Genomic DNA, 72,089 nt, shown 5'->3' with positions numbered 1-72,089 from the left:
TGGTCAATTTTGGTCTTAGAAGGTTGGTTAAACTACCAAAATTCATTAAAAAATTAGAAAAAAAATAATTAGTGAGGAAAATAAGTGGTTACGATTTGAGATAAAAAAAAGTAGTACTGCGCATGCGTAAAAATTCAAAGGTCATAAAAAATGTTTATTTTTATGTTATAACAACCTACTAAAAAACAGAATTCAAATTGCAGGTCTTTACACAAAAATATTGCGTATTCTCAATTAGCCTTTATACACTGAATATATATATATATATATATACATACAATATACAATTCTACCGATTTCTATTATAATTCTTAGTTATTTTAATTTGGGAAGTACACAATATCTCCATGTCTTAATAAAAATCTGTATTAATTTATTTATAATATTTTATGCCTTTTACTTATGAAAGCTTATGTACTGTTTAATTTTGTACACTGTATGTATAATATTAATTACGTTTTCGCATACTTACAATTGATATGATTAGCTAGTTTACAAATTAAAAGTAGACTATGGAAATATTTGAAGTATTAGTGAATTAGTGAATACGATACTAATCAATTATTAATTCATTACATTTTTAAATTAACTGAAATAATATGATTGATTTTGACATTTCTATAGTTCTATTGAAAAAGGTTAACTAATACAACTGATTCTCAAATAATTTTTAATTTATTATAATTTATTAAATAGTGTTCAATAAATATGCCTGAATTTCAAAATGATTAAATACGCATTTTAGTTGTGTTTTTTTACACAATTCGAATACTATTTTCTATATAATATAGTTAGTAGTAACTTTATTCATTTAATTTAAGTTCCGTTCGTCTTACAATTTTCGCATTCTAAAACAATGTGCTCAGATATTTATCCACAAATGTTTCGTATTATTTTTCATCTTTATGATTTTGTTAAAAAATTGAACGACAGCTCCCATACATACAGAAAAAGAAAAATGTATATTATGTTTTTAATGAATTCGTCGCGTAAAATGTTTGACCTGTACATCCCAATCTCGCATGATCTTTATCGTAGGCTTCATGTAAACTTAACTTACCCTTTTCTATAAATTGTTTTCAAATCTGAAATATTATTTCATTCATTGGATCACACTTCTATGCCATGTTCTTAAATATTTTCTTCGGTTGATATTGTGTTTTCCCGAGATATTCTTGTGTATGTCAAAAAAATTATTACAATCATATACATTCGCCATTCACTGCTACATTTAAAACAGAATTTAATTTTAATTTTCTATAAAACAAATAAACAATTTTACCGTCGTCATTCGCCGAATTCATAAATGATGGCATTTTATATTATATAAAGAGGTAATTTAACATTTGCCCTTATTGTATGCATAATACAAATGACCTTTTATACGTGTGTTAAGTGCTCCTACAATGTGTTAAGTCATAATCGTATACAAGTACTTCGAATATTATTACGGACTATTTTCATAAAAATATATTTGGAATATCTTAAAAGTTCATAGACTGTTAGCAAATTATGCATGCTCAACTATAGGTCATTGGTTGTCGTATGCATCACTCAAGAAAGATTCTAAGTCGAGATAAATATTTAATCCGTAATAGTTAAGTTTATAAAAAATTGTGTAATATGTTATACTTAATGTAAATATGTTTTATTTTTCTCGAAGACTTATTTACAATTGTAAATGTGGAATTCTGCAAGTCAACAGCCTCGAAATTATAAACAAATTATTTAAATTTCATATCTATTCGGTTTATAATATACGTATTGCAGGGCTTCATGAAATATTAAAAATTATGTTCAATTTCTAAACGATGGATGTATTATAGCGTACCTAACGTTAATCGATTTTACATAAATATTTATTCACGGAGAATTATACCGGGATATTGGTATATAGTACAACCGGGATAAACCAGATGTGCGTGCTCACTGCAATATACTTTTACAGCAGGGCAAGTTTTTACCCTTCTGTTTTTGTGGACGCCACAGTCCTACAACGCTTACGGTTATTTTTAATGATATGGAAGGTTTCCATGAACTTTTTTCCTCCAACCTGTAATTAGCCGTTAAGTATTAAATAATTTTTAGTAAATAAACTCGTAAGTCCTTAGGTTAAGCAGGATGTTGTCAGGGTGAAAAAAACAACGTTGAAACGCTATATTCTATAAACTATCTAAAATTTAGTTAATTAACAATTTAATCGACTCCCTAACCACTTGTTCTATTTTACAATATATATATGTGTGTGTGTGTGTGTGTGTGTGTGTGTGTGTGTGTGTGTGTGTGTATTTGTGTGTATACATTAAGAATTTATTTTAATAATTTATTACGTTAATAATTACGTTAATAATTTATTATGTATTTACATTTTTTATAATTACATTTTTATTTTGTGTTTCTAGGCCAAAATGTTTGAAAGTTCTCAAGCCTGGCTTGCCTCCACGTCCTCGCCAATGACTTGTAAGTTTAATACTATCATATTATATTCATATATCTATTTTTTTTCTGTTATTATAATATTTTTGGCTCAAAGAAAATATTGTCATTTTTTACGGATCTTTTTAATTTGATGGAAACATCTATATATATTCTACACGTAGATTCGTGTGCATCAATATCAACTGTTTTATTTATAGTATATATTTTTATTTTAAATAGTATGCTATTCGCGATTTTTAAATTTATCTACTTTTAATATTTAATATACATATATTATACCATAAATTGAGACAATCAGGTATATTATGAATAATATTCAGTATCAGTATCAATTTAACTCGACATGAGTGATTACAAATAGTAGTTATAAATTTAAATCTAGTAGTTTACTCCTCTCCACTTGTTTATGTCTGCAAAAATTGTTTTTCAAATTAAAACTATACATTTTGTGTAGTTGATTTAAAATATTTGTTACGTTTAACATTTTTTTTTTTTTTTTTTACAGAATTTAAAAATTGTTTGTAATATTATCATATTTAAAAATTATTCATATATTTTACTAAAACAGTTTTTACCATTAAATCACTCGAATATTGGATTAACTTTTATATTTTGCATAAAATAACAATTATAAAAACAATTAAATTTTTTAAGGTTATATCTGCGCCTACGACTAATTAAAATATTACATTTTACATTTTATCCAACCGATTTCAATAGTTTCATGTAATGTACTAGTTAAAGTTGATTTATTTATTACTGAATCGCTAAACTGTTAGGTTATTTTTATATGATTTCGTCATCTTTATTGCTCCGATATACTACGAGTACAATTTTAAAGCGTGTCATCGACGGTAATTTTTATTGTGGAATAATATAAATTTATATATTGATGGAAATCTGAAAACGTTCTACAATTTTATTTGGCTGGAATATTTTATATACATTACAGAAAACAATAGATTCAGTTGAACTTTTTTTTCGCAGTAAAGGGTAGGACACTGACCTCTCACATATATAGTGAAGGTCAAGAAATGAATACACTCTATTGTGTAAACTTTCTTCGTTTCGTTTTCATCCATTTAAGTATCGAAAGAAAGAAAAAAATAGTCTTGAAACCCTATTTTAAGTTTTAAATTTTCACAGTTACATTTATAATTTAGAAATATTTCGTTGAAATATTCGATTTTGTTATGAATTAAAAATCTTATGACTTTCCAGTAACCTTTTTTTTGTTGATTACAAAAAAAAAATTTGCAAAGAATCTTGAATTCAATTTCCCAGCTTTAAGTTTTATACATTTCTTTCTCCAAAAATTGCATAGATTTTCGTGATTTTGATCGAATTGAATTAACATATAACAATAAAATGCTGGTAATAAATATTGTATTTAAGGATTTTAAATATTTTTTAGATGAATCTGTGAACTTACGAAGGTTTTGTGTTATATTTTCAAGCTTCGAATAAAAATTAAAACGTTACAGAATTAAATACTAAAATACTATACGTTAAAACTTGTCTGCAAATGACGCGGATCGTAGTAAAAAAATGTCGAAAATTATTCCATCTCTAGATGATATAAGCCGTTCGGTTAACGTCAAGAGTCTCTATGAATTTCGTTTTCCTCCTAATTATTGCGAGAGAGAAAAATCAAGTTTATCTATTTTTCTCGATTACTTTGAAAGCTGTAAAAAAATTACCTCCCGAACGCAACGACTTGACAAAATTCGCCATCAGGGAAGCATAAAAGACAATCGACAATCGGTCCAAACCTTTCGTTCAAAACATTCTATCGGCGGACGCGAAGGATTAGAAAAAAATTAAAAAAAAAAACACACATCATACAAATGATCGATGGTTTCGCTTTAGATTCCTGACGAGCAATTAAAAATAAATTTACCGGAGTCGCACAGGGGACGACGGAATCAGTAAGAATCGAGTAAAAAACGGAACCCGTTTAAACGGGAAACATTCGGGTACAATATCTCTGGTCGTGCGTGTGTCGGCGGGCGGACACGTGTCAGCGGCGTCCGTACGTGCGCCGACACGTGGAGAACAACGATGATAATTGATTGTTCGCGATACGAAAAGTGCATTGGACGCGCGACCGTGCGCACCGGTGACGTTAGCGGTGGCGGTGGCGGCGGCGGCGGCGGCGGCGGTGGCTGCGGTGGTGTCTGCGCTGCGGCGAAAAGACTGTATATCGCGTTCGTGGGCTCGCCGCCGCCGCCGTTGGCATAGACCACCGAACACGAATGCAACAACAACAACCGTTTGCCATCGCCACCGCCGCTGCCGCCTCCGCCGTTTTTACAGTTGCCGCCGCCGCCGCCGGTGGCAACGTTCACCACGTGCAGACGGCGCTGTCGGTCAACGTAGTAATGCGCGGGTACGAGTGGTGCCGTCTGTAAACAACCGGAAAAGTGCCCACGTGGACGTGTCGCGGGCACCCGCCGTCGCCGGTAGTTCGCTCGAACACGTCGTCGTCGGAAATGCGTTCCACGCGGGCGTGACCCGTGGGATAAAGCGCACTGCGGACCCGCGCGGCCATGTTGTCGCCGGTGCCGCTTCTCCTCGTCCCCGGGTCACGACGGGAAATCATCCTGCCCCCGGGGACGTGTCCTAGGGATGAAAAACGTATCCGTAGTCGCTGTGATGGCGGTGGGGGGGAGGTACAACGGAAATTCTCGACGGCTTAAACGGTTCCATGTTTTTCGTACAATATTTTTCTTCGCGCCGTACGCGTTCAATGTAATTATGCTGCAAAAAAAAAAAAAAAAAAAAATGAAGTAGAAGTTCATATTTGATACCAACGTTAGATTGTTATCGTGACCACGGATAAATAAAACTTACCGCGTGAAAAGAAAATTATTTAAAAACCAAAAACGTTAAATCAAAAACGTATTCGCGAAGGATTTTGGTGCGGAAGGAGAATAAATATATTTCGGGGGAGACTTACTTCCTTAGTTTTAATGTCAATTATTGTTTTCAAATTCACGCATTTTTTCATTTCCTCGTAATGTTTTGTTGTTTTTTCACGAAAACTTATATCTATATGGATTGTTTTCATTTTATTAATTACGCATACATATACATTGCGTAAAGGTGAGATGGATTTTGCCTTGCAATCATGAAGTTACTGCTTATTATAATTACATTTAGTTACTTGAAACTGCCATCTTAGGTAGTAATTGTTTTAGTGTTTTATAAGTGTTTTTGAATAATATTGTTAGAATAATACTATTAATATAGGAACAAGGAGAAGTTCTCTTGTTTTGATACAGGTACCCTTTAAGTTTGTAATTGAAAATAATTAATTCTACATCCCAGAGACTTCGTTCGATCAATAACATCATTATTATATCACACTATCACCTAAACATGCGTTTATTTTAAACATATATGTGCTCATAAATTATACACTTATTATTTATATATATATTGTTTGTGTATATTAAGTAATTAATCTTAATAAAAAATACACTTAGATAGTTGATGTATGTACAATCTAGATGCCATTATAATACATTTATAAAAGTGATAAGTTCTCGTATACATACAATATATAGTCCGTAATGACTAATAATGTGTAACATTAATCCTAAATATTTCTATCGTAATTTGATCTTTTGTACTTTTTTATTGTCACGTACTTTTCAAATGTTTTATAATATTTATCAATTTTATTTGTATAATATAATTAGACTATTTTTTTAAGATCGTTTTCTCATGCCTTTTAAAAAAAAATACGTGCTGTATCAATTTTTTTTTTTATTTTTCATTTTGACTTAGTTTATTTAATTTACAAATATTATATCTACAAAATATAATTAATATATTGATTGTTTGTAGCTAATCATATTAATTGTTGAGTGATGTTCACTTGCTGCTGTTGCCAGTGCTTCTCACCACCCACTATTTTCTTATATTACGGATTTCGAAACATCTTAACAGATCGCTGCGGTTTAGTTCAAAGCAAACGCCAGTGCATGTATTATGGTGTTTTTTAATATTTGAGGTTTTATTGTATTAAATATGTTATTACGCGTCTTGCGCAGGGCAGATATTCATTTTTTTTTTTTTTTAATCGACGTATCTAAAACTATTTAATATATTTGCGCGAAACTTATCTTTCGAACAATGCCATGCACACAGATATAAAATATGTATGTAATTTATACAAATATATCAGATGGTAATTAATAATTTATTCGTTGCGTTCGAACGACGACAACGGTGTATTGTACGCGTTTATATCATCGGTGACGACGACGATGTGTTTGCACAACGATTGGGTATCGAATTGGACGTATTTACGTTGTCATGTGTGTGCGCGCGCGTGTGTGTGTGTGTGTGTGTGTGTGTGTACTACGAGCGCGGCATACGCGTAACATTGACGTCGACAGTTATTATAATAATGTAAATTATAATAATTCGATCGTGACCAATACGGGAGTTGTGAACATTTTGACATTTTGCGATACGACGCACAGGTGTCGCTGACCGGTCGAGGAAGGTGTCGTCGCAGGTTATCGGAAAAAAATTATAATAATAAATTAATCTAATAATTTTACGAAAACACCACGGTGTAAAACTGTATGGGCATACGCTATTGAAATTCCGTCCGCAGTCGTCCGCGGTATGTTTTCACTGGGATAAATGATGCGAAGTCCGTCCCGTCGTGCTCGTTGCACACCTGTATTCGAAGTTTGGGGGCTGTATTTGTGCTGTGCGCACGTTCATCCGGGGAGCGGGGGGCACAATAAAAACACTGATTTTTTTTTTCGTTTTTTTTTCCGTCTTCAACAATCGTTTCGTATAACGTATGGAAAGAAACGCAGTGTAATAATGTATTACTATGTAATACATCTACCACCAGATAATGCGAATAAATTGTAATTCCGTAACAGAAACTTATTAAAAATTGAACTAGTCCAGCGGTCAAACTCGTAATGTAGTGGTGCTACTATTGTGCATTATTCACCACCCAGGGGATATAACAAACCGACGTAGTCCTATCCAGTTAAACTCCCCACCATTTTTCTCTCCTATTTTTTTCTCGTCCGTTTGCCCATTATCATTGCGCAACAAGGTTGAAGGGTTAATGAGTTTAGTAGTAGTATAATAATGCGTTTACCTATATATATGTATTAATGTAATGATAGGTATAGGAAACCGAATATTATTATAATTGTGTGTGTACGCTTGCGCGTGTGTGTGTGTATGTGTGTGTCAGGGGACAATATTATTATTTACCTTACCGGTGGTATATGTATAGACAGGAAGGTGAAGTAGTAAATAGACGGTAGAAATCGTATGTACATCCAATAAATAGAAGGTATACAATATGTTTGTTCGCATAGAGTATAGACCAATCGTGTATACGTATACATATATTACACACACACACATATATATGTATATATAAATTATAATAGTGAACGTTATATTATAATATAGTGCGGCGACTTGTGATGAATTTACATAAAACAATTTACATAGTACATAATTTTACTGTACAATAGTTAAATGCCCTGTTTTATTATACAAAATGCTAATGAACGGACACAGCCATTACAACATAAATATACACACACACACATACATACACATACCGGTAACATTTTACTGCTTATATTAATATTTAGGTTTTGTTTTAATACATTAAAATATATTTGTTCGACGAAACCGTGGTTGTTGTTAAACATTCCAGAACGTCGAATTTCAAAGAAAAATATTTTATGTATTACCTATGCATAATCGTTCGCCGGTACGTAAATAGACGATCAACGTTCAGTATTCCATGCCTACATATGCCTCTGCACAGTACATGTGATATGAACTCGATCGATTTATTTACGAATTACACATAAAATATACGTATTACGTACGAGCATACGCCATTTTCATATATATATAATGTACGCGTTATATCCGCAAAACGAGTTTATTGAGGCGAAGATGATCGTCTTTCGATTATATTTTCCGAATTTTCGTCGATTTTCTAATTTATTGTTATTCGTCATAACTCATTTTTACCGATTCAAATTGTTTTCGACCGTTTGAACTTTCCAATAAATGCCGTTCAAACTCCTAGACATTTTTCATCCCATAGTGTTTACAGCGTTCGCTTGTTATAGGCAATAAAAAAATAAATATTGATTTATACGTTTCATTCGGTCACATCGTTTTCCTCTTTCCTACAGCTCTGGTCTTTATTTCTATTAAAATTTTATAAAATTCACCCCTTTTTATTTTCCCGCAGTGTCAATAAACTACGGCATGGTATGGATTGACACAAAATTTCTAATAAGATATTTATTACCAATTATTTTTTAATACTGTCGTCCTGACCTTTTTTCCCTTCGTGCAATAAATAATATTGGTTAAATAAAAATAAAAAAAATTGTGTGCTTATTGTAGCTTATATACGCTTCCCGTATAATGTATACTAATAATTTACAATAAATTTATATTATGTATATTTTTCGATTTCAGTCGCGTAATTTATATTTTTATTTTTTTTCTATAATGACAAAACATTTTTTCGACGAACGTCCTAACAGCGAGTGCGCAGTGTGTCGTGTGGAGAGTGTACATGTAAAACATATACAGTGTATTTACATATACGTCTACATTGAGCTGTACGCGTCTGTCGCATATTATATAATAGTATATAATAGTATTATGTACAGTATTAGCTAGACGCTTTTAAATTATTATAATACATATTATATTATGCACAAAAGCGCAGTATCGGGTTTTGTGATAGCACTGCACACACTGCACACGCACACGCACTCACCAGTATTGACAATATTATGTGTACCGATTCGACTCATCCTGCTGGTTCCTCGTCCTGCGCCACCTTCTCCCGTTCAGTTCGTAGGTGATACATAATCGCGTATATATCAACGTATGTATTAAATACCAAACGAATAATTTGCATTAATAAAATTAACGCGACACTGTAGAAATGTTTAGGTGTTTATTATTTGTTCTATTCCGTGTGTTCATTTATGTTGATACATACAACGTTTTAAATTTGGACGGCAACATTTATTTCTCTCTCTCTCTCTATCTTTCTCTCATTAAAAGCCCGTAAAAGCGCACGTGCAAAACACCATCGCATCGCACGCGCGTGTTTCTATTCGTCCGACGAAAAAAATAGTTCAAGTCTCCGTACTCGTATTGTGTATTAAATTATGTAATGTAGTTGTATATTTTATTCTCTAGCAAATATTGCACGGGTCGCCGTACTCGGGTTCCAACTCGCGTATAAATCAAATGTATCTGTAAATGTATGAGTACGTGCGCAGGAATTTGGTATGGAGGGCGATGTCGTAAATATAAATGTATTATTTTCAATCTTTATTCTTTATTATTATACAAAAAAAAAAAAAAAAATGCAATCAAGGCGAAAATTCATCCTTCTGGCTTTTACACTATAAGTTCATCAATTATTTGTTCTGTAGATAATGGAATGTCTCGATGTATGTTCATTAACGCCAATCAATTTAACCACGACTGTCCCGTTGTATTTTTTAAATACGTTTTTAAACGTTTAAGACCAAAAAAAAAAAAAAAAAAGCCCACGGGGGGGATATATCGCCTTATCATCACTTTCTGCGCACGCCACTGCGTGTGGGTTCGAGCGCATACTGGATCTATCGAAAATCGTACAGCTAATCGTTTCCCTCGTACGCAAAACGTTTAATTGATTCGCAATCGATTTTTATCGACGCTCTGCGGGTGACTGTTCGTTGGTCAGATTTTCCACGCGGACAATTCGACGTTGTTATTTCGTACGTACGTCCCTTTCGGTGTGCTGCCGACACGCGCGTTCAGCTTTTTCGTTGACCATCGCCGCGCGATTCGATTGTTATCACGTTGTCTGCGGTATGACGAAAAATAATAAAATAGAAATATGAAACGTATTTTGTTCGTACGGCATATCACCTAACCCACGTGTACACGGTGCGCCGTATTACGTTAAATGTATAATTTAATTGTACATCATATATATATATTTATATCATTAACCGTGCATTACGACGAAACAGCAAATTAACGGCGTGCGCTCTTGTTTTGACAGCCGACAGTTACCAGTACCAGTTGCAGTCCATGTGGCAGAAGTGCTGGAACACCAACCAGAGCCTGGTGCACAACCTGCGGTTCAGGGAACGCGGCCCGCTCAAGTCGTGGAGACCCGAGACCATGGCCGAGGCCATACTGTCCGTGCTCAAGGAGGGCCTGTCGCTGTCCCAAGCCGCCCGCAAGTACGACATACCGTACCCGACGTTCGTGCTGTACGCCAACCGAGTGCACAACCTACTCGGGCCTTCCGCGGACGGCGGCGCAGGTAAATAAACACGTAACAGCGTTAGGCCGGATCGTTCTATTTCGTTTCTTTCCATTCGTCCCGACAACAATAATATTAATGATTATAACAATAATTACAATATTAATAACAATAATGATAACCATAATAATATTATGATGCGCCCCGTTGTTTCGTTCGTTCCCACGTGTGACAATTACACGATTCACGACCGCGGTACAGGTAAACGTAAACCTGTTCGCCGATAATTCTCATCGGACCCATTTTATACGATTCGTATTTCATAAAACACACTATAATGTGCCTACTATCTACGCACGTGATACGAATTATACGTGTACGCTGTGCAATTAAACGTTTTCAGATCGAATTGCACAATCGTTTAATTTGTTGTATTATATGTCACGATTACACGTAATAATATTATAATAACATACGTCGTGCGTGCGTGTATAAATGAAACGCTGAACTCTCTTAATATATCGATTCGTTTAACGTATTTATTATTTGTATGACGAAATTGCTTATCGCGTCTCTCCGACTAAATTTTTCTTATTATTATTATTGAAACTAATACTAATAATAATAATAATTTATTATTATTATTATTGTATTTAAAAAAAAAAAAAAAATTAAAATTCCGAGAATATCCGAATAAGATTTACTATAAATAATTTATGTTGTACGCGCTACGTTTACGTAACACTAACGTTGTAGTGAAGCTGACGGTTATTAAAATTTATACATTTTACGTAAATATCAACGTTTTCTTGTTATTAAAATAATAACATAATAGGTTAGTTGTATACATTTTTCTCGTTGATTAAAACTTACAAAGACACTACTTGTATAGGTACCCTTTTTTCTGAGGTTTTTTCCAATGTTTTCCCCTTTAAATCGGTTGTGACCAGCATTTAAATCGTTACGAATACAATAGTAAAAACGAATTTCGTTTGCGAATACATACATGTGACTTCATAGAGAGAAATATTTCTGCAACACTTATTTCAAATATTGTAAATAATCTTCAAATCAATAATAATTACGTACAAGAGAAGTTATTCCGCATTGAAAATACTTATGATATTTAGTAGTTGCTTTGTGGTAAAATGTTTGAGAGGAGTATTTAATGCTATGCAATACATTTTACTTTATACACCACCTACAATCACGGATATTACAGTATTTGTATAATATTCGAGTTGTTGTCAATTATTTTGTTTTTTGTTATTATATTATTTTGTTTTGTATTTTATAATAAATTTCAAAATGTATATATTCATAGTATGATTTCTTCCTCTTCGTTCGACTTATTTTATTCCATATAATTTCGTGTACAGAGTATACATAAAGCGGTGTAATGTGTAAAGATACTACCGAACAATGTTTTTTCCTTCAAAATTTCCTCAAAAAACACTTAAAGGTTATTTTTACTATTGAATATGATACATAATAAACGTAATTGTACTAACTTTGCTTACTTCCGTGACTTGTATATTATTTCAAATTAAATACCACTATTTTCAAACTGCAACGACCAAATTTATATTTATATTGTTCTGTACTATGGTTGTGTAAAAATGTAATAAATGTATCTTCCGACCGATTTATACAGTTTTTCATTTGTATTTTTAGTGCTATGCTACAATAATGTATTATTCATTTTTATCCGTTAGATGTTAAAATATTAGCTTCGTCGTCGTAACCATTATACTTAATTCGTTTCGACTTCTCGGGAGATCCTTGGTCATAATAATAATGTCCAGTTTTTTCAGATCGTTAACTCATCTTTTATTATTATTAAGAACTTATATCGCTGTGTGTGTGGATATATATATATATATATATATATATATATTAGTTTCATGGTTTTATTGCGAGTAAATCTCTCTCGAACACCCTAGTATTTCTACTGTATATGTGTGTTCGTGTGTGTATGTGTTTATGTATGTGTGTATGTGATAGCGAGAAGGGAGTCAGTACGTCAGTCTTATTAAGAATCGGACTACTTCCTATATTTATATATATTTAAACACATGTATAGCTATAACAATTTTCGGTAATGTAATAATAAATACCTACCCTGCAGACAGCTTATCGAATTTTTTATCTCCAAAACCCTTCGATTCCACAATAATAATAAGAACGTATAGGTAATAGCCTATACCCTCTACTGAATTTTCAGACTTTTCCCCGATTGCCGTTGCTCCATGTAAACCGAAATCCCCAGAGTGTACATCAATGTATATATATTTATAAATAAAATAATATGTATTGGTATATATATATTTAAGTTATGGCGGGTGCATCGTACTATATATCCTTGTACTCACACATACACACATACGTATATATATATTATGTGAGAAAGGTATAGAATATTATATATATATATATATTTATACTATTTTTGGATCATCATCTTCATTGGTCTCTTCATAATACGAACACGTGTAATGAGTAGAATGTAAAATTCAACCCTCCACTACCCAAATAATGTGTGTCGTGATACATACGGTACTATATATTTATAGGTACATTTTTTAATTACGTTAACTTTAACTTCGTGGTTTCGCCGTCGCTTCCGCTACACCGACAACCATGTCCGTCACCGATCGAGTGTTTTTTTGGCTCGTGTATCGTATATTTTATAATATTATAAACTTTGTTTTTCGGTCCCTCTACTCGTTTCCCCGCAACTGAATGGTCCCGGTGCTGTACAGCTAATTCTGCCGTATATTATATGATATTATGTATCGATGCAAAATAAATTAATACATTTATTACCTAATACGTTAGACATTTTTTCATGTTTATAGTAGCATTTTATAACATTTTTTTATTGTTACTTTCATGAATTGAACCTTTTAGTGATTTTTTACACACAAGAACGTTCTTTGTTAGCCAGCACACCACTTATGTTTCGAAACGAGGGAAAAAAATTCAAAATATAATCTCCTCCAGACGATCGCCCAAAGCCTTGTTTTCTGGATTGTTGACACAAAATAAACCCCAAATATTTTCACACTTCACCGCCGTCTTCATTTTTTTTCTTTATTTTTAACATTTTAAGATATATTTATTTTTTACCGACTGTGTTCGCAAAGAAAATTAAAAACACATAATGTTCTAATTAAAAGTTTTCCGAACGAATAGTGTTTTTCTTAGCTGTTCGGTTTCCCCAGAAATTCATAAAATTTTGATAAGCCGCTGAATCTGTGTTGGTATGACAAATAAAACTTTAATAATTTATTAATAGCTATTTTAAATAAATAATTAGATGTAAAGAAAAAATGTACGCTCAAATGCTGAGTAGTAATTGATTATTATTTTTTTTTTTTTTTTTTTTTTTTTTTTAATACAATTTTACTTGTTTACATAAATCGAAAAAATTAAATGTCATTATCAATCTATTTTAATTTTTTATGACGGAACAAGTACCAATTAACTTTTTGCATTATTGTGCTATTTTAAATGTTAATTTTTGTATCAAAACTAATTAATATAGTTTTCTAAGAAAATTAAAAATTAAATATATTCTTAGAATCTGACTAAAAATCAAAAACAAAACATACAATTTTTAAATCAATTTTTTGTTTACCATAAGTCAACACTTTAATATATTATAAAGATACCTACTCTATGTTTATGAATGCTTGATAAATATCCTGAATGTGTTATATGATACTTTTTTTTATAAAATAAAAATATCAATTTAATATTATTTAATGTTAAATATCAGTTTAAGAAATGATGTAGCTACTAGAATATCTAATTTGTATTAAGTATAATTATTATACTCTTCTTCGACGCTATCAAATATAAGCCTATTTTAAGAATAAATTAAATTAATGAATTTGTAATTATTTTTCCTGGGGATTTTATAAGTACTAATAATATCAATATATTTTTTCCTATTTTTAAATTTTTGGAATACATTTTCTCGATATTTTTTATAAATAATAATTATATAACTTATAATTTAATTATAAGATAGGAAAATTTAATATCTAGCGGGTATTATGTAAATTATTTTATTATTAATTTATTTAGTTGGCGTGTCATTCCTGATAAATAAATTAATTAGGTTACCTAGTATATTTCAATAATGATATATATTTTCTAACATAATAAAAAACTTAGACAATTACTGTAAACAATTCTTTTGTTGTTTTAACATTATGTATTTTTAGAACACATTAATAATTCTTATGTATTATTGTTTTGTTCATAGACTTGAGGCCTAAAGGCAGGGGACGTCCTCAACGGATATTATTAGGATTCTGGCCAGAAGATCACATTCAGAACGTTATCAGAACTGTCGTATTCAGAGACGCGCAAAATATCAAAGAAGAAGCATTACACCTATACCCAAGAATACCGGTAAGAACAAACTAAAATAAATGTTATATTTTACCAGTTTTTAAATTTAATAACTATATATTATATGAACACATATGTGTGTGTTTGTACTTTGTACCTACATTAATAACTATAAACAAAAGTAATTAATAATAAAATAAGTCATATATTTTTTGGATTTAAAACAAAATAATAGCTCTTTAATTTAAATGTTTTTTTTTTTTTAGAAAATATCTATTTATTTTTATATATTTTTTCTTTGTTCAGTTGGCTCATATTCTTTAATTTAATAAATATTGACAAATTACCATTATTAAATTTTAATCAAGGACGTTTCACGAAGCTTATAATTTATGATTCAACGATAATGGTATATAATAAATGTACTGCACAATACATCACACAAAAAAAAAAAACATTGAAAAACATAATTGTTATATTACTTATTTATTTTGCCATTATTTGTAATCAAAAATAAATTTCATCAGTTGCGTGTTTGAAATTGCATTTCCATTGACTCGTTTGTATTTTTATATTTATGTCCTTTATTTTACTTCATACAATATGGTATAATACTATACATGGTCTAAAGCTCAATTTAAATATAATTAAAAATACGTAGTATTAAATAAAATATAAATAGTTACATAATATGCATAAATTTGTTTTTTCAAACAAATAACATTTTTCAACGCCATATAATGCAATACATACTAAAATTATAAACAAAAAGTTATTCAACAAATGCACTGAGAAAATAAAGCGAACTAAAAAGATTATTTAAAAAAATCCGATATAAATGACAACAAAAACCTATTATTTAAGTTTTAACATAAATATGTGTAATTTTATTTATATTATCCTAATTATCTCAAATAATGTTGTTCGTTGTCCTTTTTTTCCACTAAATTCTACTTCAAGAAATGTATTATATTATTATTCTGTTTCAACATTAAAAAATGTCATTATTAAATGATTTTATAATTTTATAATATCTCCCTCTATATTTTCCATGAAAACATAATTCAAACATGCATTTCAAATAAAACTTTTTTTAAAACCCATTGTCGTTACTTTTTAAAATATTATCCAACATAATGGCTACTTCTACTTTTTCGTTTCGTGTCATGTTTTATTCGTTGATAATTTATTTAGTTTGGTGACAATACATTTATATTTACATATTATATGTTTTATACTGAATGCCGGCTGTAAATTTATAGAAAAAAAAATTTAAAAAAATCATACATCTATTCTGGGTTCAATTTTTTTTTATTCTAGTTCACTGTCTATGAGTTATTGATTATTAATGTCCAAAAGTAAAATAAATTGGGATTTAATTTTTTTTTTTTTTAGGATGACGAAATTGATGCATTAAATAGCAACTGTATACTTTGTCATTATTATTACTATTAATGTACACTATCCTATATTGCGTGCGTCGTAAAGCATTTAATAACTATGTTTAAACAAAATTTGAACGTAAAACATTTTTTGATCGTGAATTTTCGAAAATAAATTTAGTTCTTGTATGTGGGAAGTGTATTATTTTATCGACGAGATTAAGATATTTAATTAGTATTATATACACTCGGTGTTCGTTGAAGTAATGTTTTCGCGAGGCCAATAACAATTTATTATACAATCCAATTAGTCTTTAAAAGTATATCGCCGGAGTAAATTAATTTAAATTTATGCAAATTTAAAAAAAAAAAAAGAATCCATTAAGGTTTTTAATTTAAAATAATATTTTATAAAAGATTTTTTTATTTTAATTTTTATTCTTCTCGTTTTATAATTATTTTCTCGTGAAACTTATTAATACAACAGTACCGATATTTTACGTTTAGTGTTTGTCCGACTCCATGTCCGGCGGTCACTATGGAAACAATGCGGTTCAGTCGGTGGAAGGCCCCGTGTCACCAAACTCGGCCGCCGCAGCCGTGGCCGCCGTCGCGCAGGGTATACGGCAGCAAATGATGGCCGCTGCCGGACATAACATCTCTCCTTCGTCGGGCGTCGACGCGTTCGCGCTGCTCGCCTCTTCTCACCTACCCAGTCCGGCCGACATGTCGCCGAATTCGTCGCCACCAGATTCGCCGCTAGTGTCCAACAACAATGTTGAGGTGAGAACGCACGCAGAATTGTGACCAGTGACGTAGTTACCCGTGGGGGGGAGGTGTAAGGGATTTCCATTCCCTTCCCAGATTTTTTTTTTTTTAATGATATTTAATTATTATTTATTAATAATTAATTTATTAAATAATAAATAATTTACATATTATGTGGTAAATGATACTTTCATTTTACTATGATTAGGAGTATATTAAAAATTGAGTAACGAAATAATTTCCATTAAATACGAGACATAATAATAATACTATTTTAAATGTAATATTATTATATAGGACCTCGTATTAAGATATATACTAAGAATATTATGAATTGATACTTAAACAGCCCCCACCCCCAGAAAAAAATTGTATCTACGCCACTGATTGTGACGGTACCATCACCGTTGTGCACAGATGCTCGAAAACCTACACTTAAACTCGAAGAACAATTTATCGTGTTCCCCGACGGTACACTAGTTTTACTAGGTTTATTAGTGCTTAAAAGTGAATCGAATGGTACACGGCTCGAATTTTTTTTCTCATCCACCCGGTAGAAACGTATGACTGACCGGTTATACTACGACGTTTCCCTAGCATAAACTTTCCCATAAGTAAATCTACACAAAAAAAATCCTCTCGTGCGATTAAATTTACACATGTATCATATAAAACCGTGCAAATATTATACGTATTCAAACGAATTGTTTCTGTTTCGGCTCGATATTAATTTTGTTTGTTTTACAAATCAACAGGTCAGCCTGAGTGGTTACAAAAGATCTATCGATCACTCCAACCAAGATAACGTGTTCGTCGAAGACATCGATGAGCTGGTGAAAAACAGCCATTGTACCGGAGGCTCGTCAATGGGCAACACCATCGATCAGCAGCCGTTGCCGTTAGTCATTGAGCAACGGACCGAATGAACATCTACACACAGACTGAGATAAACTAGCGAACAAATCCCATAATACCCACTACTGTATTTAAAAGACTTTGCAATCGTATGTGCAAGTCGGTTGGTGATTAAATAAAACAACAACAACAACAAACTATATATTGTAAACATAAAGCATAGACTTATACTATATTTGATGCAGTCCTAGTATTTATTTTTAATAGTAATGTGTATATATTATTGCACTGTGTAATCGTTAAAATACTCACTATTACGTCATTTTTATTTCTCATAAGTAAAAATATATGTTTACTGTACATATATATTTTGAAATATTGATGGTTTTAAAACAAAATTTACAGTTAATAAGATAATATTAATATGTAATATACATTTTTCTAAATAATATTTAAAACACAGATAATTTACCAAGTCGAAATAATTTCGATTCTACAAATGACATTACGCGTATCACGTGAATCAACAAGTAGTTTTTTTTATTACATATTTGTATATTATACGTACATTGATGATTATGTATATACATATATATGAATAAATGTTAGACACCTGGAATTTATATATATATATATATATATATATTTATATAATGTAAGTGTGAATATATTGTTTGATATGTGTCAATACTATGTCTGATGGACAATAAAATGTGTTATTATTTAACAGTAGGTTGTAAAAAAAAAAAAAAAATTAAAAAAAAATACATACATACTTATAAATAGTAATGCTTGTAAAATATGACATGCGGTTGCCATGATAATTATTTATATATAAGAGTAGTTTTTTGAGTATTGAAAAAAAAAATTTAATACATATACTTTAAGGCAATATTGTATTGGTTACCTGTTCCTAGCACGTAAATATCTATTGTAAATCATTTATTGAAAAAACAAACATTCTCAACGGACTAGGCCAGTAAAATGTATTTTCATGTTTCTTTTTTCTTTATTATAATTTTTTTTTTTTTTTTAGTTTTAGATTAATTTATTTTACACACACTTTTGTTATCATAAGCTTGTTGTATGCATAACTCTCATTTAAATTTGATTCATTAAATTATATTGTTTATTATTATATTCATTAAAATATTATTAAATTATGGACTTAAATAAAAAATTGTACTTGTTTTAGATTACACGAATAAATAAGTTAATATTATTGTAATACTCCGATGTGAATATTATTAATAGAGAAAAGGTAATACTTTTTCTTTTGTTGTATATTTAAAAAAAAAAAAAAAAATATGAACCTTGCTACATTACATACTCAATGTGTTTTTCTCATTATTTATTTATAGAAACGATTTTATTTCTGATGTTTTGGCATCCACCGGAAAAAATGAAGTACTCTGAATTATAATTCGAATGATATACATATATAATATTATATATTTGTAATGTACAGTGTTCGTATTACTTGAAAAACAAAACAAATAAAAGACTTTAATTTATCATCGTATGTTTTTTATAATAGCTATTAAAATATGTTTAGTCGTATTTTTTATTACCATGGGATCATATATATATACGTATATAAAGGAACATCGTGGTTTTAGATGGGCTTGCTTAAGAATTATTCATAGTGGGGGACGATATTTTATTTAATAATAAAAACGAAGATGTACACTGGAATTTCCTGCCGATATACCATCATTATTATAAAACATTGCGACTACTTTTACAAGCTGATGTTCCGACGATAACTGTATATAATACGGGATAAATTCGATGTTCATACAACACTGCCCGAGTAGAGGAGCAAAAAACACGTTGTTGTTGATATTTTTATTCAGATTTATGAGATTGATATCGAAATATTAACATTACTAATACATAAAATGAATTTTACAACTATTGTTTTTTAACAAATTTATAATAATATGTTCAATAAAACGGTTTGACACGAAAAACGATAACTCGTAGTTTAATCGTTCATGTTAATGTACCATGTATGCTACCATGTGTGTTCAACACATTTCGGTCATTTGTATCGGAGTGGCATCAATTTCTGTGTTCGTCCCAAAGACAGAATCAGCTGTAAACGTTCTCGTCTTAATATCATACGTAAAACGTTAATTTCCCGCGGCAGAAGACTGCACGGAGAAGGATGGTAGTAGCGTTTAATATTCATCCCGTATGGTGTATTTTATAAATTAAGTAATACAAACGTATTTTTATATTTACCCATTACCGGCGTTTTACCGATCAGGCAATGATTTTTCTCCCGTCTACATTTTAAAAGCAGCTTGACGGACTTGCCATTACAGTGAGATGGACCTTTGTGCTGTATCTTTTTTAAAGGTTCTCATTAAAGTTCTCACGCTTCACAAACAATTTTAAATAACGTCACTGTAATCGGCTGAAGTAGAAATCAACTTCTTTTTCTTGTTAAGAAGCGCAGAAACAAAAATAAAAAATGCACTTTCATTTTACCTATAAATCTGAATATTTTATCATTCAATTACCGAAGATTACCAGAATCGGTTGGTATAGTTAAAAAGGCTTTAATTAAAATGATTACTCGGGATTTGGAAATATTAAAAACGTATTAGAATACAACTCGTGGAAGTGTTTTTAATACAATAAATGCCTACAACCAGCCTCTGTGAATGGTTTTACTCGGGATTAGGGTAATGCGGTTGGTAAAATAAATACTAGCCGATGTCATCATTACAAATCATGTTACGCATGTTTCAAGAAATACAACGCTATGATGTCCGTTTATTTAATAAACATTGTCGTGTACATGCGAAAATAAAAATATTACCGAATTAATAAAAAAAAAATATTTCCGACAATCCAACCACCGACGAGTTCACCGAATGGTATACAAATTAATTATTATTACCGATTTAAACACGTTTTTATTAATACTAATTTGTACGGCGTTATCTTTTAAATATTTTACGAGTTGAAACACATAACACTAATCTTCGAAACACATGTTGAGTAGAGGTATATATTTATTGTGCAAAGATAAAAAATATTATTGTTTAATCTAAGTGCTGCTCTTAATCCCGGACTTGTTTGAACAAAAACGTTTAGTGTACGTTGAAATTCATTATAAATAAAACGTTATGAATACACTAAATATATGTTATTATGAAATTGTCAATGCGACCTCTAAAATAAATAGCCTAACGACATAACGTAAAATTCCGCGCGTCAGTAAACGTAGTGCACACATGTGATGTGTACAATGCGTTTATGGGGATTAATCGATTCACTGTTTAAGTTTTAATATAATATCGTATCTTATTATGATCGTTGTCTCTCAAGGACTAATAAATTGTAATGACAATTTCGTCCGTGATTTCAATATTCGATAATAAGAATGAAATTTGTCCTCATCGAGACTAATTAGTGACGACGGTTGCGAGTCACTGAAACGTGTTTACATCGTAATGTATTATGATATTCGTAGTGTGTACTACTAAATTATGAATGTGTACCTACGACAAATTGTACACGAATTTTAATAATATAGGTGTAATATATATTTATAATCCATTTCGTACATTAGAACGTGGTATAATAGAATATATTTATTTCTTCAAAGTCAAAGTTGTGCCGTACTGTACCTACGCAATTTGAAAAAAAAAGCTGTAAATAATATTTCACCGAACGCGATCGTGGAACACAAATATTTACTCAATCGTGTAGTGAAGTGTAGTGTACGGTTATCGCAATCTCCACAATATAACATATCATTATGGTAGGTATTATAGTATTGGCGCGACTCGTTAATAAAGGGCCTATGTGAACATTTCCAGAATAGGGCCCTTGTTTATTGTTCGTATTATTATTATTATTATTATTATATTAAAACAAATAGTATGCTATGTGTATAATACAGATTATAGTAGGGATATCGTAAGGGATAAAAGAAGTATCGGAAGAGATCTCGGGACCTCCTGTGAATTGCATACCCAACACTCCGGATAATAGCGCCACTGATAGGTAGACAACTAGTTGAAAACCTACTTACAACCATTATTATTTATTATTACTCGGTATACGCAACAAACCTGCACATAATATAATGTATTATAATCAACCGTAGTATTAATTATGTGCATACGATCGTGAAGATTAACCGATGGACTGGATTCCAGGTGCACATTCGTTCACTGACCGCGAAATATCGCCGATAGGTAACCCTGGTGCACAAAACATTTACCTATACGTAGTATATCGTGGTTAGGTGTAGTATAAAAAAAAATAGAAAAATTGTAAATTTGGCGTGCCATTGCCCGGCGACGGAAAAACTCTACACTAGAACGGAGGCGATCGTTGCTCGCGAATAACCGTATACCACCTGCAAGGTTCCTCGTGGTCCGTACCAGCTACTATACGAACAGAGGATACTTGCAATTAACCTACGCAAGCCGAAATCACAAAACATATATCATACGCGTACAATATATTGTGCAGGTGCTCCGTACTACAAAATAATATGCAGATACTATTCGTAAACAGGTTTTATACTCATAAGAGGCCATATATGAAAATTCATTCTACGATTATTATATTCAATTTATATATAATAATTATTCCATTCAAAACTAATAATAATAATAATAACTCGTTAATATATATACCTTTATGTTATATAGTCGAAAATTAAATTCTCATCGTATAAAAATGTACAAAACTTATAATGACTAATGCGATGTGTGTACGTATAATGGCGTACGGTTGATTTTTATTTTAAATACTGTGTTCTCTACATGTATACACATACAGCGCGCACTGTACTAACTATACAACTATACAATTTTTTAACTTAAATATTAAAATCATGAACCATAATTCTATTCCAACCTTGGAAATAATAATATATTATAAAACACGCAGTTAACAACGTTGTGTTTTATATATGTACGAGTACATGCCCCGAAACCCCTTGAAAATACAATTGAAAGTTATAACTAAAAAATGTAAAAATAAAGAAAAAAAAATCAACGTGAATTATACAAAAGTACATATTATAATATAATATAATTTCTAAATTATACACAACCGCCGAGTTATAACATTATGTAATGTACAAATGATAATATACAATACCTACGTGTACGTACTACATACAGGCGCGTACAGTCGACTTTTATTGAAAATTATTATATTTAAAACGTTACTTATCTACCTACATTATTAGCTATTTATTACATGTATTTCTTTGTTATTTTATTAATAATATATAAGTATAAAAATCATAAAAACAGGAAATTAATACAAATAAATAGGTAGGTACACAGAATGACTACACCACGGCGGCGCATTTCAATATTAAATACAAATTTTTCATGTCCTAATTTTTTTAAATTTTTTTTTTAACAAATATGCCATAGTTAAAGTACATTAGGTATTTAAATATTACGCATAATGTTAATATTATTTAAGAAATTAACGAGTGAAATATTCTTAGTGTACTGTAAAAATATAATTAAATTTATCACGATTATAATATTTGATTTTTGTGTAAAACGTGTTTACGTCATCGTACATTATAAAATTAAAATGTACATGAGAAATTACTTTGTACCTATGTGTAATATGTACTATAAAATATTTATACAATTTACCTATCCATAGCAAAGGTCAAAATAATCAGAAACATGTAAAATTATTAGAATAAAATACTTCATACAAGAAATATATTAATAAAAATAATCAATGAAATATTAATAATAGGCACTTAATCAAATTAATAGACCATTGTAAAATAAAAAATAAAATAAGACCATATTGAAAAATAATTATTCTTTATAATTTAGTTATTTATTAAAATATATGAAATATTACAACTTAACATTTAAATTTAAAAGATAGACTTATCTTTTTATTGATTTTAAATTTTTCTTATACTCTAACACTTCTTTAGTTTCAATTTATAAAAATTAAATACTTTTTATACCTACCTAATTATTTATTATATTCTAATGAATATACCTCTGTAAATAAATTGTATCAGCTGATTACATTGACTTAAACAGTGGCGTCATTTGGAGGGAGGGGCTATTCCTTGAGGCATTTGCCTCAGTCTAGAGTTAAGCTATTCCAAAGTCGACACAACACCAAATTATAAATACGTCATATAAATAAAGCCATTGACATGTTGTAAATTAGAAAAATAAGACGTGTACATATGCGGCTATTTATGAACAAAGAACAGATCGTAATATATTTGGACCAGTATGATATCCATTTCCCCCCAAGTAAACCAGCACTTTGGTAAAATAATCCGCCAATTTAATAAGTGTATGCCAACTTTTCTTCTCTAAAAAAAAAACTGAAATGCTGACACTGGACTTCAATTAACTTAATTAGCTGTGAACCAACTACCTACCATTTCAATCATTTCTTAGTAAAAAAAAAATTCAATATTTTAAACAACTCAGCTCAAATATTTTTTATTTGACAAGTATAATTTAAATCAAACTGACAAATACAAAGTCATTAGTTCATTAAAATGTACAGGTAAAAAATTGTCGATGAATATAAATCCATTCCGGCAAAATACGAATTACCACCCATCTAAAACATCTGACTAATCTATATTTACTGAAGGAATAGAAGTACCTATGTTTAGAAAATGTATTCAATCCACGTAAAAATCATGGACATTTCATCAGTAATAATACAAATCCTAAACAGGTTTCAAATCATTTTAAAATAACTTTAGGCGCACACGTGGTGTCTGCTGAACAGAGTGGGTTTAACATAGGTGCAAAAGGAGTTCTTGCTCAGAGGCAGTAAAGTTATTGGGGCGGCAATGATGACATAAAAGTTGGGATATTAAAAATATTTGTAAATTATTTTTCTTAGTATCAAATTTTTATTCTTTGGAACAAATAAATACATAATCAGAACTAATTATATGATTTTATATTATATTATATTATTTTAATAAATTATAACAAAACAAAATATAATAATAGAAATATTATTGAATCTGCTACGAATAATTTGCCGCAGTAATTATAGTAGTATTAATCACAGTTTACATAGAATTTTGTGAAATAGTGCGATAAATAAACGATTTTTATGGTTTTGTCTAATCGATGTCCAATCTGGCAGCCTGATAAATTATTAAAGATTAGATATTATACTTTGTTCGCCGAAAGAATTGTACTGCTTAGGGACGTGAAAATCGACTGAAAGTACGATATTTAGAATATAGATATAAAACCCCATTATCATAGAACTCAATAAATATTGTATTTTAGTATAGATAATAATTGATATTAGTTCATATACTGATACAAAAAACCCAAAACCACTTGGCTGTATATGGCGGCTTGAAAACGACATTAATTTGTTATATTTATTTTATTTATATATTTATATGAATACAATCCAGTATCCACAAAACGCAAACGACACACGCAAAACGCAACAAGGACCGGATTATGGTCGTAATATACGGGGGGGATATAATATAAGCGTGTCCAGACCTTTTCAACAAGCCGTCCACAAAACAATTATACAAATGCGATAGGTACTGACATTGAATACTAGTATTTATAATCAATGGTACTGAATTATCAAAAAGGAAAGAAAATAAGATCTTTAACATACACGAATATAATTATAAATATTCCTAATTCCTACTATAAAACGTTGTATTATTGGAATCATAACTTTAAATTATCATTAGGTATTCGAAAATGCAATTAAAATCGTATTTTCCAGGTCGTACCTGTTCATGAGACCCACGACTCGTACGACACGATTTTGAAGGGAGGCTTTTTTACTCTAAACAATTTTGTTTTTTTATTTAGATTTAGTAATTTTTAACAAGTATTAAAATAAGTTTAGTATATTTGTATATTGTAATATATTCACAATAAATTGATAAAATAGTACTTTATATTCGTCAGCTAATGATTATAAAACACATGGTGGTTCCTTTCAACTTGCGGCTCGGGGCTAAGAATATGGAAAAATTTTATCTCATAGTACATGTGTTCGAAAATAATTTTTATGAACTACTAGAAATACAGAGATTAGGTTAGTTTGCTCCAGGGCAGCTCTGATCCTTAATCCTACTCTGCTGCTGAGTCCTAAGTAACTACCTACCTGATATAATACAGTTGACTTCATTTCGGAAAATTATAGATTATACTTTTTTATCCTAGTATAGCATGTACACTTAAATTAATAAGATACTTATAATTTATAAAATAAACTATGGATAGAAGCACAAATTACAAAATATAATTACATTTAAATAACTAAACAAGAAAGATTTATTACTTGAAACTGATAAACAATAATTAAAATAGATCTACCTATTAAAAAAATAGAAAGATTGACCATAATATATTTATTGAGACCATACAGTTCTGCTTATAAGAACGCGACTTTTAATCCATTTATGTAATGGGAGCAATTTAATTTGCTCATTGTAGTATGTTACTAGAGATTTTTTTTAAGGTAGGAACCAAAAATTGCTTAAAAAGTATATTTTCCGGGAAAAACTATATATTTTATATTGATTAGTTTTTTTAACAACTTTATCTTTGTATTGTAAAATAATATATTTTATCAATTTATTTTAATAATATATTACTAACCTGTTTCAGCATCATATCTATAGTATGTCCCCCCTTGCGCTTCAAACTGAATTATATTTGTTAATACCAAACGTGTGAGTTTTACATTAAATTCAAAAATTAAATAAGATATAATTCTAAAAATAGTTTTAACTGCTTGATGAAAAAAAAAGAGGAGCTGCAACAGAGAATTCTAAGCTGATTATGCGAAGATCCAAAATGATTGACATTGTTAAAATGTAAAAATTATAATATATATAAAAATAACCGATAGCATTGAAGACGGGTAATCTTATTATTTTTATTTTAATATTTTAAGAAAATTCATTTTACTAATGAGAATACAATTATTTAGAGGGGTTTTATGAAAAACATTTGTAACTTCAATGCCAGATGTAGAAGTATAACCACGCACGGTCATAACTTATATTGTTTTGGTTATCATTAATAATAAAAGCTCAGATGTTTATGCGCTCAACACGACTAATATGTACGCATTCATACACTAAAAAAATAACAAAATACGCATTCTAAGCACAAAAAAAAAACATCAAAATATACAGGATACATTTCATTTTACCTTTAGTAATAAAAATTAATTATGATTTACAAGTATTCATTTTTATATTTTATCTTTTTCTGAATATTATGTAGGTACTAATTTACAATATGAATGTTACACTGTGTTACAATATTATTTTTATTTTGATCAAATTTGAATCTAAAAATATTTGAGACAAACATAATTATAAGGATTGATAATTTATTATTTATGTACACGTTAATTTGAATTGTTTTTAATAAAGTTCAAAAAGGTACTAAAATATGCATTTAAAATATAAAACTATAAAATAAGAAAAATAAAAAAGTATTTTATGATTCAGGAGAACACAAATCAAATTTGTATTCAGTTCCGAATGAAATTGAATAGAAAAAAATATGTGATTTCATGAACATCTGAGCCCTAATTATTAGATATCACAGGGACTAATAATATAAAATCATAGTATATTTATTCATACTTCATTACTCTAGTTGATTAGGTCTATGAAAATAATCTAAACCTCTAAAATCAAGATTTATTAATAGTTCATAAAAACATACCATTTAATTTATAATTATAACACGATTTTAAATCACATAAAAAATGTGACAAGCAGATTATGTAAATTTATTTGTCTTGTATCCAATGCATTCTAACAAATAGCCATAATCAAAAACATAATTTACGAGTGTTTTACGTTAAAACTAATAAAGGTTCTTTGCATTAAATATATAATTAATTAAACTTTTAAAGAAAATTAATTTTTCTAAATTAAAATAAAAAGGTATTCAATCTATTTCCACCAAATTGTACATGTATGGGATCTATTAAATTGATTAAATTATAAAGAAAATGTTTCAAAATAAAGCCTCAAATTTAAAATATTTTTATACTATAGTAAAAAAAGTTAATTTTAGTTCTCAAATTAAATTCAACAGGCAGTAATTCGTTTTACTCGTATTTCATAAATGCTCTTTTCATTATACATTCCTTTCAAAAACTAATTTATCTAACGTTTATTTTTCCATTTAACCCCCTATACCAGCAATATTCCAAGTTCCTGGCCTTAAATATATTGAGTTGAATCACAAAAATATAATAACTGACCAAAACAATTACTTTTCAATATCCATTTTTTGTAATAATAATTACAAAGGAAAAGTTTTTGGACCAATTTGAAATTAACATATTCATAATAACAAATAATTTAGTTAAATTTAGTATTTTAAACATAATAGCGTAATTAACTATTGAATATACTTAAATAAAAAATAATTATATAGCTTGAATAAATATTTAGAACTAGGATGTAATTTTGGCAACCAATACAATATTCATGTTTTTAATGTTACTATATTTTTATATTTTCAGTCATTAGTTTCATGATTATAAACAAACATTTTTTTAAATTGAATATCATATATACTAGTCTTACAAAACAGAAGTAATTATTGTTCAAGAGAGATTTTAAGTTTCTAATATAGCAACTCTCAATAAGAATTGAGAAATATTTATTTTACATATTGAGTATAAATTTAAGATGTAAGGGTTAAGAATACATATCATTTGCTCGCTTTGAATTATTTTATGGAATAAATTTAACCATGGGAGCATTAACAAGCCAATAAACTATTTATAAAATACCTACCACTACTATGAACAGAAAAACGTCTTTATCTTTAAATTTAATTCTCTTAAATCATAAGTAATTGTTTAAGTGAACTGCTCATTTTATTTATGTTTTCTGAGCCAGATATATAAACTGTACAGGAATGTAGTTAATATTCTCCATTTTGATTTAACTGTACAGTTCAAATGGAACACAAAAATTTGATTTGTCCAACAAGGTTTGATATAATAGAAAATATCTAAAAATTAAAAAAAAAAAATGTTAACTACTTAACAAAATAAATTAAACTAATAATTTCTAATAAACTTTTTATTTGATGACATTACATTAGCAAGTTGTTTTATATTACATTAAGTACAATGTTGATTTAATTCAGGATTTATATTATAAATATTTTAAAGAGCAAATAAATTAACCAATAATGATTAAAAATTATTATATACATTTGCAAATGTAATGACCAGTGGTTTTTTTAAGTGAGAAGTTTTAAAAATGTCTTCTACTTGATCATAATGATTAAAAATGTAATAATTTCATTCATATTATAATAGATTCTGTATGTATAAAAATGAATCATTAATTTCTTATAAACTGTTTAATTTTACAATATTTCATTGAGCATATCAAATTAATATATAAATCTATGTATTTATAAATAAATATGTATATAGCAAAGAAAAAAATGTTTACACATTTTAATAAGGGACATTCGAGAACAAATATGAAACCGATTCGCCATTATGAGTCCGTCGAACTGCTTCAGCAAACATCATTGATACATCTATACACTGTAAAAATAAAAATAATAATTAATTATATGTTACTGATAAGCCATGTGACTATTAAATAATTGTTTTCGAGTACTTGTTTCATATTATATAAATTGTAGATTGGTATACATGGTACTAGTGTATTAAGTATATAAAGCTATTAAATTCTTAAGTATTCGTAAAATATTATAGTAAGGTTTTTAATTTTTTTGTTTTTAAAAATAAATTAAAATTGTAACCTTGCAATGGCTAAAAAATTAGTAGAAAAATATAAATGTCAAGGTTTTTTTCATAATTTACAAGAATCATCACTCGAAATCAGTGTTACTGCCATCACCTGATTTTAAATGATCAATTATAATTGATTATAATTATAGTTAATACAATTTCAGTTATGTTTTAATAGATATGTAGATATTAAATTATCATGTAACATTCTATCAATTAACTCTTTTTTATTTCAAGAACAAAATTATATGGATTGAAACTTAAGTAATTTATATAATGAATATTTTCAAATTTTGGGAAACCCATAATTAAATTAATAAACTTAATCAATTTCAATTTTCAGATTTATGAGTTGATATCCAAACAATTAGGTCACCCAAAAATTTCAAAGTTAAAAATAACACAAATAATACTCAACAATTAATGGTTAAATTTAAAACTACTCACACGAATTTTTGGACATTCTTTCATATGGCCATCTTGCGGAATGGTATTGGTAACTACAACTGCCTCAAAGCATGCATTATTAATACGAGATATTGCAGGGCCAGAAAATATACCATGAGTTAGAATTGCATATACTTTTGTAGCACCGGCTTCAGTTAATCTAATACAAACAAAATTCCCATAAATATTAACACATTGTGAAAAAATGTATTGTTTGTATAATTCTTACTTTTCGGCAGCATGGCATATTGTGCCACAAGTATCTGCCATATCATCGACCAAGATAGCAATACGTTCCTTGACGTCTCCTACTAATACCATTGATGCCACTTCATTAGCTTTCTTTCTCTCTTTATGGATAAGAGCAAACTCAACATTTAACCGATCAGCAATTGAAGTGACCCTAGAAAAATATAAATGTTAGCCAAATAGGTAATATTTTTATGTTCAATTTTAATTATTATACCTTTTAGCACCACCAGCATCTGGTGATACAATAATGCTGTTTCTCCATTCAGGTATGTTTTCTTTTATCCATTTCAACACAGCTGGCTCAGCAAATAGATTATCAACAGGGATGTCAAAAAAACCTTGTATTTGAGAGGCATGGAGATCCATAGTAATAATGTGATCAGCACCAGCTACTGACAGCATATTGGCTACTAATTTAGCTGATATAGGTGCTCTACTCTATAATTATACATAAAAAGTATTTAATTAAATTAATAAAACACCGAATTTATATACTACTTATATATTGTATATAATCTCATTCTCACTAATAAAGTAGAATTATTATATTATATGGGTAAAATGTTTTTTTTTGCCTATACCAAAAGCCATCCATTCACCAATAAGTCATATGTTAAGTATTAGTGGTTAATTCAATCAGTGAATTTCACAGAAGTTTCGGGTATTTTTATAAGATTGGTACTATTTACTGGGTTCTAAATAATTTAAAGTGGCATGGTTGCAACAAAAGAGATCATATAACTTCTTAAGGTTATTTTAATCATAATTTAATAGACATAAAATTGAATATACATTTTCATTTTTAAACATACAATTTATGTATACGTATATGAATAGAATTATATTTTTTTTTATACTGTTTTCAATTTTATTTAATATTTTTTAATTATTTTGTTAATATTTAAAATAATTCACCAACAAATAAAATTTTTTTTTTTTTATTAAAATGCCCATGTTATTTATTATAGATGAGAGGATGATAGGAATTTTTTTAATTTTCTTACTAATTGTATTCAAATTACGCCACTGATAATAATTATGTCAATAAAATTATACTCCACTGATAAACCAACCACTCTGAATATGTAGAAAACTAGTAGCATGTAAATTATTAGTTTTGTTAATACTATTGTAAACATGCATGGTGATTAATTTTCATAAATAATTCTAAATATTATCTGATCTAAATTTGAATTAAGAGGAAAAAATAATTTAATAAATATTATTAAAATATTTTTAAATTAAATAAAACTTATAAATATATGTTTATATAAAAACAATATAAAATATTATAATATTAATACTCTATTATTTAATTCTTTAAAATCATACTAAAGATAATCTAAAATTTTATAAAAAGTCATAAGTAAGCTATAAAAATTATATTTTATGATTTAACATGAAAAGATTAGAAGTTCTAGTATTAAAAATATATAATTACAATGATCTATCTATCTGTTTAGATAAAAATAATTAAAAAAAAAAAATCAATCAATAAAACTGATCATGCAAACATAAGGAAATGTTATAAAAACTTTTGTTTCATTAACTCCTAAGAAAAATATTTTTTAGCACCTGATTGCCGATCACAAAATCTCGAAATAATTCCTGTAAAAATAAAGCAAACAAAAAATATGAATTGAATAGCTAATTCACTTTTTGAAGCCAATCTGTAAAATTAATTTTTACAAATTAAGATTACAAGTCAATGATGTTAATTGGACTATCATTTCAGTCAATTTAATTATTAATTTATCTATCTAGACCTTAAAACAATAAAGAATAGTCAACAGTTTTTATTTATTTTATAAATGTTTAAAAATGTATAAAAAATATGATTGTAAGTTTTTAATAATACAAAAACTGATTTTTATGAATACCATTATTTTTTAATTGTTTCTATAGATTATTTTATAAAATAATGACATTTTTTTGTATTATTAGTTTAGATATGAATGGGTTATCAAAATAGTTTAATGGCTTATGCAATCTGAAGCATTGTATTCTTTTACAAAAGTTAAACAATGTTACAAAATACAAATTAAACACTTACATTACTTTTTTTATAACAATTTACACTGAACTAATTAATTATAATTATATATTAAGTTTAAACACTAAGGTGGTAACTGATAAAGAAGTATATTATATAATCTTAGTTTATACATATTACTATACCTATATATAAATGAATAAAATAATTTATTTTTTTTATGAAAAATGTTTAAAAATAAAGAAGTCCACTTTTAACAAACTTATTTTTTCTTTATATATAATTGTAGATAATGTATAAAATAAATACATAATACAAGATGTATATGCTTAATGTTAATATTTAGTTTAATAGGTAGACATGCAACAAAACTACACACTATAAAGCTAATACAAACTATCACAAACATTTCTTTAAAAGATCTATCCACGTCAGTATTATTTATAGCAGAACATGAAACGGTAAAGCTTTATAATAGCCAATAGGTATGTTAAATTTAAAAGAAACACACGGAGTATAAAGCATTAATACTCGTAATATAATGGTTATTTCTGGCAGCTATCCTAATTTTTCACACCTAAAAATATATAATAAGCCTGTATTAAATTAATTGCAACACTACGTGACATCCAATACTTATTTCATTTAAATTAACAGTTTTCAAATATTTTGTATCTGCGTGAAATTAACAAGTGATATTCAAACAAAATAGAAAATGGACTTTAAATGGCACAACTACAGTAGTAATCCAATGACATAACGACATATTGATCAATAATAGTGCACATTGAAACCGACATATAAAAACACACAATACCCAACAAATTCATAATTTTTTAAGTACCACAAATGTATGAACTTAATGCCCAGGTGAGTATATTTAATAATGTTTCATTGAATAAAACTATACCCGAAACTTCCATTCATTGCACTTGACGGTTGCCCTTGATCTACTATTGCCATTCTCGGGGATGTCGCCATTCTTTAGTTTACAGCACAAACAGCGAAAAATAATTAATAAGTAAGGTACGATTATAATAATAACATCAAATAATAAAAGGAAAATTAAACTGTTAAGTTTAAATATAGTTAATTGGCATAAAAACATTTGGAAAAGATATAAAAGTAACTACACAAAAATAGAATAATAGAATTTGAATTCTCTAATATGAATTTAAATAGCACAATTATTTAATATTTAACTATATACAAATTATACATCATTATATTTAAAAAATTTTGAGAAATTTAAATTGTAATACATTAGAACTAAAATATTTGTTCATACACCTACCTATTGCAATTTAGGGTTATAGTTATAACTAAAATTACTATTCAAAATGTTATCATTAATAATCTAATGATATTTTACTATATTAAAATATTTTAAGGAAACTCATAAACATCATTATTAATGTCTTGATTTTTTATTTTTTAATATATACAACTGAGATTTGTTAGTTGAATTAAAAATAATAACAATTTAAAAGAATTGTTAAATTTATAGTTATTGATACATGGATAATTTACAGATAAAGAATAGTTTGGATAGTTATGTTTTTTTTTTTTAGTAAATCTGTACAAACAAATAAATATAGGTAATAATTGGGGTTGAGCTACAACTACATTTCAATTAATATACATCAAATACTTCAAAATAAAAATAATAGATTTAATTTTTATTCTTCTTAATAGCTTACCTTATCTTTTTTATCTTGTCTAGCATATGGAAAACATGGTATGACAGCAGTTACTCGAGATGCAGATGCTATTTTACAAGCATTTATCATGATCAATAGTTCCATTAAATTGTCATTTACTTCACCACTTCCACTTTGTATAATATAAACATCCTCACCTCTGACGGACTCTCCAATTTCAACACTATAATAAACATTAAGTATTATTTAAACAATACTATTTGTCATTGTAAATTACTCAATTTAATCAAATAAATAAATCAAATACCATTGAAACATAGAGTAATTTAAAAATTAAGCGATGTATAATGCAATTTAATGTGAATGGTTAAATATCACTAATGGAATTCATACAGGTTTAGCCCCATTTAAATTGTTTTCTAGTATACCTAATTTAAATATATTTCATTTTATGGTATGCATTATATTTTAAAATCACTTTAAATTAATTAATAAAAATTAACAGAACCCTTAAATATAATCAAATTTCCTCATATGAAAATGATAAAAAATGACTTTTAGGTACTAAAACAATTTTACTAAATATTTAAATTAGTATTCATATACTAAATATATGTATAATAAACATATATATTGTCACACAAGAACCATCATGGCCAATCTAAAAATATTCAAATAATACGTTTAATATATGAATAGATTTGTATATTCAAGATGTGCAAGATCAAATGGTTAGTTTTGATGTTTGTCCGATAGGTTCGCTGTAAAAATTCCAAATGTCATTATGGCTTATCTAAAATTGTTTTTTATCAGTGGTATCATGACCAATCTCAAAATATCATAATGGTACTAATAATAGAATACAGCCGTCAGCTGACAACAACTCAATGAAATTATTATTATTGACAATAAGATGAAATAATGGCCATCTTTGGTCCCCGAAAATACCAATGTGATCTCTGTTGTCAATACAAATCTAGTAATCTATCTGATAGCAGTTTTAATGTTCATAGGAAAAGAAGGGCCTAAGCCAGAGCACAAAAGAAGGCAGGTAAAAGATTGGCTGTGAAAAAACAATGCTATACTTTATGTTGTGACATAATTGCACGGTATATATATAGAAACTCCCGACGTAAATTTGTTACTGGTTTGATGAATCTCAGACAAATCTAGTAGCATCATTGTTTGTGTCATGTCTTATAGATGCAGTAGAGAAACTACTGGATGAATCTGGGCTAAGACCTTTTATCAACATTTATTCAGACAGCTGCACTTATCAAAATAGAAACTTGATTTTGTCCAATGCCCTCTTGGAATTGAGTATGAGAAAAAATGTTATAATCAACCAAAAATACCTGGAAAAAGGGCATACACAGATGAAGGCAGATAGTGTCCACAGTGTCCTAGAAGGAACAATGAGAAACAGAGATATTTTTTTACCATCCCAATTTATTTATATAACAAAAAATGCTCAAAAGAATCCATTTCCCTACAGAGTAATTTATCAATTGGCAATTCTTCAGAGACCTAGTTCAACCATATGATTTATGACAGCATCTGTCCAGTGAAGAAATGTAGTGACCCAGTAGTTACCGACTTAAGATGGTTGTAGTATAATTCCTCTGGCAAAAATAAAGTATGCTCTAGATTTTTTTTTACATAACTTCAACCTCTTCCTACTAGGCCCAAGACAAATATTAGAACAGGAAAAATCATGTTCCTTTCTCTCAATAGTGACCCAGTGGAAATACCTAAAGACAAGTGGAAAGATTTGCAAGGTATAAAACCAGTCCTTCTACATGACTGTCACAATTACTATGCACTTCCATATGCAGATATCTCCTACAGACAAACTAAGGCAAAAAAAAAAAAACTAACAAAGTTACAAAACTGGGACAGTAATTATTATTGGCTAAATTTATTTAAATGTGTTCAATAAGAAATTTATTTTAAATTAAAAGTTTTAAAAATTGTACATTTAAGATTAAAAAAAAAGAAATTGTTTGTGATTTATGAAACTATTTTTATTTTTAATGTATCCTTTTCATGGCCCACCTAAATTATAAATATTACAATATCAAAGTCAATTTCACAAAATGTTAGTAAAAATAAATTAAAATTTTTTAGAAAGATAAAGTAGACGTCAATGTTAATGTCAAGAAGTATACTAACATTCAAAATTCCTAATAACAAAATAGATTTTTGTTCATCCTGAAAAGTTGGGAAAACTGAAATTGGCCATGATGATTCTTAGATGACAATATATAATATATTTATATATATGTTTACTGTATTTAATTTTCTATAGTAAATTTCTTAATTGTTACTCGATTTGTATGTCAGATGAAAAGGAGTACAAAAATCATAATAATTATTTTCCCACTTAACAATAACATTGATCTAAAAAACTGTCCAAGTTCAAAAAGTATTAAATTGAACGATATTCACAAAATATTACAATTCTAAATAATTTAAACGATGTAATTATTACATATAGTTTCACAGACATTATACACCAGTAGTTTAAGTTTTCACTGAACTACCCAAGTATAATATTATGCTGTTGCTAGGGTAATGGGTAGGGTGGTTATAATTAAGCATATTGATCAAACAAAATAAATGTTTTGGACGGGAATATATTACATCGACAAGTTAAGTGCTGGTTATGATGGTGTGTAGATTATTGATTGCACTCGAATGGACGCGATCAACAGGTGAAACAGGGCAAACCATGGTTAAAAACGTATCGCTACAAGCACGGTGGTTTGTATCGAAATCGACGAGTGATTATCAAAAGAACCCGTCGGTGGGTCGGCGAAAAAAATCGGTTTCGCAGCACCGCACGTGCGCATCGCTGCCACGAGCGAACGGGTACAGGTGAGCGCGTCGGCGTGGAGTAGGAACGAGCCGGCCGGAGCACGTGTTCGCGCTGGACGAAACCGATTTCTTAACCTAGAAAACGATTGCGCCGGGACACGGTAACGCGTTTACTCTTCGCGGTACGTGCGGTCGAGGTTCGGAAACGAATCGATCGAACGCGTACGCGACTGCCGGGCGACGGCGGAACGAGAGGAAATGAAAAAAAAAGAACCGGTACCGCAGCGGACGAACGGGGACAGACGTAGTACGCGCGCGCGCGGCCATGACCGACACGGACAGGAGCAAGAAAACATCGCCGCGCTCCCTGCAGGGATTTCGCTCGCCGGGCGCGATCGGTTACCATGTCTCCAGGTTGCTGAACTTCTTGGTGACCACCTTGCCGACGTCGATGCCCAGCCGGTCGACGATCCGCTGCGCCAAGTCCGGGTGCGACGTGCCGCTGAACACCTTGATGTTGGGCATTCTGCTGTTGGCGACGTTGGTGCGCGTCGAGACCGAATTCGTGTTCACCGGGCAACTGGCGAGAACGTGATCGGATGATAACAAAGGCATACTACCGCCGCGACCATCGTGCAGCACTACGCGAACGGCCCGCCGCCTACCGCGCGTACCCCACCGACGACCGATCGCGGTTATCGGCGGCCGCCGCCACGGGCGACCACGGCGACCACGGCGGCGGCCGTCCGTACTACGCGCGCGCGAGGCTCCGGTCCCGAACCCTTTTACGGCGCGCACGGGAACCGTGGCGCGCGGGTACGTGAACCGTTCGAAACGATTACGCGTCGATAAGCCGTGCGCGATGTCGTCGGTTTATCGCGCCCGCGCACCGAATATCGCGTAATTGCGGTCGCTATCAGCGAACGTCATGATGATTCCGCTCGATCCGGTATCAGCTTTTCGACGTTCCTCCGCCGTAATCTATACGGCCGCGCAATGCACTCGTTACTACGCGTTGTTAACCTTTCGTAACGTTCTCCCGCGCGTACTTCCGTCTCACGTGCACGGGGATTCGGTTCGGGTTCAATCCTGCGTTTCGCGCTACGCGCGATCGATTCGATTCGATCGTTCGATTCGGTTCGCGATGCTCTTTAATCGGTTTGCATTTTATCGAGAGACTATCTGCGGTCTCGGCACGTTCGGAAACCCGTAATTAAGCGCACTAATCAAATTTATTTTTACCTTCATACCTCGGTGCCGTTACGTCAACCGATGTTTTACAATTATCGCAACATCGCGGTGTATAATAAACCGGCGGAACATCACCACCACCACCACCACCACCCTTGCCGCATGCCGTTTCGCCTACCGTGTACATTTTATTTTTACTTCTGTCTTCGTACCTCGTGGCGAGAAGTTTTGTTACGTCGACCGATGTTTTACAATCATACACAATACAGCGGTGTGTAATTTACTGGCAAAACACCACCGCCCTTGCCACGTGGTCGTTTCGGTCTTATTGCGTTTCATTTACCGTGTACAGCAGGTGCAGGAAGAACAGCTACCTCATACGTCTCGATAAATAATTACATAATTTACCGGATATTTTAAACGCTGCACGCGAGCGCTAATTCAACCGAGAAATATTTACAATGGAAATTATTGGTTTTTCTCAACAACAAATCAAGATTTGAATATTCACAACTCGTACAAATACAACATACCTGTATTTTAAACTCTGGTTGATGAACTGCGTTGCTCCTAGCCGTCACACGATAGCTGTTTATTCGAGTTTTAAAAATTCTGTTTAATATATTATTTTACCCAAGAGAAAATTTCGCAGGCTGACGGGCAAGATTTTCAACCGATTCAGGCCAATTTTTGGTGACTACTCGTTGATTTTCAAATTATAACATTCAATTCCTGGATGAGTGCGCAATTTTCGTTTATACTAATATACGTGGTGGGTTATATATATATATATATATGTATAATGTTTTGAACCAAAAACAATGAGCATCAAAATCCTGCAACAACTACCCAACGTGTTGAATCAATGAAATTTTATTTCGTTCAGCTGTTTTATTTACAGAGGTATGTTGAAAATGTAAAATATTTTCTGATTTGTACTATCATTAGAACTATTATCGATTATGGTTTATCTGAACAATGGTATTGATTGAACGATTAAAAGCGTGTAAATTTGTTCTTTAACAAATTTTGTAATTTTGTTTTGCAACTACAGTGGCCCATTGTATACAACAGTTAGTGATTGTATTGTATATGAATACCATTTCATTCATTGCGTCGTCGAAGGTTACTGGGAAAATGAAGTGTGTGAAATTAATAATATAGTAAAAAAAAAAAAAAAAAACAATAGAATATGTTATTATGTATAGACGAGGAGAGAATATGACAATATGGCAAATTTAGTTGTAAATCAGGCAGAAATTTCATAAAGAATTAGCGTAGCATACATCAGTTAAAAAAAATGAAGAGTGAAGAGATATCTAATATCTATCCCGCCAATTACCGTAACCCGTACACTGTGACCTCTGTAATTATAACATAACGCGATAAGTATAAAAATATGTAGTACTCAGGATTTTAATAGCCAATTTAATTTGAAACTACAATATCTCTTTTTTTTTTAGATTGGATTAATGAAGATAAGGACAATACAAATATATACTAGAAATATTAATTAACTAACCAAGTATTTATAAGACAAATTTAGTATAATATAGTTATGAATAAAATGCTCTCAACTAAAGTTATGAGTATATAGTCTATAGCAATGACGTACATAGGATTTTAATACTATGAGTCAACCTATTTCAGAAGAAGCCATGTAATGTAGCATCAGCCATCTATATTCTATGTATTACAAATTTGATTGCTTTGCTCGCAAGTAACGATTTACTTTATTCGTTTGATATATTGATACCTAATATAAATTACCAATAACAAAAATCATTAAAAGTACCTTATAATTCATTGTTGATTTTATTTATTTCATTTTGATTTTTTTTTTTTTCGATAACTTAGGTATCTACACCATTTGACATTTGAACAATCTATTTGCTTATAATTTTTTTTATTTAAACAGTTAAGATCTTTTATATAGTGAACAGAGCATAGTGACTATCATTAAAATTATAAATATTTTATTGAGTTGTAATACTTACCACAAATCTATTTAATTTGTTTTTTTAACAAATACTTTCATGTCTATAATATATGTAATAGGTCATAATAAAATACTTGATGCAAAAGTAAACATTAATAAAATCAATAATTTTACACCTTATATTTTTGTTACTTCTTACGTGGTTTATGATACATGGTACCTTTTAAACAAAAGTTTTATTACATGTCGTAAACATTAATAATTTGGCTATTTAAAAACATGTATTAAACACAAAACCAATTTTTTATAAAAAATAAGTTTAAAAATTATTTTTTTTGTTAAACAATATTCCTTAACAATCTTATTTATTTTAAACCCATACCAAGAGTGGATAGAAGTGGATGGGTTATCTTCTTCGCAAGAATTATATGCCGTTTCTGTAAACAAGATACAAAAGTTCATATTAGGTTTATAAAAGAACAGAATACTCTGATTTTCTTTAACTGCTATTTCTTTTTTTTTTTACAATATGCCTTGTTCAACCAGACAGTCTAATTATTTTCATTTGCAGTTCCATGATTTAACTAAGAAGAAGCAAAATATAAAACTATAAGGTTTAAGACACTTAAGACTTAGCAGTCGAAGAATGCGGAATTAATCATGATTGGTAAATTGGTATGTGGTTTCATCTGTACGAATTTTAATTGGCAGTAAGCACAAGAAAGTAATTGAGGCTTTCACACAGGACGGTGAACGGATTTTTTCCGTATGACCGCTGTGATACAACTGTGTCGACGACTGAGAAGTACGTTACATCATTTACTACTAACACGATACAGACGGTAAAAATAAGTTTAAGAAATTGCCTAAATAATACTCCTTAAAAGTATGTAATGTGTAATCCCCGGAGCCTCATTAGTGCTGTCAATTTTAACTCGAAAGACTTTAAATTTTGAAGAAATTTAAGTTAGTTTACGTTGTCTCTGGAAAAAAAATTGAACTCGACAGAAAACCCACTATAGATCATATGGAACATTTGGTAAAATTAAATCTCATACTATTATGAACTGTAATTGAAAATTTGAAAATATAAACTTTTTAAAATTATAATTAAAATTAAAATTAAAAATGGAAAGTGTTTCTTACAATCTACAAATAATTTTCTACCGAACTCAAATATTTTTTGAGAATCAAAATTAGACAAAGTTAATTTACTTTAATTTTGTCAAAAAAATGAGTACGTTGTCATAAAATTCGTATAGTGAATTTTATGTTGTAATAGAGTTATGTTGACATGATATGCGTACTAGAATTACATCCGTTAGTGATTCCAAATGATGCACGGCAATTACGGTGTGGTTAAATCAATTAATTAAACGACAACTAAGAAACGAAAAAATCTAATAATGTATAAGTAGGGCTGGGATTTTATTGCTCCAAAAAAATAACAAAAAGGCTCTAAAAAAAAAAAAAAATACAAAAATGCTTTAAAAATTATAAAAAATGTGTTTTATATAGTTTAAAAATGATATAATATAAACCATGTTTTTTACTGTAATGTGCGAACAAAGGCAAATTAAAAAATAAATAAATAAATCACGTTACCAAACATATTTAATTATATTAATTTGCGCCACGGAAGTAGTATGAAAGTCTACCCGTGGCGCCGTCTATTCAAAAGTGAACAAATAAATTATATTTATAATAATAATAAAATGGGTACCTGTTTGTTTAATATTTACATTTTATTTATTTGGACTTTTGCAAATGGAAAATTTTCTTTCAACTATTTTAATTTTGTTCTATTTTTGATAAAATATGTATGTGAGTCGATATGCTCGTACTTATTAGTTTATCAATTTAATAGATTACATACTAAACGTACAAATTTTGAGCGAACAAACACCGAAACGCGTGATCAAATATTCTAATATTTAAGAATTTATAGATAAATTCTGAAAAATACTCTAAAACAGCAAAATATGCCTTAAAATGCATATAAAGTTTAATTTCTCATTAAATGCAAAAAAATGCAAAATAAAAACCTACATTAAATTAAGTAGTATTACTTGAAACACATTTTCTGATTATGGACCTACGTGTTTGGACATCAGAAAAAAAGATGCATTTGCATCAAAATCCTAAACCTAATAATAAGTAATAAATATCCAACCCACTAGATAACTATTGATATAACCAGTAATCAGTACCAGTATTAATATTGTATATTATATATAGTATTCTATCTATGTATTTTTAATACTTTTTCTTATTAAAATTTTAATTTTAAAAAATGTTGCATTATAGCGATAAACCCAACAAACATTTTCCACTAAAAATAAATAAACGTGTGATAATATTTTATCTTTATGAAAATGACATGAAAATAAAAGTATATCAAAAGTAAATAAACATAAATAAACCATATACAGCGATGGGGGTCAACTTGCAGCTTGTAAACCACATGTTACTCTTGTCATTGTCAGATGAAACTCGTATTTTATTTATAAAATTAATATTTACTTATATTATTACTATTTTTAATTTTAACTTTTTAGGTATATATTTATAAAAAATTATCAAATCATTTAAAATTGATCGATAAACATTTTGGCTCTTAGAATTATTGTATTTATTCATGTGACCCACTAGCCTATTTATATTGGCCACCCCTGATATATAGTATAGTATACTATACTTGGTATAATGTACCTACTTATATTGAAAAATAATTATATTTTGTAATATATTATTATGAATAATAATTTAATCATATTTTAATGTTATTATGTATGTAAATATAAATTGAATTATAAACCTGCTGTTCTATACTTATTATTATAATAATTTATTGTATTTGATTGTAAAATAAATTAAATTCACAAAATTTATACTTATTGTTTTTTGCGCAATTATTTATAATATGTTGTAAGTATCTATATTTTGTTTATTAGGAATCCTCCTTACAAGAAACTATCATAAGTTCAAAAAGTCTTTACAAGTGAAATTTGCTACAAGTAATCCTATTCGAGAAATTATCAATGTTTCACAAACCAAATCGCTAATTTTGCCAAAAAAAATCTAAGGAATAAAATCGTTTTGCTGTGAACGGAACAATAGTACAACTACAACATATGGCACCCTAGTAAAAAAAATTGTATAGTGCCCTATTATATGGTATCTTTATTATATTTATTTATATAGTATGTAATTTAATATAGGGATAATGTAATATTAATAAAGTAGTTTGTAAATAATTTTTATAACTTACCAATCAGTATTACTCAGTATTTAAAATAACAAAAAAGGGCAAGTGTACTCTAATCCATATATCATTCTCAGTGTCCCATATACTCCCATACAATTATTAGACAATTAATCATAAATATATATTATGAGGCGTTTTATTGAACATTTTCCTCCATAAACTATTCATGTGCTGTAAAAATGTATAAGCTTGTTAATTAATCACTTATTGTTTTAATTAACAGATTGTAAATACCTCTTAATAAAATAAAAAAAATTTAAAAAAACTTATATATTACTATATAATTTATAATTTATATATATTAGTTAGTTTTGTTTGTAGGACACTGCTTAACACCTAGTAACATCAACTAAATTGCAAAGCCAATTTTTCAATTGTTTCATTGTCTATGATTATTTTTAACTAACAGTTCAGCATTTCAGTAAACTTTTCGGAAAAATGTTAAAGAGGACGTTTTATAAGCACTGTGAGAGATAAGGGGTGAATTCCTTTACACCCCTTCACTTTAAACTAAAAATAATATACAATAAAAATATTATAGATATTTACTTTATTTTTATTTTATATTTAAAAAACAATTAATACAAGTCGGCAACATTTAACTTTTTTAACCTTCAAGTTAGCAAATATGTCTATTAATTCACTAATGTTTAATTTTTAGTTATATTTTTTTCAATGTTCAAAATGGAAATGTTTGACAGTCAATTATTACTCATTGTATTCAATAAATAGTTTTTGATAAGCTTCAGAAAACCAATATATCAATAATATATATCATATATTTTCTTTTTTGTTATTTAGAATGAAACATAAAATAAAAGTTTACTTAGACTTGATAATTTGCCTTGGTTATCTTTATATCCATGGTGTTTCAAAATTGTATTTCCAGTAATGACAGATAAATTTAAAAAAAGTTTAATATTTTAATTTTTATATTATATTCCCCTAGTCCGACGATCTGCTACTAGGTAATCGGCTAATCTTGGTTCGTAATCAGTTCACCGAAGGGAAATAAAGTTTTTCGAGCATAACGATAAAAATTATAAAATAAATTAATTTATATTATTGATTTTAAATTTATAATTTAATATTAATGGACTCTAATCCCAGTTGGACAAGGATGCCTTTGGTGTTATAAATAATAAAACAATAAAAATGTATACGTATATGTAAAAATATCATTTGGCCCAAGAAGGCTTAATATAAATAAAATAATAAAATAATATGGGTTGACCCAACAGTGTAAATAATAATATATGTAAATATATATATATATATATATATATATGAGAATAATAATATGCTACATTCGACCAATACCACAATATGTGACTGCGTTCAATGGAAGGTTTGATCCCACGTAACCGCACCGGGGTAGTAATAATAACGATAACTTAAATGAAATCGACGTGTACACAACGAAGACGAAAAAACAAGAGAGAGAAAGAGCTGATGCTGGCGACATTCACCATGACAGCTACAGCCGTCTGACACCGTCTTGACGATAAAATGCCACCACACGAAAACGCAACTGAAAATCTATCGAACGTGTGAAATAACGGAAATTTCTACGTGTTGATAACAGTGCTATTAAATAAAAGTGATGATGAAAAACTTTTAATTTTGGAAAGAAAAATACTGCGAAAGATTTTTGAAACAGAAAAGGACATGCTAAGTGGTGAGTGGAGAATAAGAAAAAACGATGAATTAAAAACGTTCTTCCATAAACCCAGTATGCTCGAAACAATAAAGAACAAACGATTGCTATGGGCTGGGCATGTTTGGCGTAGCAAAAACCCACTCATACGCAAATGATACGCAGAAGAAAAGACCGCTGAGAAGACCACGACTGAGATGGGAAGATGCATTGGCGTAATTACAGGGGTGCATAGGAATTTAGCATCCCTAAGTTCAAATGTACGAGTAGCATTCCTATTTTTTTTTCAGATCTATATAATCTATAGTAATTACAGTTAAATACCATTTAATTAAATTTTTAGCAATTTCAGCACCTCCAATATTTGGGCTCTAGTTGCGCTCATGGGAGGACGTAGTGAAGAATGATATGAAAGCATTAGGAGGAGATGTAGACTGGAGGATACAGGTATCGGAGAGAGAAAATTGGAGGCAAGGATGTATGTCGGGATGGTCCTAGTGGCTGAGTTTACCGAAGAAAAAGAAGAAGATAACTGCGCCGATCGCGCAAGGGGTACATCGCCGCGGCCAACCAACGCTGCAGCAACACAACACGCCGCTGTGTATTGCAGGAAAATTTTATCAGAAAATTGCGGGAACGCAAAAATATTTGAAAATTGTTTGCTGCTCGAACACTATCGTAGATTTGTATGCCCTATTTTTTTTCTTCTCACGTGTACATTAAATATTTTTATTGAAAATATTAGATTGATGAATTTGAATTAAATAATTATCAATCACAGTCATCGATGTATTCGTTTGAACTCTCGCACTAGGAAGATAAAATTATGTATGAGTAAGTACACATCACAAATAATATGGTACGGTTATCATAATTTATTATATGCTCTACTAATCAGTAATTTTTTTTTAAATGGTGCATATTGAGCCTACCAACGAAGTCGAATTGATTGTAAATGTTAAATTATTAACCTTAGTTGAAATAACACATAGTCTTAAGTAGGGCTCAAACATTATTACACTAAAAATGTTATAAAATCGATTGCATTTTTGCTATGAAAAAAACCCAATATTGTGCTTGGAAATTGCAATAAAATATTTTTATTGATAGGTTTTAAACTAGTATATTATAAAAACAAAATCAAATTCTCATCATTAAAAATCTGGTAATTTATCTAGTCTTATTTTTTCAGGAATCTATAGATAATTTTATCGAAATTTAAAACTTTTTATTTAAACTATTTTTTTTTGTTTTTTTAAAAAAAAAGGTATTTAAACCTATTTATTTTTTTACCTTAAAAATTATTGCACTGTACTATAAACGACTTCCTCAGGTTCTTAAACTTGAAAGACTTTCGATTATAAGACAACAAATTCTTGTAGACGGAAAAACTGCGCTCGACGTCGACCGAGGTTATTGGTACATATTTAAAATAAACGAAGTCTTGAATGGATAATTTTTCTGGTAATCCATAATATTATATTATAGTTGTTTCGTCGATCAATATATTGGATATTTGTTGAATAAATTCAAAACCCATATTTTTTACCAGAACGTTTTTAAATTTTTCATTAATTATCTCGCCGATGTTTCCTGATACCATGGCTTGAAATCGATTTCAAATATCGATAAAAATCATTAAAAATTTATTAGAGTATCAAAATCGTTAATGGTTGGTAATGATTTTCAAAATTTATATTGAAATTGAAAAAAGTTAAAATCGATATTTTAAATCAAAATCAAAATAATTTTAATAATTAAAACGATTTTAAATCAAATTAATTTAAAATTCAACAGCCAACAGGTCTATTTATATTGTTAATTCGTTGACATTACTATATTTGGTAATAATATTGATTATACATAATATAAATAACTAGTACTTATTTTGTTTTCTTAGAATATTTAAGATAAATAATCAGCGTTCGATGACCGATTGTTGTTTTTATACACATGATTTATTCCGAATAATATAGACATTTTGTAGTGTATTATTATGGATAAGATATTAATTTATAATATTCCATTGGCTGTCACCCCTGAGTTATACTTTTAACCAATAATATACAATCAAAGAACCTAAAATAGTTTTATTTTATACTTTTGCAGTTTTGCAAAGCGTCGTTATATTTGTCCCACTTATAATTTAAAACATTGTTCTCATATTTAATTAAATTATGTCCGAGTCTATGAATAAAAAACTTTATTTTACATTTTAATCATTTCACATAGATGTATCTCTAGTTTACTTCATTTTAGTTTCGCATTGATATTATGTTTTTTTATTTTTGAGACACTTTAATAATAGTTGTAGTTAATACGAAATGTTATATAACATAGGTAATAAAAAAAATGGATTTAAATATATACTACCTACATCAGTAGTTTGTCACTACAGCCTACTATACCATTATGCTGATGATGTACTAACATCTGAGAAATTATTATAAATCATGGATAACATTCTGTTGTGAACCCGAAATCGAAAATAAGCATGTAACATGGACCATTTTAGAATAAAGCACGCCAATTGTTTTTCCTGTTTTGACCATGTACGGCGTTGCATCACTAAGGAATAACAATACATCATTATGGCGTATACCATCAAGCCAAAGAAGAAATATCGATTGATCAAAGACTTTTGTGATTGTTAAATAATTCGTCTTCTTGAGCACTTCTGAGTTTAAAAGATTAATTTTCCCCGGTTTGTCGACTTCCAATGTACCTACAATCGATATCATGTCATATCGAATATATATACAAAGGTTATATAATATTCATTAATATTTTTAAAAGAACTACATTAAAGAATTTATAAAATATACTTTTTAAAAATTTGTAATTTATATAAATACTTTTATATTTTTGAAGATTTATGTTTTAAGTTTTTAGATGGATTTTGAATTGTATATGTTTATTCTACTTATTTACTTATGATTTATTACCATTTGTTGGTTTTCATCTAATTGTGGTCACGAATGCCCTTGCTATACCACTGATAAGGAAAATATGAATGTGTAAGTTGCCATCAGTTATAAAAATTTAACCACTTTTCTATACGGTGATTATAATGTAATTATTAACATTCATATTGTTCGATTAGGTAATATATATTTTTACACACGAAACACTTTTAAAAATATAAATGAAATACCAATGAGAAAAATATTTAATGAATTAGTACATGATAGTATAAATGTATAAAAAAGTTTTAAAATTAAACCGAATAAAAAATAAAAAAGCTGCTGCAAATATGTAATATGTTACATACAGCCAAGTGTTTAGGAAATTCTTTATTCGTGTGATTACAGAATATGACGTGCCTAAATAACTTATTTATTTATTTATTTTCTAGCTTAAACCAGGCTAATAGTCTAGGGCCGATAAGCTTTAGCGAGCTTCTTATGTTCTTAAAAGTACTTGTACACAGAATAGTTTTTTATTGTAGAAAAAAGTAATACTACTAATCTTACTAAAGCTCTCTTACGTTTAGTTTAGGTATAGTACATAACACTTAGAGCATTTTAACCGATGCCTCTCTAGTCTCTAGCTAACCCACAAACTATGGGTAGATCAAATAATATTAAACAGTGTACACATAGATAAGACGTTCTATCTAGAGAAGTCTAGATGTATTCAATATACTTAATATAGCGAATAAACCATAAATAGAGCGCAAGCAAATATCAAAAATGTACTTGTATAATTATTTATGGTGAAGATGAGTTATATAAAATATAAACATTCGTTTATTAATAATAAACGCGTTTTTATTTAAAACAAAAAAAAATGTTTTGATCGACCTCCGTTTTCTTTACAATATATAAAAATTATATATAAGGGGGTCATCCCTCCATTGGTCTATACTATATTACAACAAAACCCCGATAATATATCCATGTTATACATTATTTTAAGTATTTTATTATAAGTCCGAAAAAGAACTTGAGTAAAATTACACGAAATACATTATTAAATTTAAAAAACCATTTTTTTTTTTTCATGACAACTATTTTTAAGGATTGCGTTTCATGTGAAAAATATTTCGCCTCTCCCCCCCTCCCCCCTTGGAATTTGTCAAGTACCACCAATGCATTGATCATTAATTTTGTAGGCATAACAATAGGGTTGGGTGTCAATGTCTAATTTTAGTTTTCTACAAGACGTGGTGGTGTGCATTTTTGAGTCTCCGAAATCGCTCGGGCAACGTATGCGAGTAATAATTCATACTCTCGTAACGCGTTGTCGCGGAGACTCTGGGGGTGGTTCTACCAAATGTTTGCGGCCCCGAGCACCCCCCCCCCCCCCCCCCGTGTGTGTGGGTGCGCAGCGAGCGCTATCGTTATCGTCGTCCCGCCGGGCCCCGGAAGGGGAAAAACCGAAGGATGACACCAATAGTCCGTACGTGCAGATGAACACACGTACAGTCATAGCGTTTAATATTATTCAACGTTCGTACGGTTTTTACTGCATCCTGTAACGTAGCCGCGCGCTGAACGAGAAATAATAATTATACGATAAAATTATAATAATAATAATATGATGACCTTTTCCCGTCCGACGTCGGTCGACCGGACCCCCGTCTACTCCCGTCCACCGCTGCCGCGTGTTTAGTGCGCGTGTGCGCCACCGCCGCCGCCGCCGCGAATACCGTTATCAGTAATCGTTCGACGTTCGCGCGCCGCCCGAGCCGCGCACCCGGTACCAGTTCACCATTCGAGTCCAGCAGCTTTCCATTCGCACCGCTCTCACGTCCGTCAGTCGTTTCTCTTCGGTTTTCCTCAGTGCGTCCAATCAAGTTCTTCTGCCGTTCGCCGACGACCACTGCGCTTCAGCCGAAAATCCGTCTTCGCACCATGGTGAGTACGTTCAACAGTTGTCTCCGACGATCACGTTCGCGGCCGGCGGTTCTGGGTTTTACCATTCCTCCCCCTCTCGTCCGGACACGGTAAACACCACGATTCGGTAAATCTGGTCTGGTCGACTGATACCCGGCTAGCTCGGTTCCCGTAGCTTTCAAACGATTCCTCTGGGTTTCGGTCATCCGCGGTCTTACCGATGTCGTGCAACTTGTTCGGAACGGTCACGACTAGAAGAGATTAGGAGGGTGGTGGAGGGAGGGCAGCGCGGCACGTAGACCTGACATGATTAGAGAGACCGCCAAGAGTTGTGTTCATGTTGTGTGTTTTTGCAGTCTTTCGAAGAAGCAGTCGACAAAGTGAAGAACTTGAACGAAACCCCCAGCGACAATGAATTGTTGGAACTATACGGGCTGTATAAGCAATCCACGGTTGGAGATGTAAACACAGGTAATGTACACTTATATTTATGTAAAATCTTGTGTCTGTGTGTGCGGTCGTATTGCAATGATTGTTGTTTGTTTGCAGCCAAACCAGGCTTTTTGGACTTCAAAGGAAAAGCCAAATGGGAAGCGTGGAACGGTAGAAAAGGCATGAGTAATGATGAAGCAAAAAACAAGTATGTTGAAATTGTCGACAAGCTCGTTGAAAAAATTGGCCTCAAAGCTTAAGTCTATTGACTCCTCTCTCAATGATCTTGTGCTACACGAACATTACTTAAGTTTACTTAATCTACTTAATAAAATAATACAAATCATGTATGTATTATGACGGCCAAACTTAACCAATTGATTGTATCCTTCAATGTGCTTTCAAATCGCACATTTAAATTATTTATTATATTAATTTACATCACAGTAAAATTATTTTAATTATCTATCAAAATGTATAATTTATTAGAATATTATTGTTTAGAAATCAAATGACTTTTTCAATGATCTATTGGCAAATTTATGTTAATACGTATCATTCTTATTGATAATTTTTTTATTAATATCTAGTTTATATCATTTTTTTATGTAAAAAATTGTGCCTTAAAATAAGACCTTTTTTTATGAACTATGCAAAAATGAAATTTTATTTTATATTTTAGTATGCACGCAATCATATTGTATTACATGATCAGCATTCAAAATAAAGTTTCCTGGTTGGTTTGTAATTGTACTGTTATTTGTAACATTTGTGGCATTGAGATTATGATCATCACTGCTGTATATTCAAATGTTGGAACTAAATTATTTGTAATGTATGGGGCCAGTAACTGAAAAACTAAATTTTAATTTTACAATTTATTCCTATATTTACATCACAGGAAAAATATATTAAATCAATATACTTAACATACTCTTTACTAAACTATTAATAACTCATTCAATTATTAAAGATGAAATTCAAAGATAATATCTGCTATTATAATTATTTAGTGTTGAGTTTGAATAATCAATACATTGTATTGTACATTTTATGTACTTTTATTGGTGTAAACTAATGTAGTGGCTCATTAATTTAATAAAATATATTAAATCATGTTTATACTTTTATAACCATTGTGGCCAATACTTCCTACTAAAATAAAAACAAATAAATTGTATTTTAATAATTAACAATTATAAAATCTACTTATGTATGTTTGAGAATTTTAAAAATGATTTATTTATTCTAATCAAAGTAGCTATCGTAATAATTTTGTAATGTAGAATATTCACAAAATCAAATTTGTTTATTATAACTATACTGATAATTAGTATTGATAAAAAATATAATTGTATACCATCAACAATCCTATACTACGCTGTTTGTATTTATTCTAAATGAAATTGTTTTATTTTGAGTTTTCTAGTAATGGCAATAATTTATTCATTAATAATAAATGGAAGGTCAATTTGGTACTTGAGAATAAAAAACAAAAATTAATTGTACACATACAGAATACAAATTGTTATACATGTCATATTCATATTTTATGTATTTTATTTTGTATTATTTTCAACATTTGGTTCTATGACAGTGTTCCAACATTTAACATTGAATCGCTGTTGTGTCCTTGTAATTGAATATCAAATGTTTATTATTGTAATAATAAAATTAAAAATTAAATATAAATGTTTACATTTTTCCATTATCATAATGCAAATAAATCAAAAATAAACTTATGAATTGTTACACATGGCTTTTTACAGAATTCTTTTAAAATAGTCCATATTCATATTTGAACAATAAAACATTTTGAGTTCCTTTTTTACCATTATTTAAATTAATCTATTAAACTATATTAAGTACTGTAAATGTTCAAGTTTATTCAGATAAAATTAACATAAGCAATCTTACTAAAAATATAAAAATACGTGCACAAAATTTAAATGTTTTAACAAAAATTTGTTGTCACTAGTATATTTTTTTAATTATATACAATATTTTTGTATATATATATACATAATATCTTGTATATATATACAATATCTTTGAATATGTATATTAGGTAAATAATAGACTTTTGTTAAAAATTAATCAAATTGCCTATATCGAACCCCTTAAAAATATGTGAATAACACACATGTTGTATCATGTCATGTTACTTATGTTTATAAATTATATCTTTGCAATATTTTTATTATTTTTTCAAAAGTATAATTAAAATTATAATTTATTAATATTCATTATATTTTAAACTAAAAATTTTAATTTTTTGCCTAGATATTTAATGCTATATAAAACAATTTAAAATATTTTTGTTGGATTAAAAATATAATATTAGTTCTTATTTTTAATAAGAATTTTATTCCACCATTTTCAATGTAATTAAGTAATAAAAAAAAAAACTATAGCATAGAAAATTAATAGTTATGCGGTATATATTGATATACACAATTATTGTCTTTTAAAGAGTTTAAATTAAAAACAAAAATTGTTTAATTTATTTCCATACAATTATGTTATATTTATTTGTTACTGTATTTTAAATGAATTAATTTTTTTTTTCATACCCAATACAATAAAGTAAATTCTTCATATGTCGCGTGTTATTTTGTCCCAGTAATATGAAATCGGGAATTACAAAAAAAAAACAACATTTTGTTGGTATTTAGTTACAGATTCATTAATATAGAAGAGTTATTTTATAACAAATATTATATGCATACAATTAATACCATTAAAATAAAATAAAAATCCAGAGAAAAAAAAATGTATTTAATTTTTAAAAAACAATAAGGCAATCTAAAGTACTCTTTATTGTTCATTTTCACTGACTGCTCATTTATGTAGTATTAACAGTGTCTATTTATATAATTAGGAATTTGCTTTGGGGGAGCAGTATTAAATTTTTTTCAATAAAAATCTGTAAATTTTATATCATTTTCAAGAAAATCTTTAACTCAATAAAAAAAACATCATGATATATAACATAGTTGAATTATTGTTAAATTATATATATATAAATCTTATATAAAGAAATCATAAGAATTTATAAGACCAAATCTTATTCCCAAGGTGTTTCGAAAAACATATGTACGTATGTATTTAGGCGACATATACAGTACAAAAACAAAACAGAATAATTCAAAGTATTAATAAAATAACAGTCAAATAAAGCTCTGAGGGATCTATCCTAATCTTTTTATTACGTCTGTGGAACAGACGTCGAATATGCTTATGGGGTTTTCCTTATTTCCTTGTTGAAGAAAAAATGTAAAACATTTATAATACTATTCATCACATAATTTATTCGACGAAAAATGTCCCAGCTATCCGGTTTCGTGGCCCAGATAAGCGATGAACATTAATTTACAACATTAATTTGTTTATTTCGGTATTTGAAGAATTGTCCTGACCTATTTATCTATTACATCTTCTATACATAATGGATAAATGCTGGTTATTAATATTTATTATCGAGCCGTGAATATTGAACATGACTTTAATTTTGAAAATCCAGGGACAATATTTTCTATTCCAACAATACCGTGGTTCATAAGCGTAAGTAAAAAGTTCAAGTTTTACGCAATTAACATCTGAATCTGTTCTAAAATATTGAATGAAATGGTGTGTAGTTAAGAGTTTTGATTTTTATCCTTTCAAACATTATTTACAGTCCATTTAATTATGTGCGTTTTTCGATTAAGTCTATTGATTGTCAGAATTAATATTCTTGCGGTTTTTCGGTCCACATAGCAAAATAAGACAGCGGTACTAGTTCAGTGATACATGACCCCGTTGAAAAGGTGCCTTCGCAAAGTCTTATATACCTTAGGAGGGACGTAAGCGATCTCCTCCAGATTACGTTAGTCTGTCTTTTGTATCCGAAAGGGTAAGACGTAGATGGTATGTATGGTCCTGGTTGACGCGAGACTTTTACTTGTGAATTTGGCAACGTAAGTTGGTGCAGTGAGTCTCCAATTAACCCACCCATGTTAAAGAACGTATTTGTGAAGTGAAGAGTCAATGATCTTGATAACATATTGATAGCGCCGTCAACTATTCATATGATGAAATCGGTATTACATTATATTTAATCATCGGAACTCATTGATGGAGAGCATTTTATTTTACTTCAACTAATGTGTCATTTTCGTATAGACTTAAACTTGAGTATTAAGCATTCGGTCTTGGTCTCAGTTATAATCTTCCCAATTAATTCTGAACAAACAATAAGTTAAGTTCGTACGCGCAGAGGTGTGTCTTGCCATTTAGGGGGGGGGGTTAATAATTTTAACTTAACAGGGGAATACAATAGTAAATATACATCCGTTATCGTATCCACGACCGTAATCGCTTGTATAATAAAATAACCTCGGTGGAAGTTCAGAAATGTAACTTCAATTTTATAAAAATTTTAAATATTTGTTAATATTTCTGGAGGTAGGGGGGGGGTTGTCTGATGACGGAGGTCATCGTCTAATATAAATAATACAACGCATGGAATGATAACATCGTAAAATCGGTATATCGATTCATCCGCTCCGAGAAGGCCTTTATTGTTTGTTGAGACTTGTTTGATCTGACGATTTAATCGAACAGTGGTACACATTCAACACACGAATTCCAATCCGATGGATGTGAATCGAATAAATATACGAGCCTTGATAGTGTTCCTTAACCAAACTAAACACATTAGTCTTTTACTGAAACGGTTGTCGTTATAAATAATAAAGCCAACGCGTGCGTTTCGACAACGTAGAAGGTATTTGAAATATAAAATTTATTAAAACAAGCCAAGTATAAATTTACGATAATATGCTGTTTATTGTTATTACCGACGGACGGTGGTGACTTGAAAATATTAAACGGGATACGATTGTTCTTCATGTCGAGTAAGATGATCAGTGAACGTTCGTACATAAAATAATGTTGATATTTTTTTCCGCGCAACGAGTCGCATTTGCAGACTTGGCCGTGGCTGGCAGTCGATTGCCGTTCATCGGTTCCATTGTCTAGGTTCTAGTGCAACGCAATACCGTATACCGTTGTGCGTCTGAAACATTAGCCATTAAACGATGAACGAGAAAAAAAAATAAATAAAACGATTGCGAACACCGTGTTTTTGCGAGACGATTGCTGCGCGCACGTACGAGGACGGAGACGCGATTATTATACACATCGATAGGATATTAATTTCACGTCGCTGGCCGACGATTATTACGTGCGTTTGTGCGGTTCGACCGGAGGAATTCGATTCGCGAAGCAGTCCGCTGCACGGGTACAGTGTTCGGACGGCACGCGGGCGGTTGCGAATTAGTGTTGACCGCGTCCGTGATGGCAATCCGTCAAAACGGATCGACTTTTGACGCGGAGAATTTGACGGATAGGAATATTAATGAGACGTCGCGCAGGACCGCCGCAATACCGGTTTTATTTATCGCATGGTAATGACCCGACCAACCTACGGGCACGACCTTGCCAAAAGGAGAACATTAAAAACGTATACATACTTGACGCGCGCGCGCGGTATTTTTTTTATATTTGCTCGCGATATTTGCATATGGCTATCGAGAGCGTGCTGTTACGCTACGCGGGCACGCGAAATAAAATGGAAACGGTGGACGCGCGCGTGTGAAAACCGCCGTTCGTAGGATTAACAATTGTTATGGACGCGTTCCGTTAAATGCGTACGACACGAGGTGAGGCTAAAAGTTCAGCCGCGAAGCGATCATCGCAACAGTCCATGATGTTCTTACGTACGAGTTTTTCGCTCGTTTGGGCACGTCTAAGGAATTTAAAATAATTGTACCGGTCATGTCGGATCGCTATGAATAGATAGATGAATAAAATAAACACACGATTCATGCTTATAAGTAATCTTAGCGTTGACATAATTATCGTAGAAAACATTATCAAGTTAGACACGAACTAAAGATGATTTGTATGGATTAGGGAATTCTCGACAATTGCGACACAATGCACATTATATTAAACGCTGCGTGCGCTATACCCGCCGGACCTGCTGCTCTGCTCAAAAGCTTCCGTATTATGTGCGCCGTGATAAATCGATCTGGTTAATGGACGACCGTCGACAACATTTGTATAAAATCCGTCGGCTGCGGTATAACCGGACAATTATATTAATAATTATAATTAGTTATCCGGCGCTCGATAAGTGGTTTTGACGAAAACGACCCTCTGGCGGTGGTGGTGACAGTGGCGCTGTTTCTAGTAGATAAAGTCTAGAACGATAAACCGTCAGCAATTCAAGTCCAAATGTACAGCATTCAACTGCAGAGAGCAAATTTTGTTCGAGTGTTCTACTCCGGAGCGAATCCCCAGTCAGAAACATGTCCTTCCGGGAACCAATACGAACAAATCCGTTGATCCGATTGAATTTTAACAGGCGTGTTTAGGATTGCAATGCGCATACGGCGTTTGAAAAACCGTTCTGGTCTGAAAATGTTAACAAATACGATTTACCACGAAAACATAATTCGTATATTCCACTCGATAATGGTGATTTCAAATTGTCGCACTTGAAACGGACATCATGTGCACTTTGTTCGTGTATTTTCGATACTTAAATCACTTACTCCCCAGTGAGACACATGTTGCTGCACGTTAAGGCTTTTTTTTCGAACGAAAGATCAAAGTTTGGATTGAGGATCAACAATTATTTTCCCGATACAACGAGAAATGTGCCCGACAGTTCTATAAAATCATAATTTATGCACTATACGCGCTGCATGCGTAATGAAAACTGAAGACTGGACAAAGACAAGTTTCAAGAATTGGATTGGTATAATTTCGGTCCATGAGTCAGTGTTCAATAATTATTTTAAAATTAGATAGATAAATCATTATACTCAAAAACCAATTTAGATATTACAAGTAGAACCAAAACTGGTCGACCAAAGAGCAACTATACGACATCATAAGACCAAACAGTTGATAACTTGGAATAGAAATTACCGTTGCTGTTATAAAAAAAAATTGAAGCAGAATTAATTGATTTTAATGAACTAAGGATGCTCTTAAAATAAATACTAATGGTCAATGATTATAAACAGAGAAACGACTAAAAATGTATTTGAAATAATGGAGTAGACACACAACAATCAATAATTCATTTCAGCCTTATACGGAACTCAAGAGACGTGTACCTTAAGAGATATCATCTGAATATAATAAATTATTGCGTGTTATTATTTTAGCGTAAAGTTAAGAAATAAAACGTTTTTACGAGTTCTTAAAATATTGCAACACTATATAATTAAACATCACAAAAAAAAAAAAAAAAACTGAATATACCTTATAAATCATCAATAAAATAACATTTAACATAATTAATAAAACCGGTGATAGTTAGTTTGAAAAATAAATAAAATGTGATTAAAATTCGATTTGTTTATAGAATAATCGGTTTTGATACGTGATATGATGAGTTTTTATTGTTACAAAACCTATCAAGTAGTAATGCAGTAAAAATCGTTTGATTGTATCCATATCGCATCAAAATATTTAGAATGTTAACTATCAATAACCGTATCTTTGGTTTTTTTTATATATACTCACACCGAACCGTTTCAACGCGAATACGTGAACATTACAAATCGCATGATTTAAATCAAAGTCTGTATAGACGTAATCGCGTGCCGTTGGTTTCCTTGATCGGGTTGTGCGAAAACGTCTGCTCTGAAAAAAATAAAGACGACCTCCTATCAACTTATTTCTCCTATACATAAAATATTAGAACAAAGTAATAAATTCAGCCTTTTGTGTGTGCACGCGTTATTATAATAATATTATCTGTAATCTTATATCTACGGAGTAAGATTTAAATATGTGACCATGTGTAATATTAAAAGACGCAATTTATTACCTTCGTGTGACTGCAAGAACGTTAGACAGAATTAATCACATTTGTCTGTTAAATTTTCGAAAAAATAAAAATACCATAGATATGATTCGGAAAAAATGTTTTTGTTCTCGTTCAGAACATCGTTGTTTTTCTGAAAATAGGTAAATAAATTCGTGTATGTTACAACAATAGGGTAAATAGGTAACTTGTAAATAATAATGATTTTTAACTTTGTGTAAGCACTACATTATAAAATAACTTATGTGTTTAGTAAAATGTTACTTATTACTAAAGCAGTGTAGTCATTTTTGTCTAGATTGATCTACAAACATAGTCCTCAACTCAATAAAAGATATTAAGTATTTTATTGTATCTTATATCTGGTATCTTCAAAAAATATTAAAGTATCTTGTGCTTTGTATTTAGACATGGCCGGCTTTAGCACTTTCAACGCTCAGTGCAAGAACTATTTTGGCAGTCCTCTATCTTAAACAGGCAGAATTTCGGTAACTGGAGGGGCCTCATTATACATATTATAACCTAAGCCTCGTTCATAATCATAAATGCTCAAAATAATTTTTTAAACGTGCATATTTGCCACATATTTGTAAATCATTCAGGAAACAAACATAATAATACTTGTAATAGCATAATGATAGTTTATAAAACTGTAATTGTACCTACATGAGCGGCCTATCCTTGTATGTCGAAAGAATAATAAATAATGATAATTATAATAGTAATAAAATTTATATTGAAGCACATCGTAAAATTTTTTTTATTTTTTATTTATAGGAGATAATTTGTGTCACCAACGATTGATCAAATTTAATTCTAATTTTGACGCCTTTCACGCGCCATTCTGATGTTGGCGTCCTGGCCATCACACGCGTCGATCGTATCTAGAACCGGCCCTGTATTTAGATACTAATTATAAATGTATCTTGTATCTTGTATTTAAATCCTTTGCTTAAGATATTTTGCCCAGTCTGGATATACGTAGATACATGAAAATTTATTTTTGGTTTTATTTTTATTAATTTGTACACATTTTATCATATACATATGCGAAGTCTAAGTATTAGCCGGTACACTTAGACGTAGTTATGAAAATTATAATTCAACGGTTTCGCACTGTCTACACAAAACGTACGAAACGTCCGTATCAAATTGAAATCATATATATTTTATCAGGTACTACATATTTTTAGCAACGTTACATATATAATGGTACCACACACTTCGTATGGCCTCCGGTTGTTGTTTCAACTGTTTCCATTGCATGTTATTATCGTTGCGCATCGGCGTGCAAAAAATAAAAATAAAATTGAATTATGAAAATTATATTATTCGTGTACCGCCAAAGGGGCGTGCGCGATAAACGCCACTGCGATCATATACATTTCGTATAATGATGTATACGCCAGAATCTTATGATATCGTATTCGTCGTTATAGCAGCGAAGTATCAGCAGTGGACCAGTTTGCGTACACTTTTAATATATACGATTTGTGCTGTACACCTATTAATAAAAGTTTTCCGACAGATTTTAAAATTTATTTATCTATATTATTGCAATCTAAGGACACTGCCCGCTAATTAATGATAAAAAAATAGTAGGTACTTGTGTTTATATTTCGTTTTTTTTTTTCAATTCAATTAAATGTTATGTATTTATACGGCATAAATACATTATTATAAAAAAACAAATGAAAAACCAAATCATTGATGGATAACTTTTTATGAACTGTGGAATTGACATTTCTGGTTTTGGTGGGCTTTTTTTAACACGTTAAGGATTCCGCTAACATTTGAGAATCGCCGTACTCGATTGTATATTGTAATTTGTTGTCAAATTCAACTGGAACTGGAAGACACTAATACAAATAATATTCCTCTCAATACGATCACGGTCGCACCAGCCATCAAGTCCGTTCGCGTACCCAATGAGTCTATAAGGACGATGTCCCCAAGGATGATTACAATGTATTACCATATTATGTGCTCTGCTAAACTTCCAATAATACTACCGTGTACGCGTTTCGAATGACAATATTACAATTATTTGATTCAATATCGGATTTACAACCTCATTGGATAGTCGCACGAGAAAGACTACCTGTAAACGTTTTTCTATTGTTGATTTCCAATTAGTGTACTTCGATACTTCCTGTATCGTCGCAACCTTAAACCAAATTATGACTACGGGATCGATCGCGTGGTTAGGTCAATCTATGGGAATATTCACATCATGCCTTGCGCCAGTCAATAATATTATATCGTGCGCCTACGTGTTTTTATTTTCTAATATTTCAGTCTCGGTTTGGAACCGAAACCATTTACCATGCATCACCGTCCAGGGTCTCTCGATTTTAAAATAAGTAACGCCGAAAACATTGCGTTGTACACGCATACGAATGGGTATTTATATACTAACTGATTTACCCAACTTTTCTCGGGTTAGTTTTTAATTATTATTAGTAATTGTTTTTATTATTTTAAAGCACAACAATGTTATGCTAACAACCTGTTAACCTGTTTTGAATAAGTGAAAAACATTTTCTGTCGAACAAACTGTGAATTTAAACCATTCTTGAATCAACGAAAATCAGTCCAGTCGTTTAGGAGTGATGTACTCACGGTATACACATTTATGGATTTAAGTATGGTATTTACATAAAAATATATTTTCTGTAGTTGAGTTGATCTCGTATTATATATAATATAAAAATAAATTATTTACACAACACAAACCCAAGAATTTGTTACGTAGAAACCGATAATATTGTATATACCGACAAGTGGTTTTATTTAAATCTTCTGCATTCGAAATTACAATCATGCGATAAATTAAAATTAATAATTTGTTCAGAATGCACTTTTATTTTTAATCTCAATGTCGCTGAACTTAAAGTTGATAATCTAGATAAATAATGAAAATAAAAAAATACAAAACTACGGCTTTCATTTTTATTTGTAAGTGTACGGATTATAATATTGTCTTTGTAATAACTGTTGGTTCTAAGTCACTTGATATTTTTATAGCGTTCAGTTTGATCAGAAATATTATCAAATGTGAACACGAACAGGTGAAAATTTAAGGTTAGGTACATTTACTAATATATAATAATGGCCATTTAAATTTAAGTAATATCGGTTATTAGTAAAAAAAAAAATTTATTAGTAAAAGTTTTGGTAATATTGAAATCAGGTGAATCCTTAATATTTGTGATTTTTTTTTTTTTTTTTTAATCTAATGCATGATCCACTTAGAATTGACTTTTGTGTAATTTTTTTTTAACACCTGTCTGTGTTTTGAAAGTTATGCTTGTGTTTTATTTGATTTTTTACTAAGTATGGACACTAAGTACCTATCTTTGTAAAATTATTCACATTAAGAAATTTGAAATGTGTATCTCACATATAATCGACTCTTTAAATACGGATTTAGGGGGGCGATCGCTCTTTTCGCCCTCGCTAAAATACGCCCCTGGACTCAGACTTCAAATTTGCTTATTGTATTATTTTATGAATAGGTTGTAAATACATTTTGTTTCAACAAAATCTTGGTAATAAATTTGATTTAATCAGTTATAAATAAAAAAATCAGTTAAAATAAAATGTAATCGACTAAAAATATATGTATGTATTTGATATAATTATTAATCACGTATAAAATCAAAGCAAATTGAAGCAGTAAACACGTGGTACAAATCAATAAATTGTAAGCTTCGATGAATTTTTGATGAAGAGGTTATATAATAATCAATTTTTTGAAAAAAATAACAAATACATTTGTTATGCAATTTAAATGTAATTTAAAAAATGTTAATAATTTTTTTTTAATATGGTTTTAATATTTTATTGCTGTAATAGATATTGATTACAACGACGACCCGTGTTTGAAAAGCTACTGCGCGTAATGAATACGAACCGAATGAAATATAATTAGCTTTCGTATGAACTCATAATTATTGTTAAATATATGTACATGTTGCTCGATTATAAAAGTCTTGCAAAGAATATCATAAAATCATAACAACAAGAACTAATTGAAAAATTATAAACCTTGAGTTTTTAAAACAAGCGTAGAGGTGTGTAGTTGATCGGTTCACGGAAACATCGAAATGCTTAATTTAATAGATTAAAAACTTGAATAACGTATACCGATTATATGATATTATATGGTATATTTATGAATACGTTTACATATTTCATTATAATATCTAATGCTAAATAGTAATTGAAATGCTCTGATAAAAGATTACTTACGAAAATAAACGGTATACATATTTTATACAGGCGCGAGACCGATCATTTAAATTTTACTAAACGTTGTATTCGGGTTACACCAAACACATTTTATTGTTGTTGTGCCGTTATAATTATTGATCATTTTAACGCATTTACTCGCCGCCAGTCACGATTAAACGTATAATAAAATTTAATAATATTATAACGATCGCGTCCGATGGTATATTTTATGGTCAGGTTCTGTTGAATTTCCGAAACGATTTAAAAACAAGAAGATTTGGTTTCGAAAACTTTACCACGTGCGAGTGTGACGCATCGTGCGGCGTACAACTATCGCACTGTTCCATTGATACCTATACAAATCCATAAACTTCGAAGTGTAACCAGTGTTTGAAACGTAACGATGTGTATTATCTTAGATAGATTTTCCATATACGCACTTGCGCGGTGTATAAGTTACAGTTACGTTAAGTGTAATGTCTGGTGATTTTCTCTTTAATTTTATGGTAATGGAAACCATTATAACTAATCTAGTTACCGAACTTTTACAGTGGATCGAAAATGTGAACTTGAAACGTATTACGATGTAGAAGTGTGATTTGAGTTTTGAATCCATACCGAGCTAGAGATTTTTTTGCACCAGTAAATTCATTTTTTACAACAGTTGATAACGGTATACAACATATCGTTACTGGTCGATAGATAAACCTTTGGTAATCATTTGAAGCGAAATAAAAATTGCTTAATTTTTGCGTTATTAGTTGTAGCTAGGCGACTTGCGAAGTTTTTTTTTAAAAACATTTTACACGAACACGAGTTTAAATGAAGAAACTTGAAAAGTGCATTTTGTGTGTACATTGATTGAGATTTTAAACCGGTTTCGGTTTGTTTAAAATAAATATTACAATGTTTCAAAAACGCAGTTAAAACATTGCATTTCTTCGTAAAGCAAATTAAGTAAATCAATTTAATCGTACTCGTTTTTAAATTTAATCGCATAAATTCAGAGAGTGTATATGTTTATGTACATATGTTAGATTGTTTTACACACGTTTGAGTTATGACAGGTATGAACACTTAGCGAACTATTTTTAATTATTTTTTACGGTTTTTACTGATTTTATCATACAAAAAAAGTCATTAGTGAAATATTAATAAATTATTCATACTTATTTTTTTATTCAAAGAAATATTTTAATCGGACTGAAACTTAATTATTCGAAAAAAAAATATATTATTATAAACGAAACATGTTTTTAAGCTTTTTTTAACTTTAATGTAACCATCAGATAGTAAGAAATAAACCGCACCACCTGGTGCCGATTCATAATAATTCTGTATTTGATTTATATAAATTATTTCTCAAATGGAAATATTTAATACTTTTAATTGTACGGGATTTTGTGGTAATAACAAATAAAAATAATGCAATTAAATTAAATTTAAACATTTGTTTTATCAATTAATATTGGGATTTTGATGCACTATTTTTAAATGAAAATCATGTCTCAATAGAATTAATTAAATTTTACTCATTAATATCAAGTCTTATGCAATATCATCACCAATGTTCTCTCCTCGTTTCTATCTATCAAATATTATAATAGCTTTTACATTTAACTGTTGAGTACATTGTTTATTAACTTTATTCTTATCATCGATAGCAATTTTATGACTTCTTGATCTGTAATAAAAAAAACACACTTTTTTGTGACTTGTTACTCGAGCAATGCTGCTGCTTAAATATGTCTCATATGTCTTTCTCACAAAATTTTACATACTTATATATTTAACTCGCGTGTAGAGTTTAAATAATAATTACATAAACCGACGACTATGACATTATACTAGCTTATGAGATAACCCAATTCATCCGGGCCCTAGTTTAGTCTTTTATTTTATGTAATACTTATACTTTAACGTCATTTTGACTGGATTTTATGTCTAAATCGACTATTATTATCACTTCAAGTGTCAACTTTTTTTTTTTTTGTTTTAACCGACGCCAACAGGGGAACGGGCTGTCCCAGTATTTCCCCAAAAGCGTTAACTAACTATAGTAAAATAAAATAACATATATATAAGTCGAATAAATTACTAATTTTTATGAGTGTGACTAATTTCAATCTGCTCGAATAAATTTGGTATTTTTTGCTTATATAATTTTATCAAATAATTCACTGCTACTTAACTATGCTTCATCATGAAAATGTTCATCTTAACGCTACTGTAGTAAAGCTGAACAAAGATTTTTACATTAATCCATACGTCATTTATATTTTATCCAAGACTGTACAAATGGTAAACATATTATAAATGTCAATGTAACTCTCATGCAATCCGTGCGTTCATTTTAACTTTGGCATTAGACTACGTCGCCATAGCGCCTTGTTGGACCGGTCCGTTGTTTTGTATTTATTTGTCGATCAGGAATTAATTGAAACACTATGACCAGTGGTGTTCTATGAAGCCCTACCTAGGCCAAGTAAAATGGATAAGTAAATAAGTTATATTGTTTTACCGATGAAGTAAGTTTGCTACGTAGTATACTGATCATATTATAAATTATTTTGTAATTTTTTCTATAAAAAATCAAACAAATATGCTTATAAGAGTGAGTATAATGTATTTATAATAATATAATAATTATAATAACAAGTAGTATAGAATACCAATAATAATTGTAAGTGTAAGAATGAAAAAATAAATAAATCGTTTTAGAAGAATGAAGGCATCATATAGAAAAATAAAAATATTGTGCTACATAGAGTAATTATATTAATCACACAGTACTACCGACGAAGTCGATAGGAATTAGTTACTACTGCTCATCATTACCAAAGACCACACCAGTAAAACCGTGTTGTGACGGAGTTTATCGTCTAATATTACTGTGGTCGTACCAAATGCGGTGACCCGCGATTATAAATTGCGAGAGAGACTTGGTGTTGAGCTTCTCTTTTAATGGGGCACCATCTGTGTCCTCTAAAACATTTCGCTGTGGCCTTATATGTCTTCGCGAGGGAGATTGCTGCGCTGTTGAAATCGACAAGATCAACTCCAGCAACGCCCTAGATGATCCCGTTGCTGCGGCTGTCTGCGGGAATACGGATCGCTAAATTATGGACACGCTTGGACGTTTATGGACGACCATAAGTCAATGTGAGGCATATCTGAGAAATATTTTCGCTAACCGTCGAGGACCAAGTCCCAGTCCTCCATGAGATGAAGAGTTCTCAAGAAATGTGCGACTTTTATCATGACACCTCCTGGACCGTTAAGTTTTCTTTTACTGGACATCGTTCACATCCTCTACCATGTACAGAAGCATGCCAACCGTTTCAGACACGACCCGCAACGCCTCTTGGTTGTCTTCCATCATCTTTGACGAAACCACTGCAACCAGTGGTGGCTTGAGTTTTCAAAACTCTAGAAGCAAGCCTTGTACGCTCTCCACCCACCCACCCACTAATTTTACTAGGATCAATGCAATATTTTTAGTTTTTCTAAAAAAAACATTTAAAAGTTTAATGTTATTAATTAATCAACTTATTTGTAAGTCTTAAGTACTTTACATCCTTACCCACATAGCTATTTCTCTAATTGTCTAACTTTTTGTTGCATTTGTGTATTGCATGTGTATTTCACTGTTGAAACTAACTTTTGAAAAATTTAGTTGTTTTGGAACTTCAAAGACTCTAAAGACAAACTTATTTTTGTCTATAATCGATGTGGTAAGAAACACTTAAAAATTAAAGTGCATCCACTGAAAACTATTTAAATACTTTACTAGGTTCTGGTTATAACTGATATGAAAATAATATGGCGTACATGCCGAATATAAAAATTGAAACATGGAAAACGAAGTTTAAAGGAGTTAAATAATACATTAACTTATATGTTATAAAGCTTGAAAAAAAGTTGTATATGATTTATATCGCCATTATTTTTGAAATATGTACATATTTATTGTTCATCTTGCGTAAAATGATTTATTTCCATGTTATCCTATGTACTGTTTTTAACGTATCACTTTCGAATAAAAAACAAATTTTGTTCGTCAAACGCGCATACACAACGGACTGTTTATTAATATCACATCCTGCAGACACATTTTAGGTTCTATGTTTACTGCTGCAGGCCACCAACAAAGATCGTAAGTGCTTGCGGTTTGATAATAAACATTTTTTTATTGTAATTAATGCGTTCGGGAATTAGTTGACTGCGGATCAGCGTTTACGTTGAGCGAAAACCTGCGGCTTAGAGACGAGGATTTTACGCGCCTAGGACTGCGTTATTCGACTTGATCCGAACCGCAAACATTTTCCCTCGTAAACGAACGAGCGTTATTATTATTCGCATGTGTCGTCGTCGGAGAGGATTCAATATTATTGCGGTCTATCGATACGACACTTAAATTATGTCGGCGTGACTATTTATAATACATTTATAATACACACTCGCGCGTCAAGGCGGAAAAATAAAAAATAAAAAAACGACAACACTCGCGCGCCAAGTCGTTTAGCCGTCTTGAAATGTTTTATTAATGTTATACGCGCGCCTATAGATAAATGTATATTACCGACGAAATAATTATACGTATAACGTGCACGTTGTCAATTAGATAACGTCTCCGAAATAATTTTATAATGGACGGTGGCAAAGTGTTTGCCAATTGTGTACGGTAAACTCTTGTGAATTTTGAAACTATAGCGATTAAAGCAATAAAGGAACGAGACGAGAGAGTCACTCATTCGCCATTTTTCGAGCACTCTAATGCGATCGGCGATAAAAATTGTATTTATTCTATTTGCGAATTTTTTTGTCATCTAGTTAATTCCCTTCTCGCACGGCAGTCCACGCCCACCACTGCCCACGTGGTGGTACCGTAGCACCGCGGACCTATTTACTCTCGGGTACACTGAGTGATTATACATATTGTGTATACAGCGTGTTCCACTAGTCCCGCGCGTCATCCGGTCTTCCGTGACGAATCAACGATTTTCAAATCGAGGCTTTCGGCGGTGATCTGTTACGTACGTGGAAAGATTTCGGTTGAACGACACGGTTTTCCAAAAATCCATTGAAACGAAATATAAAGATAGTAGGTACGCGTGATTCAACACAATTAGCAAAACCATGTAACCAGATTATCACGTACATTTTGGAATTCAAACTTAACGGCAGAGTTTTATTTTACCCCGTCCGTTCGAAACCGACGTTATTGTATTTTACACGCGCAACACAATGCGGTGAAAACTACCCGTTTTAACTGTCCTTCGGCGGTTTGTTGAAGCGATAATAGGATTCTGAAAACCTAATCAATATCGTCGTGAAGTCTGTTTGAGATCGATCAGATCAATGATTTGAATTGCATTACAATTACACTTTGAAGTGTACAATATTGGAAACTCTTTTACAGCGTTTGATTTCGATTGATGGTTCAAGTTGAGTATGCGAACCGTAAAAAATGTGGCTGATCGATTTCGAATAAGTCTCATTCTATTTTAAGAGCAATTGACGTTTCGTCGTGCAGCAACCGCTATGCGCGAGGTGCGGGCAGGTCTTACTGCACGTTATTCCGTTGGATCGAAACACGTGCGTAACGATCACAATAGCCGGTGACACGGGACACGGCAACAAACAGGTGGACACGCCGGTTCTGGTTTGCATTCGCGTCCTTAAATGGGTTATTCGGCGCGAGGGCGATAAATCATTCTCGACTCGCGCGATCTACTCTACTCCCTTGCCTAATGCGAAACGTATAAACCAGTGGTCGGGCCAGTGGCGATACCGTACGGCTTGTCCGACGTAGTCAACGCATCGTCGCCGGACATTCCTTGTCGGTGAGTGGGTACGACCACGTCCTCCACCATCGTCGACGCCCGTTACATTATCGATACACACGTAATGCTCGGTGTAACGAGCCCGCGGACCGTTCCGCGCGACCCGTTCTCCACCGTCCGGGACGCCCGCGAGATGATGACCGTCAGCACGGTCGTGCTAGTGCTTGCGCACAGATCGCGCACAAACGTCACAGTGATCGTAATGCGGTGCGTGATGCACGGTTTGCGCACATCACGTCCGTCGAGTACGTTGCTGGTAAAAAATATCTAGATTATAATCTATTTGTCGCGTGATCAAACGTACGTTCAAGTCCCCACCCCGATCATCCATATCGTCCTACTTGTATTTAAGAAAAAAAAAACCCTTTGGAGGACGAGCAGCTGCCTTGGATCGTATCCTCTTAGGTTTTTTCTTCTCTCCGCATAAGATATTTGCCATACAGGGATGGTCCGTTTTTGCGTAAGGGCTTACGTAAAAAAAAAAAAAATAATAATAAAAATACAGCTAACGCTGCGCATTTCGTTGCAATATACAATTAACGTGTCGCATTTTATCGATAGATTATAGTAGCAAATCGTAAATATGTCGTCAGGATTCGTTGTACGGGTTTGGACGTAATTTGTGTAAAAACCGCGTGTAATTATTTAAACACATTTAACCGTCCAATATTTGCAATCTTCCACGTGTGTAGGTATACAAGTATTTGCGCGAGAAAACTGTTAGTAATGGAAACCATGTTAATACACTTCCTGCCGACGCCATATTCAAGTTGGTGTCGGCACAATATTATTTACACTACGCTAATGGATGCGTGTAAAGCATACGATAAATCTAATCCTCGATGTGCAGGTATAATATAATCGTATACGATGAGATCGTTTCTGAATTTGGTTTTAAGTACACACCCGACATTGGGTATAGGATTAAAAAAAAAAAAAAAAGGAATAAACATTGAGTTAGTTTTGAATTGAATATTTTATCGTAAAAAGCATTAAGCATTAATTATTAAAAGTTATAACCCTTAAAAATGTCAGTATTACCCATTGGCGGATCGGCTGAACGACGCTGCAGTCGGTGTAAAAACACTATTCAACACGTTTCCTTATTCGATAATATAATGATAAATTTAAAAAATATTCTCGCATTATTCATTATACAACTCTACATAAATGTTATACCGCGATATTACTCGGACAAATTACTTAAAAATTATAAAAAAAAAAAATCACACGCGCTTGGAAAACTTCATGAAGTAATATTTCGGTTCACGCTAATACCGCGGCGATAACGACTAATTTTCAAAAGTGCTGTTAATCGTTCGATTTCATTCGCTTAAGAGGATTTTGCGCGCTAATAGTGTATACACAGCGCAGCTGATTAATGTTCGTACTCGAGCAACGTAATCGTCGTCGCATATTTATTGATTTACCTCAGTTTTAATTCGAACGGCAATTTATAATCTCTACTTCTGTACGTAATTAATTCACCGAAGTGCAAAAGTGGTAATTTTATTTTTTATATTTATCTAACCACCTGAAACGTGTTTCTTTTTCGATCACGAGCACATCTCAGCGGACACAATACCATAGCGCGTATGTCCATATGTTCGTTTCCATAGTCTTATTTTTTTCCACTTTTAATTCCCAACACACGATCGGCGCTCCGACGTTCCGAACGAGTTTTACACGAGTTTTTCACGAGCACATAACGCGCGTTGAACGCGCTGTCAAAGAACATCAGAAATCGTCTCGGACACCGCGCCGATGTCGATGAAATGGCCGAAGTACGTCTGGGCACACCACCGTGCACAGATCCTTATTGGTCCGCCGCAGGAGCGCCGGTGCGGACGATTTATCGCACGCGGCAGTGGCCTAATACGTAGTGATTCGTTTGCGCGTTCGTCCTTATTATACACATTGACTTTTAAAATAATAACAAGCGACACCGCACACGGTGGCATTATAAAAGCATCACTTGTTTACCGCCACTGCACGTCATCGCGGACGCGTTTTTCTTTTTCTTCTCTCTTTCACCGCGGCCCGTCGATTCCCAACATCTCGACCCCGCCAAATTCACGGCTTTTGTACAACAACAAAACGATAATGTAATACCGTCCGGGTTTATTATTATGTAGACGAAGCACCGCGGGAGGGGTTCGCGGATCGTGAACAGAGGCTCGCGCCAAACGTACGCTTATATTTCCTCCACGGTGTATTTTATATTACGCGTATTATTCTGCTACGTACGTTATTGTTACCGGGTACCGGCGTTACGAAATTATGAGATCCGTATGGGGGCCGAAGCGGAAGAATAAATCGTTGGACCTCGACCAACCGTCGGAAATTGAACTCGCGCGCCGTGCTATATGCCCCCTCCACCCACTCCCGTGCAAGCAAGGCTGGGCATTAACGAGTTGAACAATGTTAACTTGACGAACTGAAATTTTTTTTTATTTGTTCAAGAAATTTCTTACTTTATTTTTATATTAATTTATATTCCAATTTAAACTCCATGTATTAAAAACAAATTGTTTTTTTTTTTTTTTAAGAATAATCGGTATTTAAAAAACAAATCGGGTAACTGTTTCTACAAAAATTTTAATTTCTGATGTAATTCAAAGGTTATTTGTGATCTATGTAGAATTTAAATCCTATGACTTCCGTTTTTTTTTTTTTTTACCGACCGATTCGAATATGGAAGTGTGGTATTCTTGCAGGGATCAAAACAACAGATGAACTTCACGTAATGAGTTGGAAAAAATGGTTGTAAATTTGCCCCGGGTCTTAGGTGCACCTATAAGTCACCTGGTCGATACACCACCACTAATTACGCATGTCACGTTATGTTTTAACGCTGGTGACGAGAGGATGTAACGCGCGAGCGGTGACAACGACGGCGACACCGCGCTCTTTGCAGGTTCGTTGGCCAGCACCGTGACAATCGAATTATGTGATGTCCCTCGCGCGCCCGGTGTGCGCGTCATTGGTTTTTTAAATAAAAAAAAATAAAAATACATTTTCCACGTCCCCCGCGCTGAGATGAAAACCCGACGATCTCTTAACAGCGTAATATACATAATACGCGAAGGCGACGCGGTATTGCACACGCGGTGCGGTGTACGAAACGCCTCCGGCGATGACGCGCAACGATACAACGACCGCGATGGGAAATTTACGTATAACATATGCGTGTTGACCGGCTAATACGCAACACGAGACGGTATTGTGTGATATCCAAAAGTTATTGTGCGATCAAATCGCCGCGAAATCGTCGAAACGTTATCGAGGGCTCGGCATTCACGTGGGTACTGATCGCGCGATCGAAATGATCTGTCGCGGGAAAATTGCACGAAAGACGTCGAAAAATCGAAAACATATTATGATACCATATCCTCGTACCAACGAACGGAAGTATAATAGGCGTTCGTTCGTTCGGTAAATTATTATATCTTCCAATATCGAATAACTTCAACTGGCAAACGGTTACACACGAATGTAGTTAGTTGTTACAAGAATAAAATAACGAATATGAAATTTCCTGCGCGGCGACAAAATTAAATGTATTATTTTTTGAACAACTAACCGTGCAAACGGATTATTTGTTATAATTGTTTTAACTAACTACCCTTCCCCCTCCAAGTATTCGAAATTAAGACGTGGAAAAAATTTGCAGCAACTCGTGGTTTTCCAAAAAAATGTAACATATTCATTTTCCCTTCT

At 30.9% G+C, this 72,089-nt stretch overlaps 3 protein-coding genes across 6 annotated transcripts in view; 2 read left to right on the top strand and 1 right to left on the bottom strand.

The window, feature by feature from the left end:
• Nucleotides 1–18,875, top strand: part of LOC112693161 (protein bric-a-brac 1-like) — a 41,105-nt gene extending 22,230 nt beyond the window's left edge. Inside the window, exons 2-6 of the mRNA XM_025568100.1 lie at nucleotides 2,403–2,460; nucleotides 10,535–10,801; nucleotides 15,015–15,163; nucleotides 16,993–17,268; nucleotides 18,009–18,875. Coding sequence (XP_025423885.1) covers nucleotides 2,403–2,460; nucleotides 10,535–10,801; nucleotides 15,015–15,163; nucleotides 16,993–17,268; nucleotides 18,009–18,179 — 921 coding nt within the window. The 3' untranslated portion in view covers nucleotides 18,180–18,875. The remainder of the gene's footprint in view (nucleotides 1–2,402; nucleotides 2,461–10,534; nucleotides 10,802–15,014; nucleotides 15,164–16,992; nucleotides 17,269–18,008) is intronic.
• Nucleotides 18,876–28,794: 9,919 nt separating this feature from the next.
• On the bottom strand, nucleotides 28,795–37,755 carry LOC112693163 (ribose-phosphate pyrophosphokinase 2). Of its 4 annotated transcripts, XM_025568106.1 has the most exons (8): nucleotides 37,478–37,755; nucleotides 34,297–34,480; nucleotides 33,507–33,578; nucleotides 30,818–31,041; nucleotides 30,581–30,754; nucleotides 30,352–30,511; nucleotides 29,597–29,694; nucleotides 28,795–29,144 (listed from the first exon to the last, which is right to left on the bottom strand). In XM_025568106.1, the coding sequence occupies exons 1-7, from the start codon at nucleotides 37,687–37,689 to the stop codon at nucleotides 29,602–29,604; spliced, it is 1,119 nt and encodes a 372-aa protein (XP_025423891.1). In that variant the 5' UTR covers nucleotides 37,690–37,755; the 3' UTR covers nucleotides 28,795–29,144; nucleotides 29,597–29,601. The 4 variants fall into 4 exon arrangements, with proteins under 4 accessions (XP_025423891.1, XP_025423890.1, XP_025423892.1 ...); XM_025568105.1 differs by lacking the exon at nucleotides 28,795–29,144 and having other exon boundaries at nucleotides 29,535–29,694; XM_025568107.1 differs by lacking the exons at nucleotides 28,795–29,144; nucleotides 33,507–33,578 and adding an exon at nucleotides 32,179–32,211 and having other exon boundaries at nucleotides 29,535–29,694.
• Nucleotides 37,756–49,779: 12,024 nt separating this feature from the next.
• On the top strand, nucleotides 49,780–51,147 carry LOC112693169 (putative acyl-CoA-binding protein). The gene is made up of 3 exons (XM_025568115.1): nucleotides 49,780–49,988; nucleotides 50,324–50,438; nucleotides 50,517–51,147. The coding sequence occupies exons 1-3, from the start codon at nucleotides 49,986–49,988 to the stop codon at nucleotides 50,657–50,659; spliced, it is 261 nt and encodes an 86-aa protein (XP_025423900.1). The 5' UTR covers nucleotides 49,780–49,985; the 3' UTR covers nucleotides 50,660–51,147.
• The last annotated feature ends 20,942 nt before the right edge of the window (nucleotides 51,148–72,089 follow it).

The sequence above is a fragment of the Sipha flava genome, unplaced genomic scaffold (genome assembly GCF_003268045.1).
Source record: "Sipha flava isolate LNK unplaced genomic scaffold, YSA_version1 81_pilon_pilon, whole genome shotgun sequence".
In the NCBI taxonomy this organism is placed as follows: Eukaryota; Metazoa; Arthropoda; class Insecta; order Hemiptera; family Aphididae; genus Sipha; species Sipha flava.
Note: the sequence above shows the minus strand (reverse complement) of the source record. Positions and strands in the feature narration are given on the sequence as shown.

Bases quoted from the DNA above. Each gene is read 5' to 3' on its own strand.
- LOC112693169 (XM_025568115.1), top strand. The intron at 50,439-50,516 runs GTAATGTACACT...GTTTGTTTGCAG, and splicing joins GGTTGGAGATGTAAACACAG to CCAAACCAGGCTTTTTGGAC.
- LOC112693163 (XM_025568106.1), bottom strand. From the start codon at position 37,689: ATGCCTTTGTTATCATCCGATCACGTTCTCGCCAGTTGCCCGGTGAAC. The intron at 31,042-33,506 runs GTATAGTTTTAT...GTATAATTATAG, and splicing joins GCAATGAATGGAAGTTTCGG to AGTAGAGCACCTATATCAGC. The intron at 29,695-30,351 runs GTGAGTAGTTTT...TTATTTTTACAG, and splicing joins AAGAATGTCCAAAAATTCGT to TGTATAGATGTATCAATGAT.